This window comes from Bufo gargarizans, chromosome 7, assembly GCF_014858855.1.
Source record: "Bufo gargarizans isolate SCDJY-AF-19 chromosome 7, ASM1485885v1, whole genome shotgun sequence".
NCBI lineage: Eukaryota > Metazoa > Chordata > Amphibia > Anura > Bufonidae > Bufo > Bufo gargarizans.
In genome coordinates this window covers 69,512,506-69,584,594 of record NC_058086.1, presented here as the reverse complement: position 1 = coordinate 69,584,594, position 72,089 = coordinate 69,512,506, and the positions used below count along the sequence as shown (strand labels likewise).

Genomic DNA, 72,089 nt, shown 5'->3' with positions numbered 1-72,089 from the left:
GGTCAGAAAACCGGGACACGTAGCAGAATAACATGTCTTTCTGTACTCAAGTGCAAAATAGGAGTTGTAGTATGTACATCCAATTATAGCAAAACAAAGTTCCTACTGTATACGGTGCAATTCTTTCCAGATAACGATGTATGGCAGGGGTGGCCAACCTTACAGACACAAAGAGCCCCAAAAAACTAAACGCATTACTACCAGGAGCCACAAGCTATACATTTACACACAAGTCACCGTATTTTTCGCCCTACAAGATGCACCTAGCTTTTAACAAAAAAAATTAGATAAAAAAATATTTTTCTCCTGATCTGAGGTCTGCTAAAACTTTTTTTTCTTATTTTTCATAAGCACTCAGATCAGACTCCTAAATCAGATCCCCAATCCTCATCTGACCTACAATAAGATCCCCAAACCTCATCAGGCCTCCAAATCAGACCCCTAATGCTCGGATCTGACAACACAAATCAGACTCCCAGTGTCAGACCCTCAGTGCTCAGATCTCCCCTCTTCTCAGATCTGACCCCCCATGCTCAGACCTGACCAACCCATGCTCAAACAAGCCCCCCATGCTCAGATCTACCCCCATGCTCAAATCTGAACCCTCATGCTCAGATCTTCCCCTCATGCTTAGATCAGACCCCCATTGCTCATATAATGATCCCCCCATGCTCAGATCAGACCCCCATTGCCCAGATCAGGACCCCCCATGCTCAGATCATAACCTCCCATGCTAAGATCAGACCCCCATGCTCAGTTCTATCATTTAAAAAAATATCTTCCCTCTCCTGATCAGGCACTGGGCTCCTGCTCGGGCACCTGCTACTCTGCAGGTCTGACACGCTCTCCACTGTGACCTGATGAGCACAAAGTCATAGTGCATGTCTCCACATACTACATTCTCACACTGTGTGCATCAGGACGTAGTGGAGAGTGAGCTGGAGCTGCAAAGTAGTAACACTTCCCGATCAGGAAAAGAGATCTGAGCCTGGGGTGGAGAGTGAGCCGGCCTGACTGCTTCCTGGCTCCACAGCTAGAGCCGCACTTGAAGAAGCAAAGAGCTGCATGTGGCTCAAGAGCCACGGGTTGGCCACCCCTGATGTATGGATTTAGGCAAGGATGGGAGTTATAGCCCTCTTCCCTCTCTATCTGTCTTAAGTTTCTTCCTGCAGACTCTATGATGGATAATCATACTCTTTCAATGGTGGTTGTAATGTCAACTGATGGATACAGGGTTTTTTGAGATACGACTGGCCAGCTTGTGTCCAGGTGTGAAGGGTATATGAACTGTGTTCCTCACTGCAGTAAAGTCTTAACATCTTTTGGCAGCAGGTTACCTCACTGACTTTAATGATTGGCTATGCAGACTCTAGGTTCTTTAGTTTTCTCCTTTGTCTTACTCTTTCTCTCCTTCTGTCGATCATACAGAGATCAGTGAGTCTCTGTAGCTTTTTGGGCCTAAGAAGAGGGAGTACAAGTCATAGCTTCTTCTCTCTTCCTGACTTTCCCTATCACTAACTAGAGCTAAGGTTGGAGCCAGACCACACATAACCTCCTAAAGGGCTGAGCCAGGATTGTCAACCCCAACTGTGACATCCACACGTGGTTATACTGAGTGCAATACATACTGTGGCATAACATTACATTACATAACATAAAGAAATGAACAATTTGCAGATACCACCTTGCTCTGGGGTACTGCACACTTTGCTCTGCAGAGAGTTCAAGCCCTTTTGACAATGCTTGGGTATTTCCATCATTAGAAGATACATAGCTTGCTGCTTTTCCAAGACTGCTTTACCAAGAGCTGATCTACAAGAGCATTGGAGATATTCAGGAGATACTCAGGAGGTAATCTGGAGGTGGACACAATCTAAACAAGTAAGATTTGTTTGTTTAAAATCTTTCCCCTCTTTACAATGGCAGACCTGGTTCTGTGCAGGAATTGCTGTGCTTTTATTTCAGGTTCCACTCTTCAGAGGTTTGGATACTGTCTGATCTGTAGACAGCTCTCCATAATGCAGCAGGAAATTACCTTTTTGAAATATGAGATTTTTAAATTAACCACTAAACAAACTCAGGCTGAGAACATTGCAATGCCACTGCCACAGAGGCCCCCTAGAAATGGAAGATGGGTTACTGTAGGTTCTGGTAGACTGAGAGTTGTGGATAGAAGGCATGTCCCATAGTCTGTGGCTCTCCATAATTCATTTGCAGCACTTTCAGAGTGCAAGAGCAACATGGAGGATGGCTCAAGAACAGTGGGTGAGAAACAATCATCTCCCATGCCTAAAGTATGTAAGACTGCAGCCAAAGACAAAAACAAGAAGGTGAGGATTGATAGTAAGCAGCTGTTGGTGGGCGATTCCATCATAAGAGGTGTGAAGTTTGAGGAGAATGTCTCCCTGGTGCTACCGCTAGCAGGGATAGACGACGGATCCTTAATATTGTTAGGCAAGCAAAGCAGGAAAGGGAAGTGGATGTTATTCTCCATCTTGGGACAAACGATCTGGCTTGCAATGAGGTTTCAAAGGTGAAAGAAGCTTTTCACACACTTGGAAAGGATATACGGAAGGTTGCATCAACTGTTTCATTCTCTGCAGTTTTGCCTGTGCATAACCTTCAGCATGACAGGAAGATGCGCATTAAGGAATTCAATGTATGGCTTGGTGAATGGTGTCTGAACCAAGGGTTTGGCTTTGTGTCTCATGTTAGCTCCTGTTGGAATGTAAAAGAACTGTACAAGAAAGATGGTTTGCATCTTTCTCTCAAGGGAACGAATGTCCTCGGTGAACAGTTCCAAGTATTTGCTAAGGAGCATTTAAACTAGGAAAGGGGGGCAAAAGAGTAATAATCCAGCAGTCCGACTGCCCCCCGGAACAATGCCAGAAGAGGCCAGTAGCACAAAGGTTAAGAAATGACAAGCTCAGAGTCTTGTCTACAAATGCTCGCAGTCTAGGGAATAGGATCAATTAACTTGAGGCTATAATGGCATCTGAGAATATAGATGTAGTGGCTGTTACTGAGACGTGGTTCAAGGGGAGTAATGACTGGGATATATCAATACCAGGGTTCTCTCTATACAGGAAAGACAGAGAAGGCAAGAAGGGGGGAGGGGTGGCCAAGTTAGCAAGAACAATTTAGAGTCAGTTTGGGTTACCTTGCAGCTTGACAATCATAAGGTAACTCGTGTAGGTGTGATATATAGACCACCTAGCCAAGTCAAAGAATTAGATGATCTACTAGTTGAGGAAATAGCTAAAATGACATTGAAGGGGGAAGTTATCATTATGGGAGACTTCAATCTTCCAGATGTAAACTGGAAAAACAAAATAGCTAGTTCTGCCAGGAGTACAGATATTCTAAATTCCCTACTGGTATTATCTCTACAGCAAGTAGTGGAGGAGCCAACCCGGAAGGAGGCCATTTTAGATTTAGTATTCACAAATGGGAATTTGGTATCTGATATTACTGTAGGGAAAGCTTGGGATCTAGTGATCACCAGTCAGTGTGGTTTACTATAAGTACAGTGACTGAGTCACACCACACAAAAACAAAAGTTTTAGATTTTAGAAAAACTGACTTTTCTAAAATTAGATTAGTGGTATACGAGTCCCTATCAGACTGGAACAGTTTCATTGGAGTCCAGGAGAAATGGGACTACTTAAAAGTGGCACTATTGAAGGCAACAGAAAATTGCATTAGGCTTGTCAGTAAAAGCAAAAAAAGGAAGAGACCACTGTGGTACTCAGCAGAAGTGGCCAAAATCATTAAAAACAAAAAGATAGCATTTAGGAATTATAAAAAAAAAAAAACGAGGATGACAGGCAAATTTATAAGATTAGGCAGAGAGAGGCCAAACAAGTTATAAGAGCTTCTAAAGCACAGGCAGAAGAGAAATTAGCTCAGTCAGGGAAAAAAGGCGATAAGGCATACTTCAGATACATAAATGAAAAAAGGAAACTAAAACAAGGAATTACCAAATTAACAACAAAAGAAGGAAGGTATATGGAAGAAGATAAAGAACTAGCTGACTGCCTCAATGAATACTTCTGTTCAGTTTTTACAAAGGAAAATGAAGGAGAAGGACCTCAGTTAGGAAAGAAGACTAATTAATCTTTTGATGCATGTGTCTTTACAGAGGAAGAGGTTCTAAGTCAACTGTCTAAAATTAATACAAATAAGTCACAGGGGCCTGATGGGATACACCCAAAGCTATTAAAAGAGCTCAGCGGTGAACTAGCAAAACTATTAACAGATTTATTTAACCAATCACTGGCAACAGGAGTCGTCCCAGAAGATTGGAAATTAGCAAATGTGCCCATTCACAAGAAAGGTAGTAGGGAGGAATCGGGCAACTATAGGCCAGTAAGCCTGACATCAATAGTGGGGAAATTAATGGAAACCATACTTAAGGAGAGGATTGTGGAACATCTAAAATCCCATGGATTGAAAGATGAAAAACAGCATGTGTTTACATCAGGGAGATCATGTCAAACTAATCTTATAGATTTTTTGATTGGGTGACTAAAATAATAGATGGAGGAGGTGCAGTAGACATCGCTTATCTAGACTTTAGTAAGGCTTTTGATACTGTCCCACATAGAAGGCTTATCAATAAAGTGCAGTCTTTGGGCTTGGACTCCCATATTGTTGAATGGATTAGGCAGTGGCTGAGGGACAGGCAACAGAGGGTTGTAGTGAATGGAGTATATTCAGACCAAGGTCTTGTTACCAGTGGGATACCTCAGGGATCTGTTCTGGGACCCATATTGTTTAATATCTTTATCAGCGAAATTGCAGAAGGCCTCAATGGTAAGGTGTGTCTTTTTGCTGATGACACAAAGATTTGTAACAGGGTTGATGTTCCTGGAGGGATACACCAAATGGAAAAGGACTTAGGAAAACTAGAGGAATGGTCATAAATCTGGCAACTAAAATTTAATTTTGATAAGTGCAAGATAATGCATCTGGGACGTAAAAACCCAAGAGCAGAATATAAAATCAGTGATACAGTCCTAACCTCAGTATCTGAGGAAAGGGATTTAGGGATCATTATTTCAGAAGACTTAAAGGTAGGCAGACAATGTCATAGAGCAGCAGGAAATGCTAGCAGAATGCTTGGGTGTATAGGGAGAGGAATTACCAGTAGAAAGAGGGAGGTGCTCATGCCGCTCTATAGAGCACTAGTGAGACCTCTAGTATTTGGAGTATTGTGCTCAGTACTGGAGACCATATCTCCAGAAGGATATTGATACTTTGGAGAGAGTTCAGAGAACAGCTACTAAACTGGTACATGGATTGCAGGATAAAACTTACCAGGAAAGATTAAAGGACCTTAACATGTATAGCTTGGAAGAAAGGCGAGACAGAGGGGATATGATAGAAACTTTTAAATACATAAAGGGAATCAACAAGGTAAAAGAGGAGAGAATATTTAAAAGAAGAAAAACTGCTACAAGAGGACATCGTATTAAATTAGAGGGGCAGAGGTTTAAAAGTAATATCAGGAAGTATTACTTTACTGAGAGAGTAGTGGATGCATGGAATAGCCTTCCTGCAGAAGTGGTAGCTGCAAATACAGTGAAGGAGTTTAAGCATGCATGAGATAGGCATAAGGCCATCCTTCATATAAGATAGGGCCAGGGGCTATCCATAGTATTCAGTATATTGGGCAGACTAGATGGGCCAAATGGTTCTTATCTGCCAACACATTCTATGTAACACTTGCACTAGAAATTCTTCAAAGCTTTCTACAAACAGAGGTCTTTTTTTAAAAAAATTAATGGGGATCCCAGCTACACGTTCCGACATGTAATGTAATGTTAAAAATGTTTTCCTGCTTATTAAGTTCTTCCGAGCCAGCAATTGTGATAAAATAATAAAATAATGTATACACACCTATTTCATCCCCTGCTGCGTCCAGCTCTGCTGCGTTGATACTCCCTGCCAAGTTATGTTTGCCTGCAGCAATGATGTTCCTCAACTCTGCCAATCGCTGGCACCAGAGATCTTGTACCTTATACTGCCAAGGCCAGTGATTGGCTGCAGTGGTGTCCAGTGTATCGGGCAGGTCATCGCTGCAGCCAAGAAGAAGTCATCATGGCTGTGGTGCTAGAAGAGGCAGGGGATGTCACGGACGGTGTACAGGAAACAAGACAAAGCAACATGCATATATGACTCACTGGATCCAAAGCTAAGGAACCAAAAGGGAGACCCCTGCACAAGACCTGAGACTTTCCCTGGCTGCTCAGCCTATGCAAAGATCCCAGAGGTGGATGGTTGCATATCCACGTACCTCGACTATATAACCCCTGAACACCCTACAATAGTGAGGGGACATGACCACCGGCTCCCTACACCAGACACGGAGGGAGTCAGGGTCACCTGGGATCCAGCAAACAGAAAATAACAGATAAATGTTCAGCACTTAACTTTGTAGCAGACTGGAAAACAAGATCAGCATGCACACACACTCCAGGAAGTAGTATAAGCCGCCCAGTAATGCATTATGGGGCGGAATTTAAAGGGATGCAATTAGTCCAACTACATGACAGCTGAGAGAGGCTAACGAGATGAGGAACTGAACATCACAACAAAGAAACTCAAGGAGGAGGTTCTGAAAGGCTTCTGTCAGAGCTTCTCAGCTGTCTGGTTGTGACAGGGGATGAAGGGATGGGGTTATTTGGTAAAAAAAAACCTGTAATACTGTATTAGGAATTCAGAGCTCTTAACGGAGACCTTCCCGTCAGTGGCATAACGAGAAATGACTGGGTCCAACAGCAAATTTTGACTTGGTCCAACAGCAATTTTGGTCTTCCCCAGCAACGCCTTCGCAACACCCTCCTCCTGTGCAACCATACTCCTGTGACTAGTCAAGATGGCTCTCTCAGACCAGGCCCGGCAGCTGCTCCATCCGTTTCCAACACCTATATACTGTCATGTCACTGTATATAATGTCATTGTATAATACTGTTGAGGGGACCCTGACAAAATCTTTTAGCTCTCCTCCTGGGTTGGCCCTTCTGATTTTGGGCCCCGTAGGAGCCACATCCCCTGCTTCTTCTATAGCTATGCCACTGCCTCCTGTATAAGATCCATGAATATATCAGCAAGAATAGGGGAAGGGGGGCTAGGAAAAAAAAAAAAATCTCACTCTGGTGGATCCAGCAAGTCCATACATTACACACACAGCCCACTTATTTCAATGTGCATTGTATGATGTGTTATATCTCCTGTAGTGGTGCTGTAGGGAATTGGACACTTGGTGCCAGGATCTGTGATTTGTCACAGCTGAGTGCTGCTAACCTCAATAGTGGGACAGCTTGAAGACTATTGGACGTGTTTTTTTATTACTGTGTTTTACTTATTTCTGGATAAATCTTTTTTTTTTTAACTGGTCTTTATTTGATTTGTCCAGCTTTTTCTAAATAATGTAATAATAATGACCTATCCTCAGGCCAGGCTGTCCCTATCTGAGATGCGGGGGTCTGGCACCGCACCCCAGCAGATCAGCAGGTTGATGTAGCACTGTCGCCAGAAGTCGGTGTAATGGACAATCTCATCATTACAGCACTGCTCCCACTGACTTCAATGGGGGCAGCACCAAAGTAACAAGCTCCCTCCACTACAATGTTGACAGTGGACCGAATACTGAGGATAGGCCATCACTTACCAAAGGCCTGACAACACCTTAAAAAAATTGCAATAGTTTGTCTTCTAGATTTTCATTTTTAGTCTATCTGTATATCGCTGTTCTTCTTCTCAGTGAATCCATCAGAGAGCTGCTCTGACAGCTGGATCTATAGCCCTTGTCCTTACTTTCCTAACAGCTCATAAACACTCATTTAAGCTAAATTCTTACCAAACTGATAGGAATATGGCTTAAATGAGTGCTTATCAGCTGTCAGGGAACTAAAATTAAGAGCTACAGGTCAATACCAAAAAAGTGTAGAAGATAAATTGTTGAATTTTTATTTTAATAAAGACCAATTGAAAAAAAAATATTTGGCCCAAAACAAGTAGAATGCAAAAATAAAAAAACGTCATAGCCTTTAAGGTTGGCGGACAGTTTAAACAAGAAGAGAATATCCAAAGCAGACAACCACTTTAGGCAGAATATTTTTTAGAAAAATAGACCTTACTTTAATGATTTTTTTGTGCCCTGTCCCTGCTCATAATGGCTGCGGGTTCTTGAACTATTACAATAAATACCTGAGTGTAAACGTGCAAAACAAGTTCCTTTAGATGAAATGTTTGAAGAGTTCAATACCTGCAGAGTAACCATACATTTCATCTTCATCGTTTACCTTGACATTACGTTGCAGTCAATTTGATCCCATCATGCAAGACAACAATGCATTGACTTCCTATAAACCTGACCTGGATTTGACTCGCCCCCAGACAGGAAGAGTGAGCAGTCCCTATATAGATCCCTGCAGATAATGCTCTAGACTTTACAAACATGTCAAATGCGGAGGGAGTAGGAACTAACCTGCTCAAGAACGTGTCTCGATGTCTACGTCTTCTGATTTGGTAACGAAAGTCATGTGTTGAGTGAAGAACATTCATGAAAATTATGTAACATGTTAAAAGGATCCTCCTGGCCATTTAACTACTTAGACACCACAATTGAAGAGGTTCCTTTAGTTATCGCACTGTCAGCCTCTTTTATACAGGATGCCCAGGGTCTGAGTAATGGTCACACATGACAATTTAGCATTCTTTCCCGGCAAGCGGCTGCTCGTGAGTGGAGGAGATATTTACATGCAGCGATCTCCTCCATAGTATAGAGAGGAAATATTGCTAATGCCATCGCTCATCCCCATAATGAATCATAGTTTGCCAAATAGCAAAGTGCCTTTTAGACAGCACAACCTGCTGCCGGCAAACGACAAATTTGGTGCCCTCACAAATGATTATATTACACGATGAACGAGCATTTCGCTTGTTTATCAGTTAATCGGCGACACCTTTCCACCACCAGATAATCGCTAACGAGCGTTCCTATAAATGCTTTTTAGCGATTATCTGACGGATTCTTGGCCTGTGTAAAGTGGCCTTAAGACAATATCCGCAAGGTTGCACTTAAAGGGAACTTTTCACAGTGAACCTGGTGTCTGAGCTGCAGGCAGCATGTTATAGAGCAGGAGGAGCTGAGCAGATTGATACATAGCAATATGGGAAGATTCTGTAAAACCTGCATGTCATTCATTTAAAGGGGTTCTCCTGGAATTAGGAAAATGAAAACATTCCCAAATACCTTTCATTATTTATAACTAGCAGAAGGACCCGGCTTCACACGGGTATATTTAAACTATTTCATTTAATGTTTGTGTGTGTCGTTAACAGATATCGACAGTATCCCCCATAACAGTGACCTCTACAGCACTCCTCCCCTTTAACAGTGAACTCCACAGTCCCCCAACCCTTAACACTGACCCCCCACAGTGCCCCACCACTTTAAAATGGGACCTCCACAGCAGCCCATCCCCTTAATTTTGACCTTCACAGCAGCCCGCCCCTCTAACAGTGAGTTTCACAGCACCCCACTCTCTTGACAGTGAACTCCTCAGGGTCCCACCCCCTTAACAGTGATCTCCACAGTACCCTGCTGCCTTAACAGTGACCTCCACAGCAGTTGCCCCTTTAATAGTGGCCCCTGCCCCCTTAGCAGTGACCTCCACAGTGTCTGCCCCTTTAACAGTGACCCCCACAGCGGCCTGCCCCTTAACAGTAACATCCACAGCGAGCGCCTCTTTAACAGTCACCTCCACAGTGCCCGCCCCTTTAACAGTGACATCCACAGCGCCCTGCCCCTTTAATGCTAGGGCTACACGACGACATGTGTCGCGCAACATTTTGTTTCAACAATTTTTATAATGATATGATTTCTCTGTGACGTGTCGCAGTCGCAGCGTGTCACATGTCGCAGTGCAACACCATAGGCTATCATTATAAAAATTGTCGAGCGACATTGGTGTGGCATCAATGTCGCGGGACACATGTAGCAGTGTAGTTGTTGTGTCGTGCGACTTATTGTCGTCGTTTAGCCCTAGCCTAAAGCTGACCTACAGCAGTGAATAAAAATGGCTGGGTTGTTATGGAAACCTAGAGTAAAACTGTGTGTATGTAGAGACTAAGGGCCTGCGAGCTTCTATTGGCTAATAAGGGACATGTGACGGTGTGTATGGCAGTTGGGATATGAAGAGAAAGACTTGCAGGCTTGTATTAGCTAATGCAGGTCATTTTTGGGGAATATCTTAGGAATGGTACGTCCTACAGAGCTGAGACCCCCACAAGATTTCTTTCCAGGTAGCAAGGGATGTGTATACCAAGTTTCGTTGAAATCGATGGTTGCGTTTTTGAGTGATAGTGGAACATACACACATATATACACACATACATACGTCCTTTTTTATATATATAGATAGATGGTTTTGTGTGTACTAATAGGACGGCGGCCATTTTATTTCTCCTAATGATTGCTCACTAGGCAAAACAATCCATTATATCTAATGAAAGGTATTCATGAATATGTTTATCATAAATTAATCGTTAAGTATTTTAATTTTCTTAATCCTCAGAGAACCCCTTTAAGTTCCTTCTCATTTTGGGCTTTGGAGTCAATGAGGCGGTCCTATCAGTGGTTACCAGCTGTTCCTGGATGACTGAGCATTCAGAGATGCCTGTCAGTCACTGAAAGGACCTCCTCCTTCACTCCAAAGCAGTACTTTTTATAAATTCTTTATATTTTAGTTACAGCAGGAGCCAAGCACTGAAGTCCTTCAAGTGCTGTGCACATGCAGTGAAGTCCTTGATATTCATGCTGACTGACAGCCTTCTCCCAGTTTGTTCTTCCGATAGGACAGCATAAACCCAGTGTCAAATTCCCTTTAAAATAAAATTCTGGGCAAATTATCATCACTTATAAAATGGAGTTACTAGAGTAATGTATCATATTATTCTTTCAATGGGACCCTTCAAATGTGCTCCTTACACTATAGGTTCCTAGTACCACAAGCAATAATAAGTAAAGCTGCCGGTTACTGGGCTGTTCAGGAGGAGTTGCCAAAAAGCACCCCCTTCAATGACATTTCCTGCTCTGTCCTCACCCTGCATGCATTCTGCACATTATACTGGTGTGCAAATAAGCTCTCTTTCCAAAAAGACAAGAGTCTGATACCACCAGATGTAAGGTAGCTGTCCTATAAGTCAATGTTTGACCTTTTATACAGGCCTTGATACATAATTTAGGATTACAGCTAAGCCAGTACCTCATCTGCAGACAGCTGTTTCAGGGTGATTGAACCTCATCAGTGTAGAGCTGAGAGAATTGGCTTTACTGGGCGATAGGCCTAGTTCAGGATTCAGGTAATGCTAAAAGCTGCATGATTCTTTACAGAGAATTTCTCCTGGTCCAAATGCAAGAGGAATCAGCTAAAATGGAGCAGAGTTCTCAATGGTACTGTATTGTATTATGCAGAAAAGCTCTCAATATTAACAGTACTATGTGAAGAGTGCAGTTCTGGGGTTAGAAGAGCTGAAGGACCTAGCTGTGACATAATCACAGATCCTTTACCCACTAAGAGTATGGGGAGAACTACAGGTGAGATGCTCTTTTTCCAACTCTAAAGTCACTGTTCCTGTCTTGCCGTGCCAGTCTGTAAGGAGTGAGAAAATTGAAATGGGGACAATTTTGCTGCCACTGGGGGAGGGGTAAGTAGTGGAACAATGTGGCTTCCAGTGGGGGAGGGGTCGTTGGGGGGACAATACTGCTGTCATTGAGTAAGGAGTGGTCAGGAAACAATGCTGCTTTAGGGAACGAGGTATTTAGTGCTGTATTGTGTTATTCATTTGTGCTGCTGGGAGATATTTTATGCTGCACTGGTATTTATTTGGCACTGTTGGGAAGGTATTATGTGCAGCAGTGTGGTACCTGATGCTGCTAAGGACACATTTTGTGCTTTATCATGTTTACATTGGGGAATTACTAAGTAAAAAATGTTTTGGGCATTGTGCATTGCACACCACAATTTGTACGAACTATCTCATAGGGGCCTGGTGGGGTTTGTGTGCCAGGACTGCTTGGTACTCCCAGTCCAGCCCTGATAAGGTCTGTGAACAGGTCCTTACTTGGAGTGCAAAATAGAAACAAGTGAAGGCAAACACCCGAAGATAAGACAAGGTGCAGTGATGCAATATTTCGGCAGGAACGGGCTTTGGCTACTTTCACACTAGCGTTTTGGCTTTCTGTTTCTGAGATCCGTTCAGGGCTCTTAAAATCGGTCCAAAACGGATCAGTTTTGCCCTAATGCATTCTGAATGGAAAAGGATCAGCTCAGAATGCATCAGTTTTCCTCCATTCAGTCACTATTCTGCTCTGGAGGCGGACACCAAAACACTGCCTGCATGTGGTGCGGAGCAAGACGGATCCGTTTTCTCTGATACAATCTAACACAATAGAAAACAGATCCGTCCCCCATTGACTTTCAATGGTGTTCAAGACAGAACCGTCATGGCTATAGAAGACATAATACAACTGGATCCATTTATGACAGATGCATGCGGTTGTATTATGGTAACGGAGGCGTTTTTGCAGATCCATGACGGATCCGCAAAAAAACGCTAATGTGAAAGTAGCCTTTATCAAGCACATAAATTTGGCTATACCAGTCAAAGCATTGCATCACCAGACCTCGCATTACATTGGCTGTTTCTATTTAAAATTTTCAACTAACACTTTGGGGGAGCTGGACCAATCCTATTAAACCAAACAAAGGAAATCCAGCAGCAGGTCCATAAAATATTCTCCTTTATTAGATCACATTAAAAGCATAACAAATAGTACATCATGGGGGAAAAGATAAGACCATCTCCATTTTTTGGTTACACCCAACTGGGAGTTAACCCATTCTGGTGGCATAGTCTGTTAGCCATTCAGGTAAAATAGTCTATTAGATTATACTGAAACAAAAACAATCTATGCACATAGAATAATTATTAAGTATCTAATATAACTAACACGAATAACTAATAATTATTTTATATTATTAAAGGGTTTGTCCCACGAAAAATATTCTATAGTTTTCAAACCAGCAGCTGGATCTAAATACTTGTGTAATTGCATGTAATTAAACATTTTGCATAGCCACTGAGTTATTCAATAAAATGTATCTGTATAGCGCCACCTGCTGTTTGCTTTTTTTCTTATTTCTTTGTCCTGCTCACTGAGATGGCCGCACATGCTCAGTTTCATCCTTCAACTGCCTCCTGAGTTGTGATAGGGAGAGCATGGACACGCCCCCTGAGCTGTGATAGGGAGATCATGGACACGCCCCCTTACCTGCAGCATAAAAGACCCTCCCCTTGAACTGTCAGCTTAATATTAATCTAGCAGAGCAATGAATAGGGCGATCTCTGGATCCATGTGAGGTGCAGGGCTGATTCTAGTTTTGTTAGAAACAGATTGTCATGTGCTAGATGATGTTCAATTGTCAATTTTTACATTAGTCATGGGATAACTCCTTTAAGTATATAATATAAATAACACATAAATAAAATTAATAATTATATAATATTATAATATAATCATTATAAGCATTACTAATGTATATATAATTTCATACTAATAAAAATACAACGTATCAGGATGCAAATTCAGTTCACTTGGGGAATGTTTTTTGTTTTATGCCATGACCAAGGATAGCATGTGTCTGTCTGAAACGCGTAGGCCACGATGTGCTACTGCTTGGATGTTATGCTTTTAATGTGATCTAATAAAGGTGAAGATTTTATGGATGTGCTGCTGGATATTCTATGTTTGGTATGCTTCATCTGTAGCTGAAGTGACCTCCTGTGCACGTCCCATACGTGTGGTCAGATACATTGAACCTACAGACTAGTTGAGCCGGACTGGCTTCCCTTTTTTTACTTACTTGCTACCAAGACTATAAAATGTATTTTATTTTATGCACTTACATATTATTTATGCACTTATATATTATTATACAAGACTTGCATCCATCTTTATTGTCTACTTTGAAGTGCTGTCCTTTATTGTGTTGAATTTCTAAGGGCTCTTTCACACTTGCGTTGTCCGGATCCGGCGTGTACTCCATTTGCCGGAATTACACGCCGGATCTGGAAAAACGCAAGTGAACTGAAAGCATTGGAAGACGGATCCGTCTTCAAAATGCGTTCAGTGTTACTATGGCAGCCAGGACGCTATTAAAGTCCTGGTTGCCATAGTAGTAGTGGGGAGCGGGGGAGCGGTATACTTACAGTCCGTGCGGCTCCCGGGGCGCTCCAGAATGACGTCAGAGCGCCCCATGCGCATGGATGACGTGCCATGCGATCACGTCATCCATGCGCGTGGGGCGCTCTGACGTCACTCTGGAGCGCCCCAGGAGCCGCACGGATGGCAAGTATACTGCTCCCCCGTTCCCCACTACACTTTACCAAGACGCTAAAGTCCTGGCAGCCATGGTAACCATTCAGAAAAAGCTAAACGTTGGATCCGGCAATGCGCCGAAACAACGTTTAGCTTAAGGCCGGATCCGGATTAATGCCTTTCAATGGGCATTAATTCCGGATCCAGCCTTGCGGCAAGTGTTCAGGATTTTTGGCCGGAGAAAAAAGCGCAGCATGCTGCGGTATTTTCTCCGGCCAAAAAACTTTCCGGTCCGGAACTGAAGACATCCTGATGCATCCTGAACGGATTTCTCTCCATTCAGAATGCATTAGGATAAAACTGGATTCTTCCGGCATAGAGCCCCGACGACTGAACTTTATGCCGGAAGAAAAGAACGCAGGTGTGAAAGAGCCCTAAGCCTGTTCTCAAATCCCACCTCTCTACCATGGTTCTCCTTCTCTAAGGCCTATAGAAAACAGAAATAGAATAAAAAGAATAAACTGTACTATTTCATTTTCCAAAAATATCCGTCACTATTTCGGCTTGGCGCATAAAAGTTATTTTTGGCGTTTGTGTCTATAAATAACTGGACGAAAATTGCAGACTACAGAGGCAGCAAGAATACAAAAGTACAATCAGCAGAACGTGACTCTATATTTACAAGCAAACCAATCCCTGTAAATGCCGATGTACAAATTGCTTTTGAGGGCACAAAACTGGCTAATTCCAGGAACAAATTCCACATTTTATGAGTTCGAGGGATGGAGTGATTGGTGCCACACTGTATGGGCACCAGGGGAACATACCAAAGACAAGACATAATTCCCATTTTTTGATCACTACAAGGTCGCTCAACATATTTGCTTGCTTGCAATATTCCAATAGGCCTTTTGATGACCTGCTCCGCCTTTTGATTTCAAAGGCATAATTTTAGGTTATCCAGCTGGCAGGCCTCCTAGCTGTTTTAACATAATCTCTAAAGTATATAGCATGGTAGAGGTTAGTGTGAATTTCAATATGTATTTTGCAGCGCTGTGAAATGGCATATGAGAGACATCTATAAAGTACCCTTAAATTAAAATCTGAAGGAACGTAAGGAAAGCCTGACATGGTATGTAACAGAAACGCTAACCTCAAAATGAAAATGATGTATTGATAGTTGCAAAGCAACCAACCCTATTTTCACAATTATTATTACGACCATTACGATTCATTCACACCTCGTTTTTTGTTTGTGTCTTTCTTTCCTCTGGAAAAAAAAAACGCCATGCATTTTATTTTATTAAATTTTTTCATTTTTTGTTTCTTTTTTTTGGGGGTGGATTTTTAACAGTATATTTAGAAAAATAGTTGTTTTTTTTCACACATTTTTATTTCCCATAGAGATTTTATATGGGAAAAATGCCTGAAAAATACACCATACCTAGACCATACTGTATATTGACAAAAACCTACTAATTCAAACCAAAAAATCCCATGCAAAAAACACTTTGGGAAGGTTCATTAAAAGTAGTGTAAAGGAAAACTGGCTTAGGCTAGTTCCACCCCTATGGTAAATCTATCCGACAGGCTGTTCCAGTAGAGCAACGGCTTACAGGAGTTAACCGTATCCGGCTTAGCCAGATAGGGCCGTGCACCACCGGAGCCTATTGGTGGGGGTTCGGCTGCTTTCCAACTTTCCAATGTGCATAACCCTTCTTTCCCCTGACATCTATAGTTAGTGTTGAGTAGTGACATGCCATACAGAATAGTTGGTCAGCTAGTCCTGCCAAAATGGGGTGCATTCGGCCATCATTTATCTAATCCAGGCATCCTCAAACTGCGGCCCTCCAGCTGTTGCAAAACTACAACTCCCAGCATGCCCGAACAGCCTACAGGTATCAGCCTACAGCAGGGCATTGTGGGAGTTGTAGTTTTACAACAGCTGGAGGGCCGCAGTTTGAGGATGCCTGATCTAATCCTTAAGGTGGCATTACAACTTAGACTAATGACGGCCGAAAGCGCCCCATTTCAGCAGGACCGGCTGAACTTATTTTTATGGCATGTCTCTACTCTCCACAGACATTGGCACTGACATTATCTCCCCCACTGATCCTAGAGAACAAGAAACTTCATAAGCAAGAGTATTTACTGGGGCAACTGGGAGAAACCTACAACCTGCAACAGTCCGCGATGGGCAGTAAGGAGGGTTGGACTGTCTCACCAGAGCACCAGCTTATACTCTGTGGGACCCAGACTCTGACACAGTAATGAGCCCTGAGATCCAGCAAAAGATAACCCTAGGTGGAGCAGATGTTGGAACCAATCAGTTGCCATTAGGCTTTATTTTTTATGGGTTCATATATAAATAACTTATTGGCTCTATTTGATGATACATGTTGTGCATCTAGAGATAACAACAAAGATTATGATGCTCATCTTCCTTATATATGAAGGGTAGGCCATTACAGTCCTATTTTCTGGTGGGCCCTAGGGATCTCAGTCTGACATTGATAGGGTGGTCCAGGTCTATAATAAAAAATCCAGTGGGAACATGAGAAGAAAGACAGCCATATCACAGCAGCCATTTACGTTAAAGGGGTTCTCTGGGATTTTCATATTATCCTGGGATAGGTCATCAACATCTGATCAGTGTGGGTCCGACTCCTGGCACCTCCACCGATCAGCTGTATGAGGAGGCCATGGTGCTCCTAGAGCATGTGATGTCACGTTCCATCGGTTATAAGGCCTAGGCACAGCTCAGTCCCATTCACGTCAATAGGGCTAAGCTGCAATACCAATCACAGCTGTTATTGAATGGATGGTACTGTACTTGGTAAGCTGTGAGAAAGGCCTACCAGAGCTCCGGTGAGCGCAGTGGCTTCATCAAGCAGCTAATCGGCGGGGTTGCTGGGAGTCGGACCTCTGCTGATCATATTGATGACCTATCCCTGGTATAGGAAAATCCTGAAGAGCCCCTTTAACTGTTACTAAAATGTTTGCTTGATTATGACAATTCTTTATAAAGGCCAGTTTTACATCAGCGTAATACAGCCGCAAAACAGAAATATAGGGATCTATGAAGCTGTAATTTTGGGCTGGGCCCGGATTAGCACCCATCTGTATAACCGGCCTTGAGGTAAGTATTTGTGTTTCATTTTTGTATATGGCCAGATAGACCTCTGAATAAATCTTAACTAGTTGAGAAACACAATAGTGTCGTTCCACACGCAGATGGCCAGCTGCCAGGAATTTTTCACAAGTGGTGGGCATGACAGAGCATTCTTGGCTCTCTCTCTGGTGCCAGCTGTATACACTGCAATTGTATCAACCATGTTGGTCAAATGAAATGTATCCAAACCTCTAAAATGAGATTTTTTTTTCCAGCTACTGAATGTTCCAGATAAAAGGGGTAAGAAGAAGTCTTTATGCAAAACCTGTGGGTTGGTAACTTCACAAATCTTAATGAAGCGTGCAATGTTTTCATAACAACTGGTCAAATTATCCCGTGTTCCTGGGTGATTAAAGGCAGAGAAGTTTTGTTTCGGACTTGGCTCTGTTAGAGCTCATCACTCACTGCTCCAGCTTCTTCTAAAGGATGAGATCTCACTCACCGAGCAGTATCCTGTTCAAATATATGCTGTTCTTAAGGTGGTGGAGGTACCTCAATCATGGATTGTATTCGCCATGACCGCAGCATGACGCACCACCTTGCCATGCTCTTATTTTGGGTTTATACAGGGGTGTACACAGAAATCATATGACCATAGCAAAACTTAGTATGGGCCCCCTCCAAGAAGTGGATTTTTAAATAAACAAGTAACACTTTGTAGCACACGGAAAACGTACCCCCAATGACACTGTAGATGACAAAACTGTCTGCCTGCAGCGACCACTAGGGGGAGCTCAGTGAATAAGGATTTATGAAGCTACCATGGAACCCAATGCAAGCTGGAAAAATCTCAGTGCACTGAGCACCCCCTTGTGGCGACTGCAGGAAAATGTTCTAGCTCTACATTGGGAAAACAGGAGGAGTTCATCGCTGCAAGCTCCATAGCAGTGGCGTAGTCCGCTTCCATAGTGTGCAAATAAAATAATGCTCAGGAACCAGATCAACATAAATGTATCCATTAATGCATTAGCTCCTACTAGTAGATTCTGGGCCACAGGAAAACACTTAAAGCCTGTAGATATATTGTATCTCTATCGCTACTTGCTCAGGATCATTTGCAGTTTGCATTGTTACCTTGGAAGGGCAGTTATCAGAGCTAATCCACCCTTCAAGGCTTTTCCTCAGGATAATGATTGTTTCAGTGATTCATCTGTGAAGTTCCAGCCCTTCCTTATTCACACAAAATATCCCACTCCCTGCTATATTTCTAGGTCAGACTCGTGCCACACATGTGACTTCCTCCTGGCTGTCGGACAAGATGATGAAGGTCAGGGATCAAGCTTCCATCTCCTGGGCTGGGATTGCTGCTGGTGGGTCACTTCATCCACAAGTTTTGGGATGTTATCAGGAATCTGGTTGCATCTTCTGTCCCTACTGGGTGTGCTCACTATCTGTTCTCAGGCGGTGTCCTTGTTACAAAGTAGCAAGACTTTTTGTGGTCAGTTGGAACCTGTTATCAGTAACACATCCTGTCATGTTATCGTTCACATTAATTACTGCCTAGCCCTGGCTAAGAAATGCTCCATAAGCATTAATGAACTTGTCGAGGACTGCAACCCCTAAGGAAATGCGAATCACAGATGCTGAAGAAATCCTTGAGGATTTTGGCAGGGATTGCACAGGCTGTCTATGGATGAATACAATGCATACTTACTCTTATGCTTTCGCTTTACATGTGTAAACATGGTATAAAAAATATTTACACATAGATTTATATACAGAATCTGTCAACAGTGTGTCGACAGACACGCCCCCGACAGCTTTGCTGAGCTTGTGAAGTTCAGTGGTCATGTGATGGTCTATGCTCTGGGAGAGCACTTTTTAAAACATTTTGTACATATGAGATACCTGCACAGATCCTCATGTAAAGCCTAACCTTACCAAAATACAAGTTAGGCCGGGTTCACGTCACCGTTTTGTTTTCCATTCTTCTGAACCGTCAGAAAGGGAAAATATGGATCCTTTGGGGCACATTTATTAAGACCGGTGTTTGAGACGCCGGTCTTAATAAGCCCTTTAGCTGGCGGTGGATAGCCGAAGTTATTTAGAGGCGCCGGCCTCTATATAAGTTCGGAGCAACCAGTGCCAATACTAAATGTAAGACAGCTTCCTTACTGTCTTACAATTAGGCCATTTTCTACACCTAAACCAGGCGTAAAAAATGATGAATACTGGGGGCTGTAGCTCGTTCATGTTTGGTGGCTTGATGAGAGCTGCCGGCGCCAGATAGTAAGGCGCACTATCATTAGTTATAACTTAGTACGTTAGTTATGGCCTCGTTTTTGTTAATATTTAATGACCCCTTGAAGCATCCCTACCACTGTGGCCTTATTTGATGCTTTGCATTAGGTATGATTACCAGGCTATACATGTGCGGTCTGAATTAATACACATTCATACAGTAGGACTCTTATTGGAACCTGTGGCAGCCTAAACCTCTCTAAGGAGTTACTGTACCTGCAATTGGGCTTCTGATTGTCATTATAGGTTGTGATAGATCTCGGTTCCCTAGAACTACATATACTTTATATATATGAAAGAGGTTGAACCATCTCACACATTGGTAGCATATCGCTACGGACCCACACCTATCCCTAAAACAGAGTGACTTGAAAAAATAATATAAAGAAAACCATCCACCCATATGAAATATTACATTAAATATTCATGTAGGTTGTTATATAGTTAGGGTCCATTCACATGACTGTATCTGTTTTGCAGAGTCCATGTGCATCCCGCACTTTTTGCAGGCCCTATAGTAACAATGCCTATTCTTGTCTGCAAAATGAGAAGACAAGAATAGAACATGTTTTATTTTGTGGGGGCGCAGACTGCACACAGGACTTTTTCATCCAGTCTTTTTGATGGAATCTCCAAATGGAGCCTCCAACTCACATGTGAACAAGCCCTTAAAGGGGTTGTCCGGGTTCAGAGCTGAACCCAGACATATCCCCATTTTTTCCAAGACAGAACTCCTAATTTGAGCATCGGAGCATTTCATGTTCCTATGCTCTCCTTTACCCTGTGCTGAATCGTGCAGGGCAAAGGCTTTTTTTGGAGATCCGATGATCTACCGGGCTTGCAATAGGTAAGCTAGGTGGAGGCTTACACCCAGCAGTGAGTCCGGTGACATCACCAGCACTAATGGGCGGGCTTTAGCACGGCCTTAGCCTGTAAAATGGCTAGGGCAGTGCTAAAGCCCGCCCGTCAGAGCCCGTGACGTCACCGGCAACACTGCTAGGTGGAAGCCTCTGCCTAGCAGTGTGAAGATATAAACAAACAAGCCCTTGCCTTACATGATCAAGCGCGGGGCAAGGGAGAGCACCGAACCCCGGAAGGGTAAAAATGGGGATATGTCTGGGTTCAGCTCTGAACCCGGACAAGCCCTTAAATTAGGTTGAAACAAGACAGGGGTCCATCAATTTCAAATTTTCTAAATAATATGTGATAAACCTTTTTGACGGAAGTGTCTCCTCCATTGCCGTTAAAAATGTCATAGTGGTGCATGAACGCAGCTTTGTAGAGTTCATACAGAGGACATTTATCACATCCTAAAAGCACATACCTAGCTACTTTGAATTGTATTTTTCTACATAATTTATCAGATCTAGTAAACTGTCACCATTGTGGGAGTGCAGAAGTGGCCTCTTCCTGCAACTCCTGTAAGAAATATGGAAGGCCCTTCATAAGTTGTGTGTCTCCTAATTGCTGCTGGGTGGAGTAGCTGCACAGTTCATTAATTCAACACATTGATGTGTCAGGAATAATGATGTAGGGAGAAAACGGGGGCTAATTCAGGGAGGTGGAACAGTTGAACTGCAAAGCGCCTATGGAGACAAAGGAGGGGACAATGAACTGGAATTGGGGACCCTGCATATGCTGAGCAATGGTTAAGCATGAATTAAAAATGCAAATTTCACAGCACAGGTTCAATAGATGACACCAAGGTCCTCTTCAAATACCAGGCCACAGGCTCGGCACTGTTCAGGCAACAACTTGAGGTCTTAATGCAATCCTTGGTAGCATCAAACTGGAATTCAGTGATAAAAAGAATGGTCCCTTTCATGGCAAGCACTTGGCAGGTTTGAGGCTTGTTCTTACTCAAGTCTCGTACACTGACAATATTTGTTTTATAGGGAGAGTGCGGTGCTGAAGGGAAGAGTCACTTGCTTCAAATAAAATCCCTTTTATGTTTGCAGAATCCTGTTAAAACACACTGTTCATTGAAGTACAAAGAAAATAATCTTGGCGAGCCGAGCGAAGCAGCCATCTATACAAGCGCGGTGCCTTTACTTCAGTGACCATGCTTTAAAAAGCTCTCTTATGCGGACACGGATTGGGTCCTTTCCTTTGGCGTCTTTTATCGTGAAATTGAATAATCAAATATTTCCAAATAATGGGCGGAAAAGCGAATCAACACAAGTGTCTAACTGTAGCTGAGAAATGTGAGAGACTGTATCACCTTGCTTTACACTAATTAAAAATATTTACAGTACTGTGCAAAAGCGTTAGGCAAGTGTGGGAAAAATGGCGCAACGTAAGAATGCTTTCAAAACTAGAAGTGTTCAAGGCTAGGACAAATAGGGGGCAATTGTTTTATCATTGCATTTTAGTCATTTTGGGCTCTTTATTAAAAAGGTTCAGACGTTTTTGAGATATAAAGGGTTAAAAAGCTGCAGACGGTCACTTATAAACTCTAATTTTAGCTAAACTCATCAAACTGATAAGAATGTGGTTTAAATGAGTGTTTATGAGGTCAAGAGGTGAGAGATAAGGGTTACCGGTATTTGTAATTTTTATTGATGTCATTTCGGCATGTGTAGGACTTTTTGATCACTTATTTTTGGGAGGTGAAGCAATGAAAAAATTGTGAATTGGCTTTTTAGATTTTTTATCCATCACGCCGTTTACTGTATGGGATAAATATTTTTATATTTTAATAGTACGGGGGTTTATGGATGCGGAGATGCCTATGATGTTTATTTTTTTATTTCATTTTGGAGAAAGAGGTTAATTAGAATTTTTAGATTTGTTTAAACTTATTAAATATTTTTTTAAACTGAATTTTTTGCTTTTTTAAGTCACCCTATAATTAGATTTAAATTAAATGTCTGCGATCAACTATATTGCCGATCACAGACATTTGCCCTACTGTATAAAAAAATAGAAACCTGGTAGAACGTGCTTTGCTCGGGAGCAGGCACCATATTTAAAGTGAGAAGCACTGGGTTTGGTCCCAATCGCTCCCAGTTCGGCACTTCATCTTGCTGCTGTGCTGATATCAACATCCTGCTGAGGGGTGCACATGACCCCTGCAGGCAATCTCTGCCTCATGACAAATGGTCACACAAGGGGAGCAAGCCGTGATTGGCTGCAGCAGTCATGTTTCCCCTTTTCACATCAACAGCATGTTAATATTAGGCACACCAGGCAGATGAAGATTCAGCCGGGGAGCGAATGAGACCAGACCCAGCAGCAGGGACCAGGTAAGTATGATCACCACCACAGGTCGGCCTTCCTGTGATTTTTGATATGTTTGCATAATCCCTTTAAAGGAACACAAAACCTAGCACTGAATGAAAACAAAATAAGATGTAAAGCAAGAACCTTTTTATGGGTTACCTCTGTAATACATGACAATTAAAGGGAATGTGTCATCAAAAAATGACATTTTTATGTTGAACATATTTTTAAATAATTTTTTTATGATGCCAATATGTATATTTAAACAAAAAACATAAATTCCTGCAGTTTTTACACTGGCCACTAGGCTTATCATAGTCGACATAGTAAAGATTTTTACTGCAGTTACCTGCTTATCTGTCATTCTAATCCTGCCTGTAACGATATCACCTCTGTGTATGGATAAGACAGGATCTACAACAATAGATAGTTGTCACAGCTTATCTATTCTTTCCTTGTACAATGACCTCTACAGAGGTCACAGAGCATGCCTAGAAAACGCTCCCATAGAAGTCAATGTGGTCCCCTCCAGAACATTGCGTCTGTGTAGCTCAGGCAAGATGGCCGCCCCCATAATTCAGAAAATAGAAGAAATAAATCTTTAATCAGACTATAAAACCAGATTAGAAAAAAGAATATGTGCTGCTATTTGGTTTTATTGGGCAGATAACATTTTTGGTGACATATTTCCTTTAAGGCACAAAATTTTCTTACGAAACAGGAGGCATACAGAGGTATAGTATGGGAACATAGATTTCTTTGAGTGACATGTTATGGCTTTGTTCAACTTGGTGGACATATAATATGCCTATAGATATGGGTTCCATGGTTCTGGAGCATATGATATACACTGACATGCAAAAGGGTAACAATGTTCTGAACTTTTGACTTTCAGGCTCCATATCTCACCATCCACTACACTACAGTTTCAAACGAGAGATTATTGCCATTATTTTATAGACAATCATCTTATACATACATTGAACTTGCAACTATTTACCATATTATTAGTTATGCAGATTCTTGTCATGTAACTGCATTGTTACTGTTTTGCTCCTAAAATTCTAAATTACATTTTTTATTAAATTGTTAGTATTTTGTAAATCCACCTTTGGCTTTAAACACTGCCTGAGTCCTCCTGGGCATGCTCTCGATCAGATTCAAGCATGTCTCTACCAAATCTGTTCCCAGATCTCTTCTACGTGTTCCCAATGTTGGTACATACTGGCCGAGTCACTTGGGTAGGAATACAGCTTTTTCTTCAACTCTACCCACAAGTGTTTTGATTGGGTTGAGGTCCGGGGACTGTGGGGGCCAATCTAGCACCTCGACTTCATTGTCATTGAACCATATCTTTGCCAATCTCTTCTCTCCTGACAATCTGCTGCTGTATCGTCCCGTGTAAAGGGACCTTAATGCCTTATTCTCATGGCATTTTGGTGATTCATCAGTGATTGTGAGCCAAAACCAGGATTGGAGCCTTCAAAGATATAAGGTATAAGGGAAAGATCTGCACCTGTTCTGTGTTTAGGACCGCACCTAGTTTTGGCTAAAAAAAATAAGTGTGTATACAGAGGTAGCTGACAGTCACTTACCTCCAGAGATCTTATAAATAACAGATTTGAATTAATGAAACACAAGTTTTGCTTAATCTTTTCCCACAAAACTATATAATGATCTGCTCAGCTTCTCCTGCTCTATAACATGGTACCAGCAGTTAATATTACATTTTGTGGTGACAGGTCCTCTTTCGGCCATGTTCATATCAAACAGCTTAGCTATTATAAGTGTTTATGACCTGTCAGAAAAGTACAGACAAGGGCTACAAGTCAAGCCATTGGAGCAGCTTTGACAGGTTTCCCGGGAAGGAGAAAGCAACAGTCTGCAGGCACACTGAAAGTCAACAAAAGCCAACCCAAAAAATTATTTTTAGTTCAAAATGAGTAGAATGCAATGATAAAAAAAATTTACAACCAAAGATCTCCATAGTCTTTAAAAGTGTTTTCCGAAATATTTTTACTGACGACTTGCCATCAAGATAGGTCATCAGTGTCTGAGTGGTGGGAGTCCAACACCCAAGATTGTTTGAGAAGGCACCAGCGCTCGCGGTAGTGCTGTGAGCTTCTCTCAGCTCACCAAGCACAACTCCATACATTGTATAGTGGCTGTACTTGGTATCACAGCTCAGCTCTATTCACTTCAATGGGGCTATGCGGCTCCTAGGCCATGTGACTGATGAGTGACATCACATGGCCTAGGGAAAGCTGAGAGAAGGCTGTGGCACTACTGCACGTGCTGGTGTCTTCTCAAACATCTGATTGGCGGGCATTTCGGGTGTCGGATCACCACCGATTAGATACTGATGAACTATCCAGAAAAAAGATCTTGGAAAACCCCGTTAAGACTGCAACGTGTCAGACCACATTATAGGTCACTCCACACATTTGTGAAGCAGCAGTTTGCTTGGTTGCTTTATAGGTTGATTTTACACATTGCAGCCTAAGGGTTGCCTATTTATTCAGTACCATGTGTGATTAAAACACAAAAAGCCAGGCAGCATTACGCTGTGCAGACAGCTCTGTGTGGTCCACTTTTCTAATCCGTGTAAGGAACAAGAACAGAACTTTCTCATCTTCTTGAGTCTCGGTCTTGTCACAACTTGTTCCATGTGTAGATAGGCTGTCATGAGAGGGATTTTTTTGTTGACCGAGTATTTACTATTTCCAGTGCTCCACTTTACAATGTGCTCAAGCTTAAGATGTGCTCTTTACATTCAGGGAGAAGTTTGACACAGTAGCTAATACCTAAATGGCATGTTACACAACAGGCTTATGAGTTTTTGGGAATGTCATGTCACTCACCTCTTCCAATAATGAATATTACAAAATGGATTATTCAACTGTGTACACTCAGCCGTTCACCTGCTTCCCCCGACGCTAATGCCTGTGACCTGAAGTCCTTTTTATTTAAAGCAACCTTTAAATGGTCTTTGGCCAAAGGTAAACTGGAGCATTGAATGCCCTTTGATATTTTTCTTACACTATCCTTTACTTGTGCAAAGGTTTTTCATCTGCAGAAGGATGTACTGTAATACAGTTTAGGCTACTTTCACACTTCCATATATCAACGGGAGAAACAGAACTGGATCGCACATCCACAATGCTATGCTTAGATCTACTTTCACACTTGCGGTTTCCCTTTCCGCTATTGAGATCCGTCATAGGATCTCAATAGCGGGGGAAACGCTTCCGTTTTGTCCACATTCATTGTCAATGAGGACAAAACTGAACGAACTGATCCATTCCCCATTGACTTTCAATAGAGTTCATGACGGATCCGTCTTGGCTATATAAGACATAATACAACCTGATCTGTTCATAATAGATGCAGGCAGTTGTATTATCAAAACGGATGCGTTTTTGCTGATCCATGACGGATCCAGCAAAAACACTGGTGTGAAAGTATCCTTATCCAGCACTGTAAATGATTTCTTAGTTCTACTAAAGACATAGCAGACCTCCTGTCTATCTTCAAGAGGTTGTATGAGAAGAACAGGTCTGCTTTGTTTTGCCAAAATGGTTCCACTCCTGTCTATGGGGAGTTTCCAAGTATTCTATTTTAACCCAAATCAACTGGATGATATTGAGCTGTAATTCCAGATGTAGCCTAGGGTGAAGAGAGAGAAAAAAAAATGACAAAGTTGTAATGCATCTGAAGCAGACTACACTGAGATGCAGAACCGAAAGAATCCCCTGGCCTTTATTGTTAATACACTGAACGTGGGTGTAGACTTTGCAGCAGGAGGATTCTTTGCAGTCCTCCGATCGTTGATGCTGGTGCTCTAGAAGAAGAAACATGGTCAGAAGCAGAGCCCAGGAGATTACACCTAAGATGACTACACAGAAGATAACCAGGAACATAGTCAGAAACAGGTCGAGGTCAGCTGAAAGTATCAGTAAAAATAAAGCAAGTGAAGACTATTTTCTTTTCTTTATCCAGTTGCTTTGACTTATTTTTACTGATATACCATGACTTGGATGAATGAGAACCTTCACACATAGAGTAGAATTATAGGTACTAGCAATGCAGAATACTAGCCAGAAATGTGGTCAGAAAATAGGCCAAGGTCAGGATCAGAGTTAATAATAAGTGTAATAGCACTAATGAGAAGAGCTAGGGGAAGAATGTACCTTACTCACTGAGCGATGCCCAGAAATAGAGATCTCTTTAAACTGGCGCCAACCCTGATATCACCCAGATGTGATGGCATCTGAGAATACCTGATGTGGAAGACCAAGATCCAGGAAAATTCTATGGAGTGGAGAACAGGAGTGTCACCGCCAGATCTCTGAGAAGTTCCGACAGACGTTCTTCAGTACCTCCTGCATGATGTTCTTTTGTTTTGGTTTCGCTTTGACATCTCTTCTCCCTCTTCCAGTTGTCATCTATTAGCAGTGATTGCCTCCCTTTTATTCCTCTCCCATACTGCCTCACTTTGCGGTTTATACTACTGCCTGGATTGTGTTCACTGCTAGATGCTACTACTGCTGGTTCTTCAGATAAGTCTATTTCTGTATTTGTGTTTTCCTGTTGGCTTGATTCTAGGTGACCCTGACTCCCTCCGTATTAAGTGTAGGGAGCCGGTGGTCGTGTCCCCTCACTATTATAGGGTTTGCAGGTGTCACTCAGTCTAGGTACGTGGACATGCAACTTTCTATCATAAAGATCTTTGCATGGGCTGAGCAGTCAGGAGGAGCTCTAGGGCTTTTATAGGGCTCACCCATTTGTTCCTTAGTTTGGGATCCAGCCAGTCGGGTCTTTATTTGTTACTTCTTGTTTTCTGCAACACCATCCGTGACAAGGAGTGCCCAACATACAAGCCATGACCACCAGCAGAGACTGCATGTATCCACATATTCACTGATATGATCGGTCAAAGTTCTTACTGAAGCAAAACACATAAAGGTCACTACACACATGAATTTTGCAAAAGCGTTTTTTTTACTCCTAAAAACACAAGAATAACTACTTGCATTTCTTGTTATCTTTTCCAATCAATTCCACACCGGTTATCTGGAGTAAAAAAAGTTGCAAACCTAGTGTTTATGAACCTTGTGTTTACTATTGTACCTAAATCGAGGTGCAAGTGGTGTTTGTACAACACCCTTCTTTTACTCCAGTTTTCTGGCAAGTGATTTATAAATTAGGCAGTTACACCATTCTCTAATGAATGAAATGAAATTTTGGGAAAGTACAGTGACTCTTTGATGTGATTGAGCTGAGAATGACAAAGTATAAACTGTTGGTGATGCTTGGCTAATGATCATACAACCAAGGTGGTGCACCCTTTGCTTTGGGTTCTGCAGCAGGGTGTATGTAAAGCCAGAATGACATTAATACTATGTGGAATCTCCTCTTGCTGCGATCCCTGCAATATCTTCTTGTGGTATCTCATCCCAAGCTCTTTCAACTTGGACCCGTAGTTCAGCCAAGGTGGTTGTTGGCTGTTGTGCATGGGAGATCTGTCCAGTCCCAGACATTCTTGATCATGGAGAGATCTGGGGATTGAGCTGTAGTGTATATTAAAAAATCTAAATGGGACAAGCAGGAGATGTCATTTAACTGAATATATATTTTAATATAACACTGAATGTAAGAGCTCATGCATATAGTAATACTGTGTGCAAAGACCCTGTAATGTGAGGGACAGAGTCCATACAGGTCTGCATTATAGACCCATAGGCATTCTGTGTGCACAGACCCTGTAATGTGGGGTACCGAGTCCATACCGGTCTGTACTATAGACCCATAGGCACTCTGTGTGCCGTTGTAGCACCATATTCTCCCACAGGTTCCGGCGTGCACATGTGAGGACATGAGGAGAAAGAGCTCAGAGACTTCAGGCCAAATACCCAGGGTTTCGGCTGCAAAACGGGGAATATCATCCCCCAGAACATCACCTGTAGGTGTGCGGATATTCAAGGAGAAATTCATAGTGCGCCGCAGCTTCCTGCTACCCGAGTCTCCTCTCCCACAGTGAGAAAGCAGCAACCAACTGAGAGGCAAGATGGCCGACAAGAGGCAGAGGTTCACAAGTTCATCGTCTCAACCTCCTCCGCTACCAGTAGACATTGATTCTCAGACCACAGAGACGGACGCTCCTCCGCAACTACAGGGGCTAGCAATCCCGTGCAAAGAACTGGCAATAGAAGTGGCCAACCTTTTAGCGCCAGATATAAAAGCCACTTCAGAGGCAACAATCTCCTCCTCCAGGAGCTGGAACAAAGAGTTGGTCTCATAGAAGATGAACTAAAGAGGGCGCAGACGCAAGTCCAGGAGGTGCTCAGGACGAACCAAGCGCTAAGGGCCAAAGTGGAAGACATGGAGGTCTGCAAAAAAGAATTTTTCAGAGCGGTTTTGGTTATTCCACGTAATCTCTATGTTTTTTGGTACGCCGAATCCGAAAATTACCTCCATTTTGTCATAGGACATCACGTTTCATGACAATTTAGGTAACTATGTTAAATAAGGCAATACCTCAAAATAAATGGAAATAGACTTATAAAATTAAAGTTTTATTACCATTTTTTCATGAAAATCCTTTTTTGAACTGAAAGGAGCTCACCTACACACACTAAACTCGATTCATCTTCCCTGTTAGGCTCCTCTTGGTGCATTTAAGCTTGTGAGTAGCATCTGGAATGTCTCTCTGAAGCATCCAACAGTAGTCTGCCATCATTGTAATGCTCTATTTTCCCTGGTATCTCCTTTCCATCTCTTTAATGTCTTGGTGGAATCATTCACCTTGTTCCTTACTCACAGATCCCAAATTTTCAGAAAAGTAGTCAAGGTGGGACTGGAGGAAATGCACTTTCAAATTCATCAGGCAACCTAAAGCTTGAAATGCTGTTATCATTCGTCCGACAATCTTTTTGTAGTGAGGATCTTTGTTATTAACAATAAATTTCTGTACGACTTCTTTAAATGCAATCCACCCTTCTTTTTGAGGATCCGTCATGGTATTGACAAACTCTTGATCAACTATAAGCCTTCTAATGTCTGGTCCGACCATGGTCTTCATATTTAAGTTTACGAAGAACCAATTCCAAGTTTTCGTAGGTTTCCTTCAAGTGTACGGAATGACCTACATGTATGGAAGCGTAAAAACCACCGTTGTGGAGTAAAACTGCTTTGAGACTTCTTTTTGAATATTCTATAAAAAGACGCCATTGCTCTGAATCATATTGGATTTTAAATTGACCCATCAGACCTTCAACATCGATGCAATAAACCAACTTGTTTTCCTGAGCGAAGTAAGGAACAAACTCCTTTTCATGATGTCTGAACCATGAAGATGACACTCCTGGCAACAATAAATTCCTGCTTTTCAGCCTTGATCCGAGTAACTCAGCAGCATCTTTGGGAACATTCAAGTCTGTTACCAAATCATTCATCTCCTCCTGAGAAAACTATTTTGGTCTTGTATCATCTTCAAAGTCAGAACTTGATTCATCATCTGGTTCAGGTATGACTTCACCTTCATTGGAGCTAGGTATCTCTTCCAAGGTAGCAGGGGGCTTGGGTACTGGTATAACTGTACCATGGGGGATTGGACGAATTGCTGAGTGAAGATTGGGGTATGAAATGGAATGCTTCCATTTGGAATTAAACCCTTTCACATCGCATGAACAAAAGTAACAGTTGTCACTATGGTTCTTTTGCTCTCGCCATACCATAGGAATCCCATAACGGAAAGATTTTTTTTCTTACCCTTGAACCAGTTTCCGAGGTCCGCAACACACCGTTTGCAAACTTTATGAGGTGTCCAAACTTTATCTTGATCTCCAATTTTTAGTCCAAAGTATGTGAAGTATACTTTTTTTTCACAAAGTCTGTAATATTCTGCTGTTGCTTCAACACTGTATATTCACCACAGATGAAACAGAAACTGTCCGGCGAATTAATACACTTTCGCGGAGCCATAACTTAACGGTTGAAGAATGACGAGCTAACACAAACTGCGATGAAAAAACCTAGAACCAAGAACCTGATAATGATTCGTGCACAAGTGTGGACTGCAGGAGAGAGCAGCTCTGTGTCTGTACACGAGACGTCACAGTGCTGGCCACGTTCCCCTGCACTGACCGGAGCTGCTGCTATCTGCCCTGTGTCTCCCTCCCACTGGATTCTTCAAGAAAGATTAACCCCTTCTACCATTAGAAGCACAGACTCAGAGCTGAGGCTTACACATACAGCATGCTGCTGAGTATCCCAGTAGTCAGACATGTCACTCAGAGCAGCACTTGTATTCATCCCCTTTGTAGGGGGGGAGGGGCAGAGATTGTTTACCTGCAAATAACAACAAAGGGCCAAGAAGAGAACTAGGGAAATGAGGAAAGAGAATTGTTTTTCCCTAAAACTTGCTTAGCTTATTTATATATTGCTGACCATCAGATTTACAGCGCTATATTTTTTTTTACATAACTCGGACAACCCCTTTAAGTTTTTTGGGGCATTTTATATCTTAAATGCACTTATGTGAATTAATTTATAGTAATTTGGACTTTACATTTGGTTAAAAACCCATAATATAAAAAAACTACCCAAAATTTAAAAAAATTATAAATTTGAAGACAATTTAGCATTTTGTGGCAAATCATGACGTCAATATTACCAAGCCAGCTCACCCATTGTGTGCAGTGGAGCTGCCCTAGGCCCTAGGAATCCAAAGCCCTCTTACGGTTGAAAGAGCACACCGGGTGGGCCCTATAAGGGACTTACATGAGGAGGGGGCCACGCAGAGACCGAGGCCTACGATTGTAAAATACTTCAACTATGCGGAAAAAGAGTCCCTTTTCATCAGATACAGGTGGGCAACCCAACCGCTAAAGGTGAGGGGCCACAAGATCTTACTTTTTGGTGATTATTTAGCGGAGGTGGCCAGTAAAGATTAGCTTTCTCCTCCATATGCACACAGCTGGTACAGAAAAAGTTAAGTTTGCATTGATAGACCCTGCCGTCCTGCGCGTCATAGACACGTACCTGTCTCTGAGGGATGCCAGACAGGATCCCCACACAAGACCCCCAGGACTATATACCCTCAAATCCTTTTTGGGCTCTACAGGCCTAACAGATGTCTGGAGGTTCTATAACCCAACTGAAAGGGAATACACACATTATTCCCATGCTCAGCAGTCTTGGTCAAGGCTGGACTATGTCTTGGCCTCACCACAACTCATGCGGAGAACAGACTTGGCAGAGATAACGGATTTGGTCATATCAGACCATGCTCCTGTGGTCATATACATAGCCGAGAATACACCTATGGGAACTGATTATATATGGCTTCTTCCAAGTTATTTGGCAACCGACGAGGAGTTCAAGGACAGACTGAAGTGGTAGTGGTGGGAATTTTCTGATAACAATATAGAACATAAAGAAGAATATATATTATTTAGGGAGACAGCAAAGGCAGTATTAAGAGGGAACATAATCTCATACACGCTGGCAAAGAAAAAAAAGGTACAGGCTCACTATAATCAGGCCACTGACACAGTACGAGCCGCATACACAACCTTCTTAGCGGATCCAACGGACTCAAATAAAACTAAATGGGTGACTGCAAAGCACAATTATGGTTATTATTTGGAACAGAAAACAAGAATGTTTTTGGATCAGAAGTCAGCAGATCTGTTTAAATTCAGCAACAAGGTAGGCTAAATGTTAGCTAATCTAACAAAAGCTCAAAGGTTGTTTTCCCAGAATAATTGCATACAAAATGAGTCGGGGGGGAAAAAAAGACCCGAAAAGCATTACAGACTGCTTTGGGCGGTACCATGCTAGGTTGTACCAACAGGATCAGTATGATATTACTTGAGCTGTGGAACTCCTGGCTCAGGTATGTTTGCCGCAGGCCTCAAAGGAAATGTTGAGTCATCTTCATGCCCAGATGGGGAAAACCATCAAATCACTACATAATGGGAAGGCACTGTGACTGGATGGATACCCGGCTGAATTCTTCAAAGCACTATGTGGAGAAATGGCTCCGACCCCAGTGTCCCTATTCAATTCCTGCCTACAAGGTGGGGAAATAATGCCCTCTGGAAATATGGCCCACATAAAGGTCATCCCAAAACCAGGCAAAGACTTAACCTTAGCTAGTTCTTATAGGCCAATCTCGCTTATTAACCAGGACGTAAAGATCCTGTCTAAACTGATGGTGAATAGGCTCGCGGATTTTATGCCAGAGCTTGAAGGACCACACCAGTTAGGATTCACGAAGGGGAGAGCAGCAGTGACAAATATAAGGACAGTCCAAGCGGTCCGAGACTATAATGTTCACAACCAAAATAGAGGATGCCACCCAGCTTTCCTGTCAGTAGATGCAGAAAAAGCTTTCGACAATGTAAACTGGGAGTGGCTTGGACGGGCTCTTAATGCATTTGGCGTCCGAGGCCCATTCAGGTCCTTTCTGAATAGCTTGTATAGAAGACCCCAGGCAAGAGAATGTGCCCCAGGCTTTCTGTCGGAACCTTTTCACCTCCAAAAAGGAACCAGACAGGGTTGTCCCCTTTGTCCCCTTCTTTTTAACATTGCTCTGGAACCCCTGGCACGTTTCCTGACCCAATCGGCTATTTTTCAAGGAATCCAAGTAGGACAGAGGGAAGTAAAACTTACCTGTTTTGAAGACAACCTTTTGCTGTTCTTGAACTCCCCAGACAAATGCCTCGGAAAAGTCCTGGAGACCTTCCTTTATTTTGGGAAAGTCATGGGATATAGAATCAATGTAAATAAGAGCCAACTCCTGAATCTCCAAGGCCCAGCAACTTGTCCACCACTTTCCCACCAGGTAGAGGTTATGTCACACCACCTGACATATCTGGGCATCAGGATAGGTAAACAACCCTCCTCCCTGTACACGTTAAACTATCTACCACTAATTAAGAAAATAGAACAGGAGCTAGAGAGATGGTCAAATTATTACCACTTTCCTTTTTTGGCAGAGCGCATCTCTTAAAAATGGTCAGCTTTGCCAGGTTGCTTGATCCCATGCAAACAATACCCCTACTAATAAGACACACAGATATTAATAGATTACAAATAGCCTTTACCTCCTTCCTATGGAAGAAGAAGAGACCTAAAATAGCTTATGAAAAACTTTGTCTACTGAGGTGGGAGGGAGGGATACAGTTACCCAACATTAGGAGATACAACTTAGCAGCACTTATCAATCATGCCAGAGACTGGGTTTGTGGTACATCATATTTCTCGAATACACCTTTGGAGAGAGACTTGCTGGCCCCTTGGGACCTTACAGTTGCAAGAAAAAGTATGTGAACCCTTTGGAATGATATGGATTTCTGCACAAATTGGTCATAAAATGTGATCTGATCTTTATCTAAGTCACAACAATAGAAAATCACAATCTGCTTAAACTAATAACAAACAAAGAATTAAATGTTACCATGTTTTTATTGAACACACCATGTAAATATTCACAGTGCAGGTGGAAAAAGTATGTGAACCCCTTGACTAATGACATCTTCAGGAGCTAATTGGAGTGAGGTGTCAGCCAACTGGAGTCCAATCAATGAGATGAAATTGGGGGTGTTGGTTACAGCTGCCCTGCCCTATAAAAAACACACACCAGTTCTGGGTTTGCTTTTCACAAGAAGCATTGCCTGACGTGAACGATGCCTCACACAAAAGAGCTCTCAGAAGACCTACGATTAAGAATTGTTGACTTGCATAAAGCTGGAAAGGGTTATAAAAGTATCTCCAAAAGCCTTGCTGTTCATCAGTCCACGGTAAGACAAATTGTCTTTAAATGGAGAAAGTTTAGCACTGTTGCTACTCTCCCTAGGAGTGGCCGTCCTGCAAAGATGACTGCAAGAGCACAGAGCAGACTGCTCAATGAGGTGAAGAAGAATCCTAGAGAGTCAGCTAAAGACTTACAAAAGTCTCTGGCATATGCTAAATTCCCCGTTAGCAAATCTACGATACGTAAAACACTAAACAAGAATGGATTTCATGGGAGGATACCACAGAGGAAGCCACTGCTGTCCAAAAAAACATTGCTGCACGTTTACAGTTTGCACAAGAGCACCTGGATGTTCCACAGCAGTACTGGCAAAATATTGTGTGGACAGGTGAAACCAAAGTTGAGTTTGGAAGAAACACACAACACTATGTGTGGAGAAAAAAGGCACCTCACACCAACATCAAAACCTCATCCCAACTGTATAGTATGGTGGTGGGGGCATCATGGTTTGGGGCTGCTTTGCTGCGTCAGGGCCTGGACAGATTGCTATCATCGAAGGAAAAATGAATTCCCAAGTTTATCAAGACATTTTTCAGGAGAACTTAAGGCCATCTGTCCACCAGCTGAAGCTCAACAGAAGATGGGTGTTGCAACAGGACAACGACCCAAAGCATAGAAGTAAATCAACAACAGAATGGCTTAAACAGAAGAAAATACGCCTTCTGGAGTGGCCCAGTCAGAGTCCTGACCTCAACCCGATTGAGATGCTGTGGCATGACCTCAAGAAAGCGATTCACACCAGACATCTCAAGAATATTGCTGAACTGAAACAGTTCTGTAAAGAGAAATGGTCAAGAATTACTCCTGACCATTGTGCACGTCTGATCTGTAACTACAGGAAACGTTTGGTGGAAGTTATTGCTGCCAAAGGAGGTTCAACCAGTTATTAAATCCAAGGGTTCACATACTTTTTCCACCTGCACTGTGAATGTTTACATGGTGTGTTCAATAAAAACGGTAACATTTAATGCTTTGTGTGTTATTAGTTTAAGCAGACTGTGATTGTCTATTGTTGTGACTTAGATGAAGATCAGATCACATTTTATGACCAATTTGTGCAGAAATCCATATCATTCCAAAGGGTTCACATACTTTTTCTTGCAACTGTATGGCTCTTTTACATACAAAAATCAAGGATGCACCACCCGTGGTCAAGAATTATATCCTGGTAAAAGATACAACTGCGACATGGAGGGCGGTTAGGAAACTTTACAGGTTACCCATGTACCTCACGCCATATATTCCCCTGTGGTACCTCCCAGCCTTCCCGTCTGGGAGACAATCTAAGATATTTAGGAGGTGGAGAGAAAAAAGTATCAATACTAGTGATGGACGAACATCTGCTGGGACGGTTTGCGAACGCGTGAACGCGATCAAATGTTCGCGAACCGCAAGTTTGCGGCGGGTCACATTCATTTTAATGGCAGGCGAACCTGAAAAACCTTCAGCTCATATTTTCAGCCAAGAAATAATTACTAGAAGTGCGCAAATAGTCCCACAACATGGACAGTGACATACCAGATGTATTATTCAAATTTGCGATCTCCATAAAAAATAAATTCAATGCGAAATATCAGCAATATAATTTTCACGTACGCGCATGCGCAAATGCACTATACAGTAACCAAATGCCCTATAAAGAAAGTATATTGGTACATAACACGCCGCTTCAATCTGTTTTTTTGGGGGGGGGACTGGTATATCACACCAGTACAAATTATTTGTTCAAATAACGCTTGTCCCTCTATATACCTGCAGTATCGCAGCAGAACCGCACACAACTGCCGGACAATACAAAGGCACTATAATATACTTTCTAACATAGAAAGTATATTATAACATTGTACAAGGAAGGCAATCCATTAGAATATACATAAAGATAAAACGTAACCTTTAATAATTTCACTATGAGGGTCCATTTACACGTCCGTGTTTTATGGACACCAGCATTCTGCAATTTGTGGACCGCACATCGCCGGCACTATAATAGAAAATGCCTAATCTTGTCTGCAATTGCGGACAAGAATAGGACATGTTCTATTTTTTGGCGGAAACGGAAGCACAGATGCGGAAGTGCGGATCCGCAAATGCGGATGCGGACAGCACATTCAGGCCCCATTGAAAATGAATGGGTCTGCACCCGTTCTGCAAAATTGCGGAACGGATGCGGACCCATTTTGTGGACGTGTGAATGGAAAAGATATCCCTCAAAATGAAAATAAATTTAATTATTAAAGTTAAGCAAAAAGCATAGATGTGGTAGGAAATAACAAGTGCTCGGCGGCACCAAATCAGAAACCATATGTCCTACCACAATCCGGGGGGTTCCAGTGCACATCGATGAATCCAGGAGGGAAAGCAAAAAAACATCCATCCCTGGGCTAGATGATGATGTGGTATTGAAGGACAGGGTGGGCAAAGAACTGTCCCTGATATTGCCCTACAGGGGGGTGCTATTCTGGCCCTGATAGCCTAACCACAGACCACCCGCCCTGATAAGAGCGACCCCGTTCGGAACCTTACCCTATATAAAAATGGCCCTAGTAAGCCCCTAGCCCCCTGACTTCCAGGTGATCACTATATAGATTTATGTGTTTTTGACTCATTATAAAAGTATATTATAAGTATATTGCACCCCTCTGTGTATCACACATATCAATAGCACACCTATACTAGTGCTTAAAATTACTTTTGTGGCCCTATTAGCTAGCGTTTGGCGTCCCTAACAGCCTGTCCCTGCTCCACACAGCAACCTCCCCCTACACTGGCAAAACACTGAATGTAAAATGGCGGCCAGATCAGGTTTATTTATGAGGTAGGGGGTATGTCCATGTGCTGAAATGTCTCAATTGGCTGTCCTGTACCACCTGATGGATGTGTCATGGGTCAAAGTTCTTCACAATGTAAAAGAATATGGCGGGCCCGAATTTCTCCATATGTTCAGCGAATCGCGAACACGCAAAGTTCGCCGCAAAACGACCGCCGGGCGAACTGCAAGGCCATCTCTAATCAACACGGTAAGACAGCCGCTGTCAACCTCGGGAACCGAACTGCTCTCATGGCAGTATTTCCAGAATAAGTACCATCTCCCGACGTCTCACTTTCTTACCTTCAGACAAATAATATCATATTGCAAAACATAGGCAAACACACTGGGAGACACTGAAAAATTGGTGTAGTTCGGGGGCCTTGATGGGTCAGGAGGGGGAGTTAGGCTCCTTATCAGACCTTTACCAGAAAATCCAAAATACATATTCAATCCCACTAGGAGACAGAGTATTTAGAAGGTGGGAACGGGAGTTAGGAGACACTTCTTTAACTTCCAAGATTAGGGCAGGTATGGAAAGAGTGAGACAAACTATTAGCAGTGTGAAATGCAGGTCAGGATAATACACAAGGCCACATATTAGACACAGAAAAACATAAGGAAAAGGCGACCAAAAGTTTTTTCCAGAAGTGGAGGAGATTCATGATGTATTCTCTGACAAGGGAAGAATTAAAGGAATTGATGGTACCGTTTCGAAGACACCACGTGGTATCTTGAGGAAAAGGCTAGAGGCACCTTGTGAGGACTAATCCCGAGCGGGGAAAGGAGCTAATTATAGAAAGATAGAGAATGTATGGAGGACTGAAGGATCTGGGTTCACCCATGGAGCAGATTATGTTTTGGGTTAGGTTGGGGAATTTTATGGGGTAAAAATGGGGAACAGAGGGTGATTGAATATTGAATTATTGCGATGGTTTTCACCGAATACTGTGATAAGAAAGATGTTGATACCATTGTAATCTCAATGACTATGTCAATTCATTGCTCTTTATTTGTCAACTTGTATACCTCTGCTTTTCCCTTAATAAAATATGTTTGGAAAAAAAAAGAAAAAGAAAACCTATGTAGTACAGCATGCTACAATCTATTTTCCAACAGATCTATCTAGAATATATGAGAAAAAAGGCCCCCATGTGTCTCTGGAAAATCCGAGATACACATACCATAGGTACAATATAGGCCCATAGAATGAATAAATTGATGGGTATGAGCCCTAGCTGTGTAATATGGTAACATCCCACATTAAAAACCAGCTGGCAGCAAGTGTTAACATCTCCATTAGTGATAACATAATGTAAGTGATCTTTACACTTTACCATTTTTGCCTATAACCAGTCATTAGAGAAGTAATAGGATGACTCCACTGGATTCCTAGTACCTATTTGGTCCATTTTAATTTCAGTAATTTTAAGGACATTTATGTCGTGTTAAATCCTTTAGCCTGGGTTCACAAATGCAGTGTTTTATTAAATTTTTTGAGCCAAACACAGAAGTTCATCCAAAAAGGCAGCATACAAAATGGACTTGACCTCCTCCTCTCTTTTTGGATCCGTTCCTGGCATATAGTACCTGATGACAGCCCATATGAATGTGTACATTTTAGGCCAGGTTCACTCCCGTCAAAAATAACTGATCTCTGATGGATGTAACACAAACTGATCAAAATAACGGATGTTTTTATTGGGGTAGGTAGGTGGGGGGGGGGGGGGGGTTCTGTTCTTCTGAACAGAAGAATGGAAAGCTAAACCTTGATATGAACCTGAGCTTACCAGTTAGTTTAGTCTGTTAAGAACTTTTAGTCTGTGATGATTTCAGAATACATGTACACAGAGTGACACCTGCAGGCTACACATTTTTTAGGAATGAAAAATAACAAAGCAAATTTTACAATAAATACCCTAAAAAAAAATTTGAATAAGGGTGAAGTTATCAGTTCCCTCTACAACACGGATGAGGCGGCTCACAGCTCGTATATAAAGATGTTGTAAACTCCTTGGAATTCATAAAATGTGTCAAGGCTGATTTGTAAACTACGCGCCGGAAACTACATCATGGGGATAGAAATAGAGACTGTGGTGAATCCATTTAAGTACAAAATGCCGTTTCAGTGAACTGAAGGACGGCGAGTACAATGTGAGGTAAATGTGAGTGGGTGAGCGTGAGGAACTTCATATAACTCTTTTCATTCCCAAGCAGAAGGAACTAAGAGCACATACTGTATGAAGTAAATGAATATGGGACATTTTCTGAACATTCGATGTAATGATGTATTCTCTGTGACCATTCTACGTCGGGGTCATAATAAGCCAAACAAATCACCATCTTATCTACTGTGTACGGGCACCTCAAAGGGGTTTGTTCCCAAACGTATTACCATTTGATCGGTGGGGTCCAAGCACTGGGAGATATCCAAGGTTACTGGTGCATTTTTTTCATAATCAGCATGCATGGGTGTCCAAAAACACCAGGAAAAACAGCCGCAGATAACATAAAAAATAAATAACAAAACACCATTAAAAACACTGGAAATGCACCCAGTAGAGCCATTCATTCTTTATGAGACTACATATAGCAGAGCGCTGTACTCAGATATCTCCAGCAGTCCCAAAGAGAACGAATTAAGTGATGAGGCACATGCTCAACCTGCCGCTCCATCAGGACAGGTGGGTGCTCCATCAGGACAGGTGGGTGCTCCATTAGGACAGGTGGGTGCTCCATCAGGACAGGTGGGTGCTCCATCAGGACAGGTGGGTGCTCCATTAGGACAGGTGGGTGCTCCATTCTCGTTATCGACCTGTGGATAGGGAATAACATAATAGTTGGCACAAGCCCTTTAAAGAGGTTGTCCACTCCTTTAGAGGGAGGGTTTCAGGCTCCTAATCAGAGAGTGATGGCCTATCCTGAAGATAGGTCATAACTTGCAAAGAAGACAACAAAGAGTTTTCTAGTTTTAAGTAAGGTTTAATAACTACATTGCAGACATTTCTAAAACTTTCTCATCTGTGTTTTAGTTCAATACTTTTGGGATCTCTGCTTGCTGTCACTGAAGGGATACATGTTTATTTAGGATTAAGAGGCTCAAAACTTGTACAAATAAAATAGGTGCATTGCAAGAGCACTTTGGACAATAACTTTTTGTTTGAAAGGTCCCTTGACCATATAAACTGTTCACTGGGTGTAGACTAGCAAAACCATCAGAAATCAGTTGTAATTTGGGTGACTAAGGCTACTTTCAAACCTGCGCTAACGCTATCTAGGAGGCTGTTTCGGCAGAGGAACAGCCTGCCAGAGTCCACAATATCCAGCCTAGCCGGGTAGGGCCGTGCACCTCCGGAGGCCATAGGGAACCAGCCGGCAACTGGCATACGGCTGGACAAAAACAATGTGTGCCCCGACAATCCTATAATAGTCAAAGGGGTATGGTGGCGCACAGCCCTATCTGGCTAGGCTGGATATGGTGAACTCCAGCAGGCTGCTCCTCTGCCAAAACAGCCTGCTGAATAGCTTTAGCGCTGGTGTGAAACTAGCTTAATCTGGAAGCAAGTGTTCAATTCTCAGAAATTTAGTTTAGTTTTTTTTGTTTATTCCCACACTTGCAAAACCTCTTCAAGGACCTAGCCATTTTTATTCTTAAGAATAGGACACTTTTTTTATGGAGGCATTCAAGAACATATCCGGTTTTTTATCAACGTCTACGCGAGTTTTCTTGTGCCAAATAGTATTTTCTATATGTACAATATAGGTTAGCTTTTTATCTCCATAAATTTAAAGGGGTTCTCTCACTTCAGTATTTGGCATTTATCATGTAGAGAAGGTTAATACAAGGCACTTACTGATGTATTGTTATTATCCATATTGCTTCCTTTGCTGGCTGGATTAATTTTTTCCATCACATTATACACTGCCCGTTTCTATGGTTACAGACCACCCTGCAATCCATCAGTGGTGGTCGTGCTTGCACAATATTGGAAAAAGCACCAGCCTATGTGCGCTCCCATGGTCCCGGCCACCAGAGAGGCTGATGCTTTTTCCTATAGTGTGCAAGCACGACCACCACTGATGGATTGCAGGGTGGTCTGTAACCATAGAAACGAACAGTGTATAATATGATGGAAAAATTAATCCAGACAGCAAAGGAAGCAATATGGATAATAACAATACATTAGTAAGTGACTCGTATTAACTTTCTCTACATGATAAATGCTATTTGCAGAAGTAAGAGAACGCCTTTAATTCTGAAACTTTTCCCTGTTTGAAGATGACGATAGTTCATTATGTTCACAGGTATATTATGTAATATATTTTTGTCTGATATAGGGGCCTCTGTTTCTTTACATGCAGAAGTCACCTCCACTTTACAGGAACGAGTTTTCATTACTGCAATTGCCCATCCCCATAGAGAATCATTGGGGCACATTTATCAAGCTCGTCCGTTTTTGCCCATAAAATCAGACCGGCGTATTTCATTCGGCTCTTTCTTTTGCCGAGTATTTATTAAAAGACACACTGCTGTTGATTAATTAAACTAGGTGTATTGTTGTAAGTCTGACCTCTAGTGGTTGTTTTTTCAGTTAGGCTCATATTCACGTAGACTGGTTTAATTTATTTGCATTTAAAAAAGTGCAAAAAAAACCAAAAACATCACCACTGAAAACAGACTCAGAAAAGTACGCCAGCCTTGGAGTGGTGTAGAAATTAGACTGTTTTTGCGTCAAATTCAGATGCAAAAAAAGGGCAGCTACATAAATAGGTAGGAAAAAATAAAAAGTCTGAATTAAGCCTCAGTCACACGTCGGTCGGATGAAGGCTCTATTTTGTCCGTGTTCACGGATCCATCACGCCCATTATAGTCTATGGGTCCGTGAAAATCTGGGATGTAACCTGGATGCCATCTGTGTTTCACGGATCATTAGGAAGAGATGCTTTGAAAATAATTTTTCAGCTTTTAAGTGTCAGTGAAACACGGATGGCACGCGGACAGCAAAAACAGACACATGGACCACATGGATCCATCACAGACATCTTCACGGATTTGAGCAGGGACACGGACGTGTGAATGAGGCTTTAGTCTAAAAGAACACAATAGGTGAACAAGGCTCAAAAGCCTCCAAAACAGGTGCAATTTTAGCAATAAATGTGACTAAAATAATAAGACTGTCTAAAATAGAATTTTTTGGGCTAAATACAGGCACATACACTTCAGTAAATGAGCTTCATTGTTTCTGCCCAGCAGATCCTTGTTTATACATGCCAAGAAACAATGACTGTGGTGACTGCATCGATACAAGCATTCATCAGGTGACTGGCAGCACCATTTACACAGGGCAATTATGGGAATGCTCCTTTCCGAGAACTGTGTGTGTAAAGCACCCCATCCAGCAGTACCTATGAAGATGTCTATATTTACTGTACCTCCTTCCTGCTGATTGGTTCCGGCTCCATGGCTCCTGTACTGTCTTCACTGCACTTCTGGTCCCTGCCTGTCAACTTCTGCACAAATGGGATCAAGTGTGCTGCTGCAGCCAATGACTGGCCACAGTGGCCATGTGTCCCCAAGAGGCATGGCGGTCATGTGCCACTTTGGGATACAATAGTTTGTAGTGGATGGCACTCCTTGTGTAACTGTCGGTGCTCAGTGGTAATGGTCAATATGGATATAGGTAAAGGCCACGGCACTCGTATTTAAAGTAATCAGAAATGGTTTATTTATTGTCCATCCCAAAATTGAATCTTATAACACTGGCCAACGTTTCGGTCCACCGGGACCTTGTTAACAGCCTAAAGTACAGATAAATACATGGAATTTTTGTACAAACAGAACCCGTAAGGCAGACAATACGTGTGAGATACAACAGAGAATCAATAACAAACAGATATAGTGCAATTACATATAATAATACAAGGCAGAGGAGATTTGTCAGACAGACATATTTATATATCTATATATACGGGTTGATTCCAAGGCGGGAACAGGTTCATCTAAATCCAGATAGAATAAGTACAAGACCTATATGGGGGAGCAGTAGTGAGAATGTATAAATGGTCATATAGTAGCTGAGATTGTGCGGCTTTCTGCATGACATCAAAGATACATTATATCCCCCCTAATTAGGGGGATATAAAGTATGCAGGCTGCAATATAATCCTTATCATGACCATCAACATTAGGATGCATAGTAAAGAGCAGAACACAGATTGCAGGAGAACACACAGCAATAATGGCAATTATGGCAGCAAATCGCGAGACACAAAAACAAACCTTAGTACTGTGAATCTGGAGGCATCGGGTGGACTTGTGTGTCAAGCGGGAGATCGGGATATTTGAATAGAAATGGAGGAGGACACTGCGCAGGCGCCGGCGTCCATACGCCGGTGCCGAAGTATCGCGAGAGTGCCACTTTGGGGACATGTCACCACTGAGGCCAGTCATTGGCTGCAGCGGTGCAAGTTAACCCATTCATGCAGGAGTTGACAAGTGGGGACAAGAAGTCCACTGAAGGAGCCGGAATGTAGCAGTGGGGGGAAGATAAGTACAGAGCGCTGCACAGGTACCACTCGATTGGTGGAGGAATGAAAAATAATAAAAAAATCCTGGGCAACCCCTTTAAAGGGCATCTGTCAGCAGTTTTGTATCTATGACACCGGCTGACCTGTTACATGTGCACTTAGCAGCTGAAGGCGTCTGTGTTGGTCCCATGTTCATATGTGCCGCATTGCTGAGAAAAATGATGTTTTATTATATGCAAATGAGCCTCTAGGAGCAACGGGGCCAATACTCTTAAGCCTCATTCACACATCCGTGCTCAAATCCGTAAGAAGGTGGTCAGTGATGCATCCGTGAAGGATCCGTGTTGGGTCTGTGTCCGTTTTTTGCTGTCCGTGTTTCACTGCACAGCTGAAAAATAATTTTCAAAGCATCTCTTCCTAATGATCCGTGGAACATGGATGCAACACCGATGGCATATGTTTTGCAGCCTTGGTTTTCAAGAACCCATAGACTATAATGGGCGCGATGGATATGTGAATGTGGACAAAATAGAGCGTGCATCCGTGCTAAAAACACGGACCGTGCTAAAACACTGATGTGTGAATACACATATTAAAATTAATGGGGACGTGTGCTGTCCGTGGAGAACATGTACGGCACATGTACATGGAGCACTGATGCGCGAATGACGCTTTACACAGAAAGGCTCTGCTTTCTCTGCAAATGCCGCACCCTCTCCACTTTGATTGACAGGACCAAGCAGTGTAAATGTGATCCCGCCTAGCTCTGTCAATCAAAGTGGAGAGAACGCAGCAGTTGCAGAGAGAGCTGAGCCTCTAGGTGTAACGGCAACGCCCCCGTTGCTCCTAAAGGCTAATTTGCATATATTAAAACATAGTTTCTCTCGGTAATGCGGGCACATAGGAACATGGGACCAACACAGATGCCTTCAGCTGCCAAGTGCACATGTAACAGGTCAGCCGGTGTCATAGGTACAAACCTGCTGACAGATGCCCTAGGGAACCTATGACTAGATTTTTTCGGAATCCCTGCAGTTTCAATAAGAGCAGGACTTTGCATACCAGCTTTGCTTCATTATGAGGAATATGTTACAGCTCTTAACGAAGGTTGGGAAGAGTTAAAAAATAAATAAATAAATAAATAAAACAGGGGACCTTCCAGTGTATGACGGGTTCCATTTGACGCACACTATACTATCCCCTTTACCAGAAACATGATGGGAATTTCACCCATGTGCCTCTTTTACTGCCTTCGGTTGAGTCACAAAATTTGAAGGTCCCACGAATATCAGGAATTTGTAGCATTCGGCGTTGTCCAGGAAATCCAAACAAGGACGACTGGGCCGCATATCTGAGCGTAATTATGGACGGTTATTGTCATCCATGAACACGTAAATGATTCAGCCTCATTGTTTGTACAAAAAAAAAAGCCAAGTTACAAACCCAACAGCGAGTTCCAATATTCGCCGGAGATGTTCAGAGGGTAATGAGGTAGAAAGTGTTTGTCTAATGGCAGGGAGCATTTCAACACTTCCTAAGCCATAGGCATGTTAGCGGTAACACGATGACTTATAAAGTGTTGAAATACTGAAAAAATGTTACAGTGGAGGTCCCGGCTATAGACACAAGGGAAGCTGTCACCTGTTGTTGGGTTCATGAAAAATGCACAGTATTAAGAGGTACAATCACTGCTAAAAAGCGTTTGAGTATTAGACAAACACGGTAATGCACCTATCAGAGAATCCTGATTGATGGCATTTCATCACTCCAGAGCTGTCCGCTCCACCCACTTTCATGAAGATAAATGTAGGGATTGTTATCTCTGGCCAGATCTTGTCTATTTATCTTCCATAGTCCCTGTGTAAGCCTATTAACCTAGTAATACTTCCGGGGATAAAAAACGGATTAGAGAGACTCGATATGCTTTCGCACTGGATTTTGATATAACCTAGCAGAGATGGGGGGATATCACAGAAATATTAGAGGTAGCATCTTATGGCTAGGATAGGCCATGACTTATAGATTGGTGGGGGGTCCAACCCCTGGGACCTTCCATTCTTCAATGCTTCCCTGCTATACCGCCCCCTGCTGTGCACAGAACTCAGCGCCATTCATTAATTGGCGAGGGTACTAGAGATCAGACTGGCATATTCTAGCAATATAACATTATCAGATGAAATAAAAAATTAATCAATGTTAAAGAGGTATTCCAGCTTGAACCTGTTACATAAATAAAAATGGGGTTGGAGAGGGCAAAACTAAGGGTCCATTCACACGTCCGTGAATGTGTCTGCACCCATTCCCCAGACCCATTCATTCTCCATGGGGAAGGTATGGATGCGGACAGCACACAGTGTGCTGTCCGCATCCGCATTCCTGGAGCACGGCTCCAATCTTCCAGTCGCGGCTCCGGAAAAAAAATAGAACATGTCCTATTCTTGTCCGCAATTGCGGACAAGAATAGGCAGTTCTATGGGGGTGCCGGACGGGTGTATTGCAGATCCACAATACACTATGGACGTGTGAATGGACCCTAACAGTAAGCGCTCATACTACCGATTCCTAGCCACTGCTGTCCACCCCCCACTCCTGTCCATTTCCTCTTCTCAGGCTCAACACACCTGAGACGGCTTGGCTTGCACGCTCAATCGCTAGCTATTACAGATGAGCATGTTACATCCGAAGTCGCTTTGTTCAAAACTTCAGACTCAGGCCTCATGCACACGACCGTTGTGTGCACCCGTGGCCGTTGTGCCGTTAGACGTTTTTTTCTGCGGCTCCATTGACTTTCAATGGGGCCGTTGAAAACTCGGCTCGTGCACCGTTTTTACACCGCGCCCGTGACCCGTGTTTCGAGGCCGTGAAAAAAATATAACCTGTCCTATTTTTTTCACGGCTAACGGTTCACGGGCCCATTCAAGTCAATGGGTCCGTGAAAATCACGGATGCACACAAGATTGTCATCCGTGTCCTGTGATCCGTGTCCGTTTTTTCCTATCATTTCAATGGCAAACTTGACTTAGATTTTTTTTTCATCTTTCATGTCCGTGGATCCTCCAAAAATCACGGCAGACCCACGGAAGAAAAAACGGGCACGGATCACGGTACAACGGAACCACGTTTTGCGGGACGTTAAAAAATAAGTTCGTGTGCATGAGGCCTAATACTGTAAGGAGATCCGTCTCCGTACAGTATTAAAATGTATGTGCTCCGATGAGCCGAAGACAGTTATTCGCGAAGTTGCGCCAGACTTTCACTGAGTTTTATCTTGTAAATTTTGCAAAGTTAAAAAAAATTGCGTATATAACATAACTTTATTCTCAGTACGATTACAGCAATACCAAATACATAAGGTTTTTTAATGTTTTAACTTTTTCTTTTTAAAATGTTTTTGCATCCCGAGACCCATAACTTTTTTATTTTTCTTCTACGGAGTTGTGTGGCGGCTTGAATTTAGCAGGATGACTTGTAGTTTTCATTGGTATCATATTGGGGGACATAACACTTCTTGATCACTTTATGTTCCTTTTTTGTGGCAAATAAAAAGCAATTCCAGCATTTTTTTTTTTTTTATGGCGCTCACCGTGCGAGATACATTTCATGATAATTGTGTAGTATGGGTCGATACGGACGTGGCGATATGTAATATGTGGAGATTCTTTTTTGGTGCAATTTTTCCCACTGAAAATCATTTCATTGGGTTTAATGTAAACTGAATAACTCCATGTGTAATGAGCTCCCCCTTGTGGCATACAGAGATAGAGGTAATTTATGTATGTGTTTACTACATTCACACACAAAGGCTGTGTTATCACTGCAAAAAATACACTTCCCATTGATTTAAATGGCAAAAAAGCAATCACGTGCGCATGGTCATGTTTTTTTTTAAGGCCTGGGTTACACTGCGACTTTTTCAGCTTGACAGATTGGTTTTAACTATTGAATGACAGCTGCAGTCCACGAGATTGCATTCAACTAAATGCCTTTATTTGGACTGCAGCTGTACATTTAGCAGAACAGAACGGCCGGGCCATAATAGAACAGTCTTATCCTTGTCCGCAATGCGAACAATAATAGGGCAGGTTTTATTTTTTTTGTGGACAGACAAGCGGACATATGGACACGGAAAGCACAGTCATTTCAGGGTTTTTTGTGGCCCCATTGAAGTGAATGGTTCCGCATAGGGGCCGCAAAAAAATGGACATGGACAAAAAATCTCCGTATCACGGATGCGGACCTATTCAGTTCAACGGGACCACAATCCACAAGATATGGAGCAGTGGCATGGAGCGCTTCTGTGGGACTTTGGTCCATGCCTCCACACTGCAGTGCGGACTGAATGTTGTGGATCCACAAGCGGCGGGCATACGTTTATGCATGAGCCCTTAGAAGCAGGTTACTTCTTTCAAGCATATTTAAGCTGCATTCCCTGGGACTCATTCACTAAAAATCTACAGCAGAAATTGACCTGTGGTGCAGATTTCACCATTTGCAATGTAGAGTAAGGCTAGGTCTACACGACAACATTTGTCGCGCAACATTATGTTGCACTAATGTCGCGCGACAATTTTTATAATGGCAGTCTATGGTGTCGCACTGCAACAGTGCAACAAAATGTTGCGCGACAAATGTTGCGCCCTATTTGTCGCGCAACAAATGTCGTCGTGTAGACCTAGCCTAAAGGCTGAGTCACATCTGCAGCATGTCTGCAATGAAATATGCAGCAGAAAATGCACCATTTATTTTGTATGTTTTGCTGAAGTGGAGTGCTTAGCCTTCCTATGTTGAGAAACATTGCTGTAGGAGGGAAAAGGAAGGGCCAAGGACGAACTACACAGACTGTGAGGTTAGGCTACTTTCATATCTGCATTTTTGCAGGATCCGTCATGGATCTGAAAAAACGCTTCCGTCATGACAATACAACCATCTGCATCCATTGCTTTACAGCAGCCACATGGTCCACAGACACAGTGGTCAGGACAGCACCTCATTGACTTCTATAGGAGAGTTTTCTAGGCATGTTCTGTAACCAGTGCAGAGGTCAGGAGCAGTGATGGTCAGTTCGCAGTGTTCGCCAGCAAACACATGCGGGCTGCCATCTTGATTCACCCGTCCGGCGATGCACAGGTAAGCCCTTACCTGTGCCAGGAGCCAGTCTGAAATCAAATGCGGTCACTGGGAGCAGGCAGTTCCGAGAACAGCCCGATGGAGGCCCCCGGCGGCTGTTCTCGGAACTGCCTGCTCCCGGTAAACGCATTTGATTTCAGACCGGCTCCCGACACAGGCAGAGGTAAGGGCTTACCTGTGCATCGCTGGACGGGTGAATCAAGATGGCAGCCCGCATGTGTTTGCTGGCGAACACTGCGAACTGACCATCACTGGTCAGGAGGGACCAGATAAGCTGTGATATCACCAATTGTGAGTGAGGCAGGATTAGAATGACAGATAAGCAGGTAACTGTGGTAAAGTGATCTGTAAAGACCAAGAAGTGGCGCTTATTATTAGGTTTAGTGATCAGTGTGAAAACTTTATGATTTTTGCTAATATATCATAACAAAAATTATTAAAAATAACCACCAAAAATTCTTTAGAAATATGGTAAACATAAAAACATGATTTAACCCCTTAAGGACACATGACGTACATGTACGTTATTTCTGTCCGGGACTTAAAGACCCGTGACGTACATATACTTCATGGTTCTCAGGCGAATGCAGGAGCTGCGCCTGCCCGATCAGCGGCAGGGGTCCAGTAGTCACTGATAGCCGGATCCCTGCTGCATGCGCCAGCATCGGTGAAATCACCAATGCCGGCACATTAACCCTTGATGTTCCGTGGTCAGCACTGACCGCAGCACGTGCGATGTCGGGCGGGGATCGGAGCTGCCATCGGGTCCTCGTGCTGCTGTGACGGGGACCCGATGGCATGGAAGGCAGCCCGATGCCTTCCTTGGGCCTCTTTCACACGGGTGTTATGGATTTGGGCCGGATAAGATGCAGGTGCGTCGCAGGAAAATGCGCGATTTTTCAGTGCGGGTGTAAAACATTTTAATGCAAAAATTTGTATGTTTGGTACCCAAACCCGAACTTCTTCATAGTAGTTCGAGTTTGGGTTAGGTGTTGTGTAGATTGTATTATTTTCACTTATAACATGGTTATAAGAGAAAATAATAGCAAAATAGTGATGGAGGGGTTAATTTTTTTTTTTTTTAACTCACCTTAATCCACTTGTTAGCGCAGCCCGGCTTCTCTTCTTTCTTCAGGACCTGGGTAAAGGACCTTTGATGACATCACTGTGCTCATCACATGGTCCATCACCATGGTGATGGATCATGTGACGGACCATGTGATGAGCGCAGTGACGTCACCACAGGTCCTTTTCCTCCTGCACAGCAAAGAAGAAGAAAGAAGAGAAGTCGGGCTGCGCGAACAAGTGGATTAAGGCGAGTTAAATTATTATTTTTTAAACCCCTCCAGTCCTATTGTACTATGCATTCTGTATTAAGAATGCTATTATTTTCCCTTATAACCATGTTATCGGGTCGGCATCCCGATCATCTCCTAGCAACCATGCGTGAAAATCGCACCGCATCCGCACTTGCTTGCGGATGCTTATGATTTTCACGCAGCCCAATTCACTTCTATGGGGCCTGCGTTGTGTGAAAAATGCACAATAGAGCATGCTGCGATTTTCACGAGTCTGGATTCAGTGCGGTTGCAATGCGTTCACCTCACGCATTGCACCCGCGCGGAAATCTCGCCCGTGTAAAAGAGGTCTTAGGCATTGGGGCTGCCTTCCGGGGGAGAGCCTGTGAGATCTAGCCCCCTGGATCTCACTGGCAGGAAGCTGTATGTGTAATACACACTGTATTACACTTACAGCCAATGCATCATTCCAATACAGAAGGTATTGGAATGCATTGGCTATTGGCTACAGAATCAGGGCCATAAATATTGAGTTTTGTTTGTTTGTTAACCCTTGCTTTGTTACTGGAAAAAATTGATTAAAAAGGAAAATCTGCCAAAAAAGTGACATTTTATCTCTATTTTCTATTAATTCTTGTGGAACACCTAAAGGATTAACAAAGTTTGTAAAATCTGTTTGGAATTTGCATTTTTGGGTGGTTTCTATCATGTAAGCCTCACAAAGTGACTTCAGACCTGAACTGGTCCTTAAAAAGATTTGCTTCTAAAGTTCTAAGCCTCCTAACGTCCCCCAAAAATAAAATGGCATTCACAAAATGATCCAAACATGAAGTAGACATATGGGGAATGTAAAGTAATAACTATTTTTGGAGGTATTACTATCTATTAAAAAAGTTGAGAAATTGAAATTTGCTAATTTTATTTTTCTAAATTTTTGGTAAATGTTTACTTTTTTTAATAAATAAAAATAAATGTTTTTGACTCAATTTTACCACTGTTATGAAGTACAATATGTGACGAGAAAACAATCTCAGAATGACCTGGATAAGTAAAAGCGTTTTAAAGTTATCACCACATAAAGCAGGGGTGCACAACCTGCGGCCCCCAGAGCCAAGATTTGCGCCCCCCCCCCCCCCCCCGGACAGAAACACAGCTGATCGTAAAATCAGCTGTGTTTCTGTTCGCAGCGCCGCGCGAGAAATCATTACAGCTCCTGCCCCTGCCCTGTAACAGGAGCAGGCTGGGTCGTCGGCTGTCAGTGACAACGGGGGAGCTGAGAAGGCAGAAGCAGTTATCAGCGCTTCTGCCTTCTTCTCACACAGGTGAGCGCTATGTAGGGCGGACCCGGCTTGGTGACAGAGGAGCGCAGAGCTGCAGAGTTAGGAGTCCTGCTCAGCTCTGCTTGTGTACAATGCCCCCACCGCAGGCTGGTTTCCCCTGTAACTGGGGCTCCTTTGGACGCCCCAGTTACAGTGGAAATAGTGCAAAAAAAAAAGTCTGTGTCCCCAAAGGTCTTTCAGTGACCTCTTGGGGACAAATTATGTGGAAAAAATATATTTAATAAGTTAAAAAAATTGTTTAAAAAAATATAATAAATCACAAATAAAATAAAAAAGATATAAAATATGATGTGGCAAAAAAAAATTAAAATTATAAAAAATAAATAAATGGAAAAAAATTAAAGGAAAAGAGTGTTCACTGCCCCCTAACAGTCTTTTTATGATCCCTTGTCATTATGTGGCAAAAATATATTTAAAAAAAAATAGAAAAAAAGTGCAAAATAGTAGAGTGTTCATTGTCCCCCAAGAGTCTTTTTATGACCTCTTGAGGGAAATATTATGTGGCAAAAATATATTTAAATAATAAGTAATAAACCAATTATAAAAAAAAAAGAATACAATAAAATATTATTAAAATACAAATAAAAGTAATAAATAAAAAGGAAAGAGTGAAAAATTCACAAAAAGTGTCAGTGTCCCCCAAAGGTCTTTTTAGGACCTCTTGGGGGATATTATTTGTAGCAGAAATATATAAAAAATTAAGTTAAAAATATTAAAATACACAAAAGATAAAACACCCACAGCAACCAAAACCGCTGCCATTATCGCCCCATTCATGTGAAACTGTTCAAACCACCAGGTGCACAAAAACACACAAAAAAGTGTCTTTTCAGGCCTGGTTATTAAAGGTTTAACCAATAACCACTTTCCCACTAGTAAGAGAAAGTGCTTACTGGTTATTGCAGGGCGCCTGTAACTGGCAGGAGGCGGTAATAACCAGGGAGCACAGCCTCTGCAGTGAGGGAAATCCCTGATTTATGAACAAGTTCCTGCAGCGTGGCTCCTGAACCAGAAGATGCATACTTACCTGCTTTATGCCGCCCTGCCCCCGCTACCTCCATCTTCCGGTTCCTGCACTTTTACACCTCTCCATGCATGACCATGGTCACATACACCGCTCCAGTCAGTACCTGGCTGCAGCAGTGACACGCTGCTTGTGGCCACATCACCGCTGAAGCCAGTGATTGGCTGCAGAGGTACATGTGACCATGGCCATGCACTGACAGGTCTAATCAGCGCCGGGAGCAGGTAAGTATAACTCTTCGGTTTCAGGGTCCATGCTGCAAGAACTTGTTAAAAATAATTTTTACTGGGAAATCCCTTTAAGCCAGGGTGGATTAGCCATAGATCTCACAGGGAAATTTCCCAGGGGGCCGTCTGGGCCCTCCACACGGCCAGCCAGCGAGATTTTGGGGATGTATTTTGTGCTCATGGGGGCAGTATTGTGTGATGAACTGTGGGGCGGTATGATGTGCCACAATATGGTATTGCTGGCCCAGACTTCCTTCAATTTGTATCCAACTACAAAACGGGGCCACTGTTAGTATTTTTCCAGGGCCAGCAGCAAGAAATTCAGGTCAATTACTGGAAACACGTCTTCATAGGGACACTCACTCATGATAACTGGCGGTATAATCGTGCCGCACATCTCTCTGTGTGATCAGGGATGTGCTACTGATAGTCAATGTAACTAAATGGAGGAGGAATGACTGATAGCGATCATTCCTCCCCAGTCACTTTACATCGGCCTGTGTACATTGCGGCCCCTTGAAATAGAGCAATGTGACAATAGGTCCCTCAGACCAAAAAAGGTTGTGCACCCCTGACATAAAGTGACACGTGTCAGATTTGCAAAATATTGCCTGGTCCTTAAGGTGAAAAATAGCAGGGTCCTGAAGGGGTAAAATAGGTCATGACACACATTACCTTTAAAATATATATATTTTTTTAAACATATTAAAAGTCGCCCTTATCTTTGTGGTGCTGTTCCGATACTCTTTCCGGGGACATATCTGGATATGGTAGACCGCTGAGGATAGTATTTGGCTGCAGTAATCACATGCCATATCCCGGCACATCACCACCGCTGTTCATAAACGGCATCAAGAATACTGGACTAGCGCCACAGAAAAAGGGATGAATATAAGGGCTTGTTCACACGACCGTTGCCCCTCCCTGCCCATGCAATTTGCGGTCCACAATGCACGGGCCCTGGCCGTGGGGCTGCCACATGCAGATCACGACCCCATTCACTTGAATGGTGTCCGCGATCCATCTGTTCCGCGAAAAGATAGAGCAAGTTCTATCTCTTTGCGGTGCGGAGGCACGTAACGGAACCCATGGAAGCACTCTGTATTGCTTCTGTTCCGTATCTCCGGACCCATTCAAGTGAATGGGTCCTCATCTGTGATGCGGAATGCACACAGTCGGTGCCCCGTGTATTGCGGACCATCCGTATGCGGGCCACAATACGGCAATGGTCGTGTGAACAAGCTTAAGGCTTTTATTTTACCCTTTTCCTCTCTTTTGAAATGACTCAAACTGGTTGGAATACATTTTACACTTACCACCTACCTTCTCTTCGGCAGTCCCACAGGGACAAATGGAGTAGTAAAGAGTGTGCTCAATCACCGCTCCATTCGTCTCCAACAATCAGATTCCCCTCTTCTGCATGTAAGGGATACGTTGGGTGCCTTCACAGGCAGCAGATTATGTTGCAGAACATTTTCTGTGACTGAAAAATCCGCTCTGTTCATCTCAACTGAGCTTGCAGCAATTCATACGCTTTCCACCATAACAACCCCATTCGAATGAATGAAACTGATTTTCAGAAAATTTTCTGCAACAAAATCTGCTGCGTGTGAAGGCACCCAAAAGGATTATTTTCTTACCATTGCCTCTATGCAAAGGGAGCGGCAGCACTCCCCAAACAGCGTAAGAAAACTCTGTCTTATCCCCCCATGTTGCAATGCTTCAGTAGCTGTGAAAGACTTGAGAAAAGCGGTTTTGGTTTGTGCCCAGTGACCAGGTTATAGCCATGCCCGCCTCTCTTGTGGCCGCTATACAATGTTTGATTTCAGAACATTTACAACAAAAGTCCTACTAGTAATTAGGCAGCAATGACGCCCGATAATTACTAAATGTTGTGCATTATTGTAACCCACTGAAAGAAAGACAAAATGTGAGACTATCCCCTATTCCAACAAGAGACATTTCTCACTTGGTTTTCTCTGCCAAGCCTTCTGGAATTCCACATTCGATACAAACCTGTGCTGAAATGTTTCTGGATTATCAGACGCAAAATTAGGTTTTCTGGGACATTTACATTGATGGCCTATCTTCATGACAGGTCATCAATATGAGATTGGCGGGGGTCCGACTCCCAGCACTCCCGCCGATCAGCTGTTTGAAGAGGCCACGGCACTGCTCATTCTAGGCCAGTGACATCACGTTCATCGGTAATATGGCCTAGGCGCAGCTCAGTCCCATTCAAGCGAATTGGACTGAGCTGTGATACCAAGCACCTATCATCCAATGGATGGCACTGCGCTCGGTAGGCTGCAGCACTCACTGGACCTCCGCTCACAGCTGGGAGTCAGACCCCAGCCAATCTGATATTGATGACCTATCCTAAGGCCATCAATATGAAAATCCCAGAAAAACACTCTAAGAGACTTTTAAAGTGCTTCCAAAAGCTAGATTTTATGAACAACATTAGTCTGATAGGTGAGGGTCGCAGCAGTGGGAGAAAACGGGGAACAGATCCCCGAAAGTTGTGGAAGGCACACTGCGCATGCACAGCCATCCTGCATTCATTTCTAAGGGGCCGCCGAAAATAGCCGCGCCAGCTGGCTTGGCTACTTCCGTCAGCCCCATAGAAATAAATGGGAGCGCATGCACGGTGCACTCCCATTCAGTACTATAGGGAGAGCCAGGGTCCTCTGGCCACCATCTTCCCCGCTCTGTCCTCGGTGCAGATCCCACCTATATCCTAACTATACGCCCCCATTGTCTTAGATGGGAATACCCCTTTAAATGCTGACTTGATTAAAGAGGTCCTTGAAGTCATTTCATAATATATTGTTAGTGTCGTTTTCTCCAGTACAGAGCTCAGAAACCTCCGCTCATCTGCTCAGTCCTCGGCGAATGCTAGAAAGAAACTGGAATTTATGGATTCCATCAAGTTTACCACACAAGGTAAAAGTTTTTATTTTTAATGTTAACTCTGCATAAATCACAGAAAACAGATCTAATTTACATCAGGTTCCTTTTATTCTAGAATATTTACACACGATTTCCTATAGGACACTACAGATATGTTAACAATAGTAAACCAACTCAGAATTGATTACTACATATACCTAATACACCACCACATAGATGAAACGCATATCCTGACGCCTTACTAAACCCTAAGAAAGGCAGCGGGTTGTATAGTTGTCTCCTCCTGGGCAAAATCCCTGCCCTAAAACTATGCAACCTACTACCTCTTCCTAGAAGTCCATTGCGCTCCAGGCCAGGATGCTGCTAAAGCTGAAAAATAGACATGGCGAAATCATACATAAAAAGTTACATCAACATCCCCTAACACTTCAATAAGATAATAAAAGTTGAAGGTGCATTTTAGTAACAGGAGTCCAATGTACTTTTTCTATGGTGCATTAAAAACCATTACCATGACTGTGCAGCAGAGGGCGCAAGATGACAGCAGATTCATAAAACAGAGGCAGCAGCGCACTCTTCCAGCAGCTCCAGCTTCATCTGGATGCAAGACTGCTCCTCAAGGAAGGAAGTAGATTGTATAGTTATCTCCTAAACAAGGTCAAAATCACAACCTTACAACTATACAATCTACTACCTCACCCTGATAGAGCAACGTGTGGGGTGAGAGCACTGAGAGCCATTAAGCAATTGAATAGCAATGAACACTTTATTTTTACATAAAGGATGACGACGTGAGGAAGGTGGTCAGCAGCAATGTAGTCGTAGTTCTGCCACTTTGGGAAAGACAGTAGATTGTATAGTTATCTCCCATTGGTGGGTGTGACCCTAAAACTAAACAACCTACTACCTCATCTCACAGTGCAGCAGTCTTCACAATCATCGCTTCCATAGAACTTCTGCGGCTGCGGAGAGTCCTGCTATTACCTATAGGGACTACTGAATGTAAGAATTAAAGGACAGGTCAGGGTATAAACAGTAAAATCAGCACTAAATGGGTAGGCTAACCCCATAAAATGGTTACAAACAGCTAATAATCATAAAACAGGCATCCTCAAACTGCGGCCCTCCAGCTGCTGTAAAACTACAACTCCCACAATGCCCTGCTGATTCCTGTAGGCTGTTCGGGCATGCTGGGAGTTGTAGTTTTGCAACAGCTGGAGGGACGCAGTTTGAGGATGCCTGATATAAAATAATTTTTTTAAAAAAGGTAACACTGACCTTACCAATCCCGCGCTGCTCTCGTGTTACACTTGTCTCGTTCCCCACCAATCTCAGTTCACCAAGTGCCAGTCAGGATGTGGCGAGTCGACCCCACTGAAGTTACCAATATGACCAGTGATTGGCACATGTTGAATTGACATGATATTGCTGGCAGGAGGTTCACATGGAGATTGGTATGATGAGGATTGTTCCTTATTTTACAAGATATTTGATAAACACATTAACACAGTTTTTAGGAGGCAAAAAATAAAATAAAAAGACATACGTCCATCCAGCTCAGCCTAATGATCCAGAGGAAGGCCAAAAAATAAATATATAAAAACACACCATTAGGTAGAAGGCAAAGGGGTTTTCCAGTTTCATCATTTGAAATAATAATTTACGAAGGTAACTGTCATTTTGTAATGCATTTATTTTACCTTTATTCTTCCCATCTCCTAGTCTGGGCTGTGGTCACATGATCATGTCCATGCAGCTCTTACTTCCTGTGATGTTATGTCCGTGGGTGGGGCAGTGATAGGGGAGTGTCTATGTAACTAAACTGGGTGGGAGGAGCTATAAACCTGCTGGGCATTGTCAGGGGCAGTGCTGGAGCCGTGAGAGAAAGAAGTGCATCATGGGTTTGGTTGGTGTCATGCCTTCCGCAGCAGCTAAGTGTAAATTTACAGTACTAGCATCTCCAGCTGGTGGCCGTTTGTGCAAATAGTTTTTAGCTAACCAGTATTTATTTCTGTATGTCCCATGTGAGCCACTATATCTTATTACCCATGACCCTGGTGACATCATTAACTTGGCTCATAGCAGCCATCTTTTCCAAGAACTAGTGAAGCACAAGCAGCACATCTGCAATCATCCTCACCAGACTAAGAGTGGCATTGCTGGTATGTTTCAGGCTGTTAGTTTTCATGCACATTTATAGGATATGCCATGCTGTATGTAACCTGCATTTCGTGCACATGTCAGTTTTTTGGGCATAAATTTGTACTGTAATGTGTTATAGCATACTGCCACACGCTCATTCACTATAATAAGCACATTCTCCGGAGACAATGAGGTGCTAGGAGGGAGTTTAGCTGCCTGTCACCTTATACCCCACTCACACATAAGGAAGACGGAACAGCTGGATACATATTTAAAACTTAGACATACAAGGCACCGTGACCTCCAAATTGCCAAGCAAGTTGGCCAGCAACTCAGACCATGTGCATTCTGTATTTTGCGGAGGGGAACAGCTGGCCCCTAATAAAATAGTAATATCTTTGTGGACAATAATAGGACAAGTTAAATTTTTTTGTGAAACGGAAATACGGACATATGGAAACGTAATGCACACGGAATAACTTCAGTTTTTTTTTTTGGCGGACCCGTTGGAATGAATGGAACAAAGAAACAAAACGGAAGGGACATGGAAAGAAAATACATTTGTGTACATGAGCCCTAAATATAGAGGCGGCCACAGCTAGCAAAAGACAATCAGACATTTATTGCTTATTGCGTACAGATGGGAATATCCATTTAAATCTTCAGTAGCTTTGCAAATTTTTGCTTAACTTGTAGCAATTTCCACTTATATTCAACATCTAAAGTTAAAGTGTAAATGTCATTTTTTTATTTTTATTTGCTAGTTTATTAGAGCTAGGCACGAATACCTGAATTAGTCAGTCAATGATTGTCAAAAGATCTGTAATTACCTTATAATAACAACTTTCATGAATGTCCCCTGTCCCTTTCCACTGCTCCCTTAAAAGACTGTTACTACGGCTTGTCTGTCTCCAGCTCATTGTAAACAGGAGACAGTAATTCATATTGCTTCCTTTGTTGGCTGGATTCATTTTTCTATCACATTATACACTGCTCATATGCAGGCGTTATGACCACGCTAAAATCCAGCAGTGGTGGCCGTGCTCGCACACTATAGGAAAAGCACCATCCTCTCTGGTGGCCGGGAGCATGCATAGGCACCCTTCCTGTCCCAGTCACCTCCTATCTGCACTGCAGCAGTGGCCATAACTATTGGATACCAGAATCCAGCCGGCAATATGGACAATCACAATACATTAGTAGGTGCCTTGTATTAACTTTGTCTACATGATAAATGCCACTTACTGAAGTGAGAACCTCTTTAACACCAAAAAGAAACCAACATAACAACTGATACATGAGAGTCCCAGCATTGTGGAGATACTCCAATAATACTGTAGAGCTAGCTATAAACGTACGTACACTTACTGGCGCTGGGCAACTAACAAAAAAACAGACTATTAAGGTGAAATAAAAAATATATATATATGAAAAGTAAAACAATACTTGCCACACTGGGTACATGTGTAAGCATCACTGTAACCGAGGTTGATCCTAGAACGAGAGACAAACACAAATGTTACATATATAACTAATAAAACACAATGGCTGCAAATATATTACGAAGAGCGACAAAATAAGGTAACTGCTTACAGCACGATGTCATTGTTGTGCTCTATGTAACGCACTGGAGTTGTCTCCAAACAAAGCCTAAGGATGGCTACATCAGGCACATCCACTGAATGTTAATGTCTGGTAGGCACCCACCCTGTGATGTAAACCATTACAAAAGAGGAAACCCACATTCAATAATAAAAAAAAAATAAAAAAAAAAAAAAAAAAACACACACACAGCACAATATCAAATGATGCCAGTGCTGCAATACCTGCCTGCGACTTGGACAGAAATGGTCCACTGACAATACATTAATACAGAATCGGTCATTTCGTATTCTGCCAGCACTTGGCATATATCCCAGACAGCCTTTCACTGGCTTCTAATGCCAGTCAAAACCTAATCTAATGCATTATTATTTTTTTTTTTTTAAGTATTCTAGCACACAGATGGGTACAAGCAGTTGGTCCAAAATGCCCGAAACACAGATAAAACCGAAGGAAAAAAATAATAATTATATAAAAATGGCACAGCGACAAAAACTGAAGCCGCTTAAAGGCGCTGGCACAAGACCTTCGAAGATCAGCCTCTGGTCGCTGCAAGGAGGCGAAAAAACAAAACAAAATGAAAGCACAATCCGAGAGAGAGCTTTTGGCTTTTTTTCTGTCGCAGGCGATACCCAGCAGCCGATTGGTAGGGGTCTCTGTGCAAACATAAGGCTTACCCTCCGGAGAGCACTGGTGGAACCTGCCCGATGATGCTGGATCACTGACGTAATCGGCGTCACTGGCTGAGCAAAGAAGAGGAAGCACCACAGGCAGGACAATCTGTCACAGTATAGCTAGGATTTCTTTTACACCGTCTCTTATGTGACACGAGAATGTGTTTTACGCAGCCTGGTAATGAGCAGCCTGTAAAAAGCAAATCTTAGAGAGAAAAAAAAAAAAAAAAGCTGTCACATTGAGTCGTGTTATTGCATAAGCTGTATACTACAGCGCTTATTGTTCACCCAGCAGTGGTGTTTTATATTTTTTCTTTAGGATTTTAAAAGGGAGTTTGTCATCACAGTTTCACCTTTTTAACTCTTCTCATAGCTTTCTAGCAGCATTAAAGTTGATAAAAACTTTACCTTTATAAGCAATCGTGGACCTATAAAACTGGCAAAAATCATCTTAGTTGGATATGCAAATGAGGGCTCGCAAGTGCCCAGGGGCGGCGTCAACCTCGTAGGTGCCCAGACAGCTCTGCCTTATCGTCGCTTCCCCCCCGCCCATCCTTTCCCTCTGCCCGCCCATCTTCTTACTTCTTCTCTCGCCGAGATCCCGCGCCTGGGCGGGGGGGAAGCGATGATAAGGCAGAGCTGCCTGGGCACCTATGAGGTTGACGCCGCCCCTGGGCACTTGCGAGCCCTCATTTGCATATCCTACTAAGATGATTTTTGCCACGATTGCTTATAAAGGTAAAGTTTTTATCAACTGTAATGCTGCTAGAAAGCTATAAGAAGGGTTAAAAAGGTGAAACTGTGATGACAGACTCCCTTTAAGGGTTAAATCCACACAACACAATTCAAGTCAGTCACTGGCACAAAGCAGAAGGGGTGAGCTGTATGGCCCCATTCACACGGGCAAGATTTCTGCGCGGGTGCAATGCGAGGTGAATGCATTGCACCCGCACTGAATCCAGACCCATTCATTTCTATGGGGCTGTTCACATGAGCGGTGATTTTCACGCATCACTTGTGCGTTGCGTGAAAATCGCAGCATGCTCTTCCTTGTGCGTTTTCAACGCAACGCAGGCCCCATAGAAGTGAATGGGGCTGCGTGAAAAGCGCAAGCATCCGCAAGCAAGTGCGGATGCAGTGCGATTTTCACGCACTGTTGCTAGGAGACGATCGGGATGGGGACCCGATCATTATTATTTTCCCTTATAACATGGCCCAGCTTCTCTTCTGTCTTCTTTGCTGTGCACAGGAAAAGGACCTGTGATGACGTCACTGCGGTCATCACATGGTCCGTCACATGATCCATCACCGGTGATGGATCATGTGATGAGCGGGGTGACGTCATCAAAGGTCCTATTCCTCAAAGAAAACAGAAGAGAAGCCAGGCTGCGCGAGCAAGTGGATTAAGGTGAGTTGATTATTTTTTTTATTTTTTTAACCCCTCCAGCCCTATTGTACTATGCATTCTGTATTAAGAATGCTATTATTCTCCCTTATAACCATGTTATAAGGAGAAATAATAAAATCTACACAACACCTAACCCAAACGTCTGTGAAGAAGTCCAGGTTCAGGTACCAAACATTGCGATTTTTCTCACGCGCGTGCAAAACGCATTACGATGTTTTGCATCGCACTGAAAAAAATAAAAAATAAATATCGCACATTTTCCCGCAACGCACCCGCATCTTATCTGGGCCAAAAACATGACGCCTGTGTGAAAGAGGCCTATGACGATTCACTCCACCCCGCACCCGATCAGGCCAGTCATATTAGGCCCCTTTCACACGAGCGTGACGGATTGGCTCCGGATGCGTTCAGTGAAACTCGCACCATTTTGCAAGCGAGTTTAGTCAGTTTTGTCTGCGATTGCATTCAGTTTTTTCCGCGTGGGTGCAATGCGTTTTGATGCGTTTTTCACGCTTGTGATAAAAATAAAACGGAAGGTTTACAAACAACATCTTTTAGCAACCGCGTTGCAAAACGCATTGCATCTGCACTTGCTTCCGTTTTTCACTGAAGCCCCATTCACTTTTATGGGGCCAGGGCTGCGTGAAAAACGTAGAATATAGAACATGCTGCCTTTTTCCGCAACGCAGAACTGATGTGTAAAAAAAAAAACGCTCATGTACACAGACCCATTGAAATAAATGGGTCAGGACTCAATGCGGGTGCTATGCGTTCACGTCACGCTTCACACCCGCGCGGAAAACTCGCTCGTGTGAAAGGGGCCTTACACCCCATCGGAATCCTCTTTGCCTGCTACGGGGAAAGGGTGCGATTTGATTTTTTTTATATTTTACTTAATTTTTTTTAGATATTTCTTTTACTTTATTTTTAGCTTCTACAGGGGACTTGAACTTGCGATAGTTAGATTGCTTCAACGGCTTACCATTGCAGTCTATGGTAAAATCTCTGTGTTCTCATTAAGCCCTGGGCAGAACTTAATAGCAACTATGGCAGGCCTGAAAGCCTTCGAAAGGCCCCCGGCTGCAATAGTAACCAAATGTCTCCCATGATCTCATCACAGGGTTACACCGTCCGGTCCTCTTAGATGCTGTTGTCACAACTTCCGAGGGGGTTAAGGTCTTATTTACAATGCGGTGTGAATTTCATTTGAACATTGTGCACAGCTCGTTTTTTCTACAATATGGTAGTCAGCAGCAGTGTATAACCAGCTAAGATCCTGCCATCTGACAGGACAGATTTGGTGCAAAAAATAATAAAAAAAAAATTATATAAAAAAAAGTTTAAATTGACCTACTGCAAGTAGAGACGTTAAAATCTAAGAGTTTATACAGAAAGTATAAGTGGAAATTGTATAACTTGTATAACATTTATTGGCTCAAAACACAATTTCACTTGAAAAACGACATACGGTAACAGCATTGTAATGATGTCAAAGTAAATTGTATAGAAATAGTAATAAAGGGTAATTTACTGCGCACTGACAGCTGTGCAGGGCAATCAGGAAGACAGCATAGAGTTGTAGGACTTTCAATATGGACACAATTACTTTGAAATTATATTTTTTTTATCTGCTTCCTAAATGCAAAATGAATCAGTCATGACTAATATTAAAGTCGTAACTCCCATAAGACGTGAATGAAAGCTATACGGTTTCAGTAACTCGTAGCTCAGCTTTTTCCATAACCCTGGCTACCTCGTACGACGGATATTCTAATCTCAATCATAAACGGCACTAGCGGAAATTTAACTCCCTAATATAAATTATCCAAAAATCTATATGACTGCTTTACTCTGATTGTTTGGTTGCTTCTAGAGATGAGCGAAGCGAGCTTCAGATGTTACATCTGAAGTCGCTTTGTTCATAACTTCAGATTAATACTGTACGGAGATCTGTCTCTGTACAGTATTAGAATGTATGGGCTCCGATGAGCTGAAGTTAGTTATTCACGAAGTCGCGCCTAACTTTGTTGAATAACTTCGATAATTGATAAACACTTCAAAACTTGGACCCAAACTCTGCTTCGGTTCAGACTGGTACCTCGTTCTCCACTTTAAAAATCATTTACCGAAGTTATTCAACAACTTCTTGAATAACTGACTTCAGCTCATCGGAGCCCATACATTCTAATACTGTAGGGAGACTGATCCCCGTACAGTATTAATCCGAAGTTTTGAATGAAGCAACTTTGGATGCAGCATGTAAAGCTCACTTCGCTCATCGCTAGTTGCTTCATTCATTTCTAGGCTGTAGAATCTATTGATTTCAATATTTGTCTGAGTAGGAGTCCTGAATTACTAAAGACATTTACTTTCTCCCTGCTGATGTCAGCTGCAGAAAAAAAAAAAAAAAGGATGGACAGATAGAAGTCAAATAATTGAACGTCCAAGCGCGTATGTACATAATGAAGTCCTGTGATTACAGCAATATCAGCACTTATTCTCTCTCAAAGCTGTGTGTGACCATCGGAGTGCACAAACAAGAAAGAAAGGGAGAGTGAAAGTGTCATGTGAGTTACCAAACTTGTAGAAACAGGGGCTGCAGCTCCACTGTATCTGTAACAGGGCAGATGATTATAATGATTTGTTATTGGTGAATTATGAAGGAGAGGCCCGCAGTACAAAAACACTTACTGTATATTTAAAGGAAATGGCTTCACAAAGGAATTGTACATAAGAATCTACAAGTAGTGCTGAGGTCTCCACCCAGAGTGTCTCCAAGTGTTGCAAACTTAGAACTTCCAAACATGACCTTACAGAACATAATTTGTAGTAAAACCTTTGTTGCAAATTTACTGCATAATTTTCAGCAAAATCCTGGTTTTAGATTGCAAATGCCACCCTTTGCACTTAAAATTCTGCAACATGTCAATTTATGGTGTGGATTTTAAAGGCTATGTACACCTCTGGGGGAAATTTTTATTTAATTATTACATTGTACCGATTTTGAGCTAAAAGAATATATCTATATCTATATATATAGTTTTAAATTGGTCTTTACTACAAATATGGAGCCCTTTTTTCCATACAGAGCTGAGATGCTCTAACAGAGGAATCTGAATTTTCTCTGCTTGTCAGCTAGCTAATCTGACAGGCTCCTTATCTCTGACATTGTAAACACTCATTACAGGTGTAGAGTAAGGGTAGTTTTGAAGTACTGATTAGTTCTGTCCCTCTAACTGTTCCCTTTTATTATAACCATTCTGTGCAACGATGTGTCTTGTAAATGTAGTACCCATCCCCCATTGTGCTGATAACACCACAGCTCCTGCTCCATACGGTATCAGAACGAAGTTTTATGCGAATCGACTTCGGATGTTTCATCTGAAGTCGATTCGCTCATCCCTAATGGCTATATCTCAGAACAGGTCACTGCCTGCTAGCTGGCTCTCTCGGCAGCTATTAATAATTCAGTCTGCTGAATGATAAATCAGAACAAGAGTCAGCTAGTGGTTTCTGAGATCATCAGACACTTTCCTGTATCACATCAGTGATTGGGTTCAGTCTGGGAGCAGCTTCCAGGCACAGCCTTGCCTAATCAGTTCCATGAGGTCAATTGCTTCTCACATCACACGTCCCTCCTATAACAAGAGAACAATACCTGCAGAGCTTCTCTCGCCTTGTAAGGAGGCTGCTTCTACAGTCTTTCGCAGGTTCTTCTAAGGAATTCTATTTCTCTGGAGTAGACAACCTTCACGAAAAAAAAAAAAAGAAAAAAAGCTTATAAAATATTTACTAGTACACACTGCAGAAACACAGTACATTCAATGGCAATATATATACATTTTATTGAATTAGAGGTGTAACTGTTATCCCTTTTAAGACTGGCCTATTTTAGGCCTTAAGGGACAGGTTTTTTTAGGTCCATCTTTCTGCCTATGTAGCTGTCTTATCTGTTTAAGGACAAATTATTTTTCAACGTTATCGTCAACCGCATAGTCCCCGGTGCCTGCTGTTTAAAACAGAAGACACCCGGAGGCTAGGGCGCCTGCTACAATCGTGAGCAGGCATAATTTTTAAATGCCCGACCGCCAACATAAATTTACGTGGGGCGGTTGGGAAGGGGTTAAAGCATTTTTATTGTGCAAACACAGTAAAACAAAGATATAAATTAGGCATCACCATAATCATGCTGACCAGTTACTGCCAGAAGGAACCTGGCCCTTAGAAGGGGATTACACTTGCCGTCTTGAGGCTGCATACATTGGCGGCCCAGGAACTGGCCACATGATGCTCCTCTTCTGATAATCCCACTGACAACGTTGTCACAGCTTTTACGAGGTTTCTGGTCGGGGTGATGGAAAGGGATGTCACTTCTGCATCCCAGGACATGGCAATTGCTGTAGTCAGGTCCAGAATGATACCTTTACCTGGCGAATGCACAGACAGTGCTGGTTCATGGTTTTGGAGATGAGCCCCTGGCCATGGACCAGACATCAGTGGAAGCAGGATTTTTAGATTTGAAATAGTTTCCAAGCAGGCAATCCATGCAAGGTTCTCCTATAACTAAAGTTTTTCTTCCTGTTTAGCTACATCTAAATTAGGCCTCATGCACACGGCCGTGCTCCGCTCTCGGCCGCGGAGCACGGCCGTGTGCATGAGGCCTTAGGCAGCTGAAAAGGAAGGAAGGAGGAGAACATGAAGGTGCAACAGAGGAGCCGACAGCTAGTCAGGTGGTCTTGTGACTCCGGTTGGGATTGTGGAATCGGCAGAGTGACAGAAGGGTACGTACTGCTCAAAGTGTCTTCTTTCTACAGGTTAACCCAGGCATCCTCAAACTGCAACCCTCCAGCTGTTGTAAAACTACAACTCCCACAATGCCCTGCTGTAGACTAATAGCTGTAGACTGTTCAGGCATGCTGGGAGTTGTAGTTTTGCAACAGCTGGAAGGCTGCAGTTTGAGGATGCCTGGGTTAACTGAAAGAGGCTTTTTAGGTACAGACCAGGAGAAGTCATGCGATTACAGCAGCCATGGTTCTGATCTAAGCAATGTGGCAGTGAGGTGAGTGCAAGGAGAACCAGCAGGTTCATAGAGGCAATGAATATAGTGCAACCCCACAGACAGTGTTAACTTCCTGTTAGTGAATTGGGTAGGAGAGGAGGAACGAAGATTTTTGAAGGGGAGGGCTTAAAGGAACTGCACATGACAATTTAAGAGCTCTGAGGTGTTTTACGTTTATACTACAGGTACATTAGGTTTTTTTTCACAAGTGCTCTGGTTAATCAACTATAATAGAAAAGGTCTTTCCCAAATTCACACCATAAACATACATGGCATAATCGCAATTGCAGATGGTATAGACACCGAGCCCTCAACAGATCCAAGCCAGAATGCTCAGCAAGAAGGAAAAGTTGTAGAACGATGGAAATCGCAGGATCGATAGACATGTTGGTGATATGAAAATGATGAAAAAATGGATTTGAAATATTCAAAACATCTCGATTTGTTCAGTATCGAGTATGAGTGCCACGTGCAGACATACAAGCACGTACACACAGTGGCATGTCATTAATGAGGTTATTAATGGTTGTCTGGGGAATGTTCTGCCACTCTCCATGCATTTGAGCAAGCAAATCATCAAGATCTGCTGCTGGTAACGCCAGACTAATGACGTTGCAGATGTGCTTGATGGGAGACGCTCAGGCCATGGTGGACCATATAGGCCCCGCAAGCTGCTCATAGTAGCACGAGCAACATATGGCCTGGCGCTGTTCTGCTGAAAAACGCCTTTCTAGGATACGTTAGAGAAATGGACGAACTACTGGTTCTACAACCAAATCAACGAAATGCCGAGCTGTTAGTGTACCTGAAATGAAGACTGGAGGGGTCCTGCTACCGTACATTATGCCACCCCACACCACAATCCTGGGAGAAGGATCAGTGTGACATTCCTCTGCAAAGTTCTCTCTGTGGGTTTGTCCACGCTCTCCAGACCAATATCAGACTACCACTGGGTCCAAGACAAAAGTGTGACTCATCACTAAGAGTATAGATCTGTATGTCCAACCTATATTGCTGCCTGGTGGTGCACCATGATAGTGGTGGCATGAGGTCAATGTAGCAACTGTAGCTGGACGTCTGGCTCGTAGCACAACATCGCCCTCTAATGGCCGTGTAGACACTGCCCGTCCTTTCAAGTCCACTTCTGCCTTTGGCAAAAACAATGCTGCTGGCCGATCTGCCTCAAAACCTCGTCCAAAAAAACAGTTTGGCCAAACCCTTTTTGTCACACCTCCATGCTGCTAGTTCCCTTGAATCTGGCTCCCAGTGCCATCTACCAGCTTCCTTCATTCTACCAGTGACACCTCCACACTGCCAGCTTCCGACACTGCCTGACTCCTTGTGACATCTGCACACTGCCAGCTTCCTACTGCCCGACTCCTCGTGACACCTCCACACTGCCAGCTTCCTACTGCCCGACTCCTCGTGACACCTCCACACTTCCAGCTTCCTACTGCCCGACTCCCGGCAACACCTCCAAACGGCCAGCTTCCTCATGCCCGACTCCTTGTGACACCTCCACACTGCCAGCTTCCTCATGCCCGACTCCCGGCAACACCTCCAAACGGCCAGCTTCCTCATGCCCGACTCCTCGTGACACCTCCACACTGCCAGCTTCCTCATGCCCGACTCCTCGTGACACCTCCACACTGCCAGCTGCCTACTGATCGACTGCTCGTGACACCTCCACACTGCCAGCTTCCTCGTGCCCGACTCCTTGCGACACCTCCACACTGCCAGCTTCCTCGTGCCCGACTCCTTGCAACACCTCCACACTGCCAGGTTCCTCAAGCCCAACTCCTCGTGACACATGCACACTGCCAGCTTCCTCGTGCCCGACTCCTCGGGACACCTCCACACTGCCAGCTTCCTCGTGCCCGACTCCTTGCAACACCTCCACACTGCCAGCTTCCTCGTGCCCGACTCCTCGGGACACCTGCACACTGCCAGCTTCCTCGGGACACCTGCACACTGCCAGCTTCCTCGTGCCCGACTCCTCGGGACACCTCCACACTGCCAGCTTCCTCGGGACACCTCCACACTGCCAGCTTCCTCATGCCCGACCCCTCGTGACACCTGCACACTGCCAGCTTCCTCGTGCCCGACTCCTCGGGACACCTCCACACTGCCAGCTTCCTCGGGACACCTCCACACTGCCAGCTTCCTCATGCCCGACCCCTCGTGACACCTGCACACTGCCAGCTTCCTCGTGCCCGACTCCTCGTGACACCTCCACACTGCCAGCTTCCTCGGGACACCTGCACACTGCCAGCTTCCTCGTGCCCGACTCCTCGGGACACCTCCACACTGCCAGCTTCCTCGGGACACCTCCACACTGCCAGCTTCCTCGGGCCTGACTCCTCGGGACACCTCCACACTGCCAGCTTCCTCGTGCCCGACCCCTCGTGACACCTCCACACTGCCAGCTTCCTCGTGCCCGACCCCTCGTGACACCTCCACACTTCCAGCTTCCTCGTGCCCGACTCCTCGTGACACCTCCACACTGCCAGCTTCCTCGGGACACCTGCACACTGCCAGCTTCCTCGTGCCTGACTCCTCGGGACACCTGCACACTGCCAGCTTCCTCGTGCCCGACTCCTCGGGACACCTGCACACTGCCAGCTTCCTCGTGCCCGACTCCTCGGGACACCTGCACACTGCCAGCTTCCTCGTGCCCGACTCCTCGGGACACCTGCACACTGCCAGCTTCCTCGTGCCCGACTCCTCGGGACACCTCCACACTGCCAGCTTCCTCGTGTCCGACTCCTCGGGACACCTCCACACTGCCAGCTTCCTCGTGCCCGACTCCTCGGGACACCTCCACACTGCCAGCTTCCTCGTGCCCGACTCCTCGGGACACCTCCACACTGCCAGCTTCCTCGTGCCCGACTCCTCGGGACACCTCCACACTGCCAGCTTCCTCGTGTCCGACTCCTCGTGACACCTCCACACTGCCAGCTTCCTCATGACACCTCCACACTGCCAGCTTCCTCGTGCCCGACTCCTCGTGACACCTCCACACTGCCAGCTTCCTCATGCCCGACTCCTCGGGACACCTCCACACTGCCAGCTGCCTATTGATCGACTGCTCGTGACACCTCCACACTGCCAGCTTCCTCATGCCCGACTCCTCGTGACACCTGCACACTACCAGCTTCCTCGTGCCCGACTCCTCGGGACACCTCCACACTGCCAGCTTCCTCGTGCCCGACTCCTCGTGACACCTCCACACTGCCAGCTTCCTCGTGCCCGACTCCTCGTGACACCTCCACACTGCCAGCTTCCTCATGCCCGACTCCTCGGGACACCTCCACACTGCCAGCTGCCTACTGATCGACTGCTCGTGACACCTCCACACTGCCAGCTTCCTCGTGCCCGACTCCTCGTGACACCTCCACACTACCAGCTTCCTCGTGCCCGACTCCTCGGGACACCTCCACACTGCCAGCTTCCTCGTGCCCGACTCCTCGTGACACCTCCACACTGCCAGCTTCCTCGTGCCCGACTCCTCGTGACACCTCCACACTGCCAGCTTCCTCGTGCCCGACTCCTCGTGACACCTCCACACTGCCAGCTTCCTCGTGCCCGACTCCTCGTGCCCGACTCCTCGTGACACCTCCACACTGCCAGCTTCCTCGTGACACCTCCACACTGCCAGCTTCCTCGTGCCCGACTCCTCGGGACACCTCCACACTGGCCGCTTCCTCGTGCCCGACTCCTCGGGACACCTCCACACTGCCAGCTTCCTCCACCCTGCATCTCAGTCACACCCTCACATTGCCCCCTTCCTCCAGCTAAGTTGCCAGTCATACCCACACTGCCATTCACACCTCCCCTTCCCAGTCCATGTTACCTGCCACACGTCCTTCTCGATTCCCTCCACACGAATCTGCAGTCACAAGTTCCCTCCACAGCTCTGGCTCCCTGTCACACCTCCTTCACCATCCCAGTTCCCTGCACTGTGCTTCCCAGTCACACCTCCTCCGTCACAACCCACAAGGTCTCCCGGTCTGACAAGCTTGCTTAGGCCGGAAGTGACGTCCGGTCATACGTCAGTTTAACATTTTTTTTTCCTGCCAATTAAAGAGCGCGGCGCCCAAGCATTAGCCAATTAGATCGTGACAATGGGGTTTGGGTGCCGTGCAGGAAGTCATGTTTGGATGCGAGTCCCGCGCTGCAGTCACGTGGTCGTTTCTTTGCATATTTTTTTTTAAACCCTGTCAGTGCTGGAGCAAAGAGAAATAGATTTCTCCCGCGCGTCCCGCCCCAGCCTCCTAGAATGTGTTCTGTATAGGTATTTATGTGGGCGCTGACCTGAGGTGTGCACCTGAGCTCGTACACAGCCCACAGTGTGCGAAACTCCAAAAGGGAGAGTTAAGAAACACTATGAAAGAAAAAAATTGCTTTGTTTCCCATAGCGACTAATCACAGCACAGGTTTCATTTTGCATTTCAGACTTGGAAAATGAAAGCTGTGTTTTGATTGGTTGCTAGGAGCATCAAACAGTTTTTTCGGCCACAGACCACCCAAGAAAGGCAACACAGCGTTGCAACACAAAGGCAAAAGGCAACACAAAGTTCGGGAAATGGGTTTTTACAGTAGAAATTGATTAATGAAGATATGCGAAGTCTCGCGAGACTCATCGGAGCTAATACATTCTAATACTGTACTGAGCGCTTGCTCCGTACAGTATTGATACAAAGTTTTATGCGAATCGACTTCGGATGTTTTATCCGAAGTCGATTCGCTCATCCCTAATACTGATAGATTCTGGACCAACCACATGTGGTGCAGCTGAGATAAACGCTCTGACGGGGCCCCACATGAAGTACAGTGACAGCGCCGAGCCCCGATACATGTGAGTGAAGACTAAGGGCAGTGGGGGACATTACTGGGGGCAGTGGAAGGACATTTACTGGGGGCAGTGGAAGGACATTACTGGGGGCAGTGGAAGGACATTTACTGGGGGCAGTGGGGGACATTACTGGGACAGTGGAAGGACATTACTGGGGGCAGTGGAAGGACATTACTGGGGGCAGTGGAACGACATTACTGGGGGCAGTGGAAGGACATTACTGGGGGCAGTGGGGGAC

The 72,089-nt window shown here is 43.6% G+C and overlaps 1 long non-coding RNA gene across 1 annotated transcript; it reads right to left on the bottom strand.

The window, feature by feature from the left end:
- Positions 1–58,938: 58,938 nt before the first annotated feature.
- Positions 58,939–70,985, bottom strand: LOC122943829. Its single transcript, XR_006390897.1, has 4 exons — positions 70,850–70,985; positions 65,596–65,685; positions 60,533–60,734; positions 58,939–59,747 (listed from the first exon to the last, which is right to left on the bottom strand). It is a non-coding gene; the product is annotated as an uncharacterized LOC122943829 (long non-coding RNA).
- Positions 70,986–72,089: the final 1,104 nt, after the last annotated feature.